This window comes from Camelus dromedarius, chromosome 3 (assembly GCF_036321535.1).
Source record: "Camelus dromedarius isolate mCamDro1 chromosome 3, mCamDro1.pat, whole genome shotgun sequence".
NCBI lineage: Eukaryota > Metazoa > Chordata > Mammalia > Artiodactyla > Camelidae > Camelus > Camelus dromedarius.
Window position 1 is genome coordinate 107,048,784 of NC_087438.1, and position 58,111 is coordinate 107,106,894.

General features: G+C 47.3%; 1 protein-coding gene across 1 annotated transcript; it reads right to left on the minus strand.

Moving 5' to 3' along the window:
• Window positions 1-5,075: 5,075 nt before the first annotated feature.
• Window positions 5,076-27,165, minus strand: SPARC (secreted protein acidic and cysteine rich). The gene is made up of 10 exons (XM_010987275.3): window positions 27,043-27,165; window positions 17,127-17,196; window positions 15,546-15,608; window positions 14,858-14,945; window positions 13,370-13,491; window positions 11,485-11,605; window positions 9,643-9,776; window positions 8,835-8,983; window positions 6,653-6,801; window positions 5,076-6,258 (listed from the first exon to the last, which is right to left on the minus strand). The coding sequence occupies exons 2-10, from the start codon at window positions 17,181-17,183 to the stop codon at window positions 6,230-6,232; spliced, it is 912 nt and encodes a 303-aa protein (XP_010985577.1). The 5' UTR covers window positions 17,184-17,196; window positions 27,043-27,165; the 3' UTR covers window positions 5,076-6,229.
• Between the last annotated feature and the right edge of the window lie 30,946 nt (window positions 27,166-58,111).

A 58,111-nucleotide genomic window follows, 5' to 3' on the forward strand; every position in this document is an offset into this window, starting at 1 on the left:
CAGATCCCAATATCCGCCTGCCCTACCTCTCATTGACCTAATTATTTATCTTAACAAATATCGACTAAGAACTGAACACGTTCCAAGAAATGTGCTTGGGGTTCTTGGCACAGCAGTAAGCAAAAGAGAATAAACAAGATCATAGTTACAGATTGTGATCATTGATATGAAAGAGAGAAAGGGGAGTAAGAGTAAGACCCCAAAGACCACTCTGAGGAGGTGACATTTGAACTGAGTCCTGATAGTGGTGAAGAGACAATATTTTCATTACTAATGAAAGTGTTTTAGTATGCCTACTAAGAAAAGCTGAGGAAAGAGTGTAGTTCCAACAGAGGGACAGCAAGTGCAAAGGCCCTGAGGCAGGGCAGACCTTGGCATGTTTCTGGAAAACAAAGAAGGCCATTTTAGCTGAGTGTAGTGACTGAGAGGAGTGTGTTAGGAGACAAGGCTGGAGAGGTCATTTATTAGACAACAGCCATGAACAAGACATAACCTTGTCTCCTGGACTTATTTTCCCCTCTGCTCAGACTGCTTGCTCCCTGACCATGATACTTCTCTGACTCTTCTCCACCTTTCAAGACCTGTCCTCAAGATATGGTCTTCAAACCACTTGTACCACAGTCCCCTAATGTTCCTAAGTTTTAAAAGTGTTTTTAGTGAAATGTTTAAGTTATAGCAAATAGAATAATATATTTATATAATCACTATCTGCTTTTAAGAACTTTACCATTCATCTATATTAGCTTCAGTTTTGTTTTTGTTTTTAAGGATTAAAACAGGTACAAATATCCAAGACCCTAGCCTGGATCTACTCAATCGGGTTCTGAGAATGTGCATTTTTAACAAGCCATACTCCTTCACACACTGCAATTCCTATGCATAGTTTGACAATTACTCATATATACCAATTAAAATCTGCCCCATCCAAGCAGTTTCCTGTCCTTATAGCTAACCCAGGGGGTCTGCATCTTTGTTCCTCATCCAAGTCACCTGGGGAACTTTCAGATATGCAGATATCTGGGCTCCTCCCTAAACTTGTAAGTCAGATTGGGGCTGGGATGTTAGGCACTCTATGACCAAAACCTCAAGATGGGTCTTTGATGGTTGCTGGTGTGGGGATTTGGGGGGAAGGTGGTGTGAGAAATGGGGTGGACCCATCTCCCTTGCTCTGTTTGAAACACTCCTGGGATCATCAGAGTCAGGATTCAGATATCCTTTAACTTACTGTCTCCCAGAATAATGTCAAGAAGCATTTCCCACATCCCTGAGTGCTCGGCAGAGCTGCTAGCAAAAGACATTGGTCCAGTATGATGGGAAAGAAACCATGACCCATGTCTGGGCTCCTGTCAAATCTCAGCCCTGAACTCAGTGGGTGATCTGGAGGTAGAGTTGCCAGATTTATCAAAAAGATAGTATATCTGGGTAATCTTGAATTTCAGATACCTACCGAGTAATTTTCTAATAGAAGTATGTTCTAAACATTGCATGGGACATACTTACATATATCTATCTATACACACACACACACACACACACACACACACACATATATATACATACACACGCATATACATACATACGTACATATATACATATATATACATTATATATAAACAACATTTATATATATCTGAAATTCAAATTTAGCTGGAAGCCCTCTGTTTTGGCAGTCCTACCTGAGGGAGTATCTTCTGCTCCTGCAAACCTCAGTTTCCCCATTTTGTGGGGACTTCTGTGGGTTCTTAGGGCTTGGATGCGATTCAGACGCATCCTGCAGCCTGGGAGCCCTTCTCCCCTGCTCCACCAGAGGGCGCCCTGGCTCTCCGCAGCGTTGTGCAGGCCTGTGGCTCAGGGAGCAGTCAGCTTGGTCCCTCTGGCTCTGGGGGGCCATGTGGAAACCAGGTTAGGAGGCCTCGATGGCCCCAGGTCCTTACTCCTCCCTAAGACAGCTTATTCAGATGGAGAGAAGAGGAGATGTCATAGAGTCTCTGAAGATGGGACCATCTCATCCAGCTCCCCCTCCACCATTATTTAGAAGGGGAGACGGGACTCCAGAGGGGAAGGCACTTGTCCAGGCTCACACCACTGTCCTGGAAACAAGACTTCTGACTTCCTGTCCATGGCCCCTTTACATCCTTAGGGTGCCCTTATTTCTGCTTCCTGCTGAACATATTTTAACCCTTTGCAGTTCTAAAGCCAAAACCAGTGCAGACACCAGGCTGCCCAGCAGAGCCTAACAAGTGTGATGTGTCTGAGCCCCTTCACAAAGGGGATGTGGCCTTGAAACCTTACTATTGAGAGGGGGCCAGGCATAAAGGGCCAGGCTAGGCAGTGGGGAGACAGCAGGCCTCTCCCAGTTAAGTGGGCAGTCGTTAACATCATTGTCATCGTCGGCTTCCTCTATGCCCAATACAGAGACCTGTGTGGCAGGGACCACTGTTGTCAGGATTTTGCAGATGAGGAGACAAGCTCAGTGTTTGGTCGTTGGACTAAGTGAGGCTTAGTTTCGTTCTGCAGCAGATGTTGGAGGGTGGGAGGGAGGAGAGGAGGGAGGTTTCTGTTTCCGGGACCTAGGTGATCCCTAGAGGACCCACGCCCCCTTCAAGGAAAAGAGGAGAGATACCCACCACTTCAGAGCAAGAGATGATTTTAGGAGAGTTTCAGATTTGGCATGAAGTGACATTAAATTAGGTATAATTCAGTTGTCTTTCAGACCATTTGATTATCAAAGAGAAAGTCTCTTAGATGTCTTCTTTTAACAAAAAGCAGAGCATTTTTCAAGCACAAAGAACATTCATAATTGCATAACATTTTTCCCCACTGTATTTATTTTCTTACTGTATTTCTCTTTAAGGTTTATCTCTATTTATGGTAAATGATAGTGGTTTTCCACCCAAGGTAATGAGATCATTTCTTTGAAATGTTAAGTTTTGTTTTTTTTTTTTTAAAGAGTTTTGACTTAAAGGGAGGGGAAAGCACAAATAGAAGGAAAGTATGAAAACGCTGCCTTTAAGGATTCTGGATTCTGAGGGCCGCTGTCCACTCAGCCGATCAGTGTCAGTGCAGCCGGCAGGCCATGCAGCCCCACCCATCCTCCCAGGGCTCTGGGCTGATGCACATCCTTGCCGCTCTTTCATGCTACCTTTCCCTTGAAAACTCTGAGGTGCTCCCTATGGCGAGGCATCTAGTTATGGAGGAGAAAGCTCTGGGTGCCAGTTCTCCCGTGATTCACCACCTTATCACTCAGCCTCCCTGAACCTGAACGCCATCTGTGAATAAGCTGACAGCAGAGCTGTTGTAATAGTAGGTGCTGTGCGTTACACGGGTGATCTGCCCCAGGCTGGCCAAGGCGCAAAGACTGCATCCTACAGTCTCAGGCAGAATGTCACATCTCCCTCCCTACCTGGAGGAACAACCCATCCAAGCCTTGTTCCATCAGAGCTCTGTGCTTTGTTTCCTTTACAGCACACGTCTCTGCCTCAGAAGGTCTTGTGCATTGCCTGCCTAGCCAGAATGAAAGCTCCAGGACAGCAGGGACCTTGCCCGCTTCACACATGAGAACATAGAACAAGCCTAGCATGCTGCGGGCATCTGGTAAACGTCATCGAATGAATGAATGAGCCAGTACTGAAATTTACCCCATCAGTTTCTGCCGCGATCCTTAGAGATTGTGAGACTAGTGCTAGTCTTGCATTCCTCAGATGGCCGAGACCAAACTGGCCAATCTCTCCCTCCCATTGTGTAAAAACAGAGCACCCCAACACAGTTTAATTTTTTTATGAGTTTGTATTATTTTAGTAATTTGAAAAGAATCTAAAATAGAAGGGGAAAAAAAACCAACTCTGGGCTCAGCACCTGATGACCCAGCTCTGTGGCCAGTGCAGCGGCACCCACTTCTAGGATCTGTTTCTCTGTCTTGAAAGGGAGTCTCAGAAGCCCAGCCTGAAATATCACACCAGCATCATGGGCATGCCTGAGCTTCAAAAAGTGCTCTCTGAACTTACAATGCTGTTATCTTTCCAGAACCAGAGTGTTCTTTTTAAACCAAATCCAATCTTGTCTCTTTCTCTTTCTCTGGTTTAAAACCCTCCAACAACTTCCCACCGCACAAAAATCTAAAATCCAAACTCCTTGCCATGCCCCACCTCTTCTGCCTCCTCCAGCGTGACCCACCCTTCTTTGGTGAACCAGCCACGCTGGCTTGGAACACATCATGCTACCTTTGCGGGTGCTGTTCCCCCTGGAATGCTCTTCTCCTGACCCTCTCTCCTTCCCCCTGTCTCACCTCTGCCCCTCCAAACAATTCCTTCTTTCCCTTTGTGACTCAGCTCATCTTCCCAAGGAAGCCCGAGAACAGCCCTGTCCAATAGAACGTTCTGTGATGATGAAAATGCTCTGGACCTGCCCTGTCCAATGCGGTCAGCAGTAGCCACGTTTTGCTCTTAGCACTTGAAAAGTTTCTAGAGTGACTGAGAGACTAAATATTTCATTTTAATTAATTTAAATTGAAATCGAAATAGCCACGCGTGAGTAGTGGCTACCGTGTGGGACAGTGTGACTCTAGTCCTCCTGTGACACACACTCCTGGCTTCTTACACTCTTCCTTCAGTGCTCCTATCACATCTTGTAATTTGTATTTAGTTGTGCACTTGTTTAATCGATTCCTTGCTAGACTCTAAGTTCCGGAAGAACACGTATCTTGTCTGCTTTGCCACAGCTGTGTCTCCATCACCTGGAGTGGGACATGTCCACAGTAGGTACATCAGAAATATTTATGGAATGAATGAATGAATGAGTGAGTGAATGGTTACTGAAAGGAGAGAGTTGCTTAGCCTGGTGCACTGATCATGAAATGCAGCCCACAGGTCATAAAATTAAAAGCAAGCTAACTCCGTGCTTATGGGAACCATCCCTGTGTATAAATCAACCTGTGTGAGTGTGCACGTGTGTGTACAGAAGCAGGAGTGTGCAAAGCTGCTCACTTGTGCAGTCATGTGTGGACATGTCTGTCCACGGGTCCACGGGTTGGGGAAATGAGGTCACTGAGACACGTGCAGAATCACTCGGGAAGGCCGTTTCTAAGTCAGTAAGTACTTTTTATTTTGAAAGATTTGTCAAACTCCTCGCGTCATGGCGAGAGTTTGCATGATTAATAAGAAGCAGCTTTTTCATGAAATGCTTGGAGGTGAACGAGTTCTCAGCCTGTGAGATCCGACCATCCCAATGACTTTGAAGTTTCTCTTGATTAACAGAAGGAAAAGAGAGGGGACGGGGGGAGAAGGAGGAACATGCTAGAAACCAAAGGAAAGCTCCCTCATGACAGCCATCCAAATGTGAAAAAAAGAGAAAAAAACAAACAAACAAAAAAACAAAACCAATTCACCAACTGCACTTTTTCTATTTTGCCATTTTCTGCACCTCACTCTTGATTTTGGCCTTCCTGGCTGAAGCAGCCTCCCAGTCCTGCAACTCCGAGAGACATCTGTGGGGGAGTAGCCCTGTAGGATGTGGGGGTCCACCCCCCAGAGGTGAGGTGGATTCCAGAGGCTCCCCAAAGTTTGAACAAACAGCCTACTGTGAAAAGAAATGCCACTGAAAGGGGAGGGGGAAACGGCGAGGAGGCGGGTTTTTGTGAGCGCTTATACGTTTCCATAACACAGCCCCAGGCAAATGAGATTCGTTATCTGCGGTTCTGGCTGGTGGGTTGTGCAGGGCTCCCCCACCACTGATCCTCTAGCCCTGGAAACATCCTTGCCAACGTCACGTGTCTGTTACTTCCCTTTGCCCACCTTCTGGCCACGTAGGGGTGACCCCCCCTGGCAGCCAATACCCTAAAATAAAATTAACACAAAGCCTGACTCTGCGAGTATTAGTTTCAAAGAGAAAAGTAGAAAATCTGAAGATGCAACATGTGTTGAAGGCAGACTTGAGCAGATGGAAGCATCCACCCATGTGCGCCTGAGACAATGGGCAGAGCTGCAAATGGCAAGAGAAAAATGCGACTGTTAGTGGGTGAGCAAGAGGCCGTGATAGCTGAGGAGCAACTAAGGATGTCGTGACTTGGGTTAAAATTTCCACGTTTAGCACCGTTAATGTGTTCATTGAAATCTATATTAGCACCTTGTCCCCAGGCAGAACAACAAACCATCCAAACATTTTAAACATTGGGGAAAACAGGAGGGGGAAGGTTAAAGAGAGAGAATCTGGTTCTGCAGGAGGAGGCGTGGGTTTAGATCACGAGGTCCTTGTCGATGTCCTCTGCAAAGCAAGAAGGAGCAGTTAGACTTGAAGGCCAGTGTTGGTGAAGACGTGCTTCCCAGGGGGTCAGAGGATCCGACCCATCCCCAGGACCAGGGGCCGGGTGACCCGTCCAAGGTCACCCAGGAAGTCAATGCCTGAGAGCTTTGGTCTTCCCGTCCCTGGCTTGTCCTTGTCACTTACACATACTGCCAAGTTACACTTCCCGTTGCCTCCCTGGGTGCCTGAGAGTTCCCAAAGTAGTGCTAGGCACTGAGCAAGTGGAGGAAGGGAAAAGAGAAAGACACCATCTCTGAGTGAGCAAGCGAGGCCCAGAGTTAACCAGGCACAGAGAGCAGAGATGGGCAGAGAGGAGGGAGGGAGAGGACGGCGGACCCTCTGCTCAGACACTCACTCTCCTTGATGCCGAAGCAGCCGGCCCACTCATCCAGGGCGATGTACTTGTCATTGTCCAGGTCACAGGTCTCGAAAAAGCGGGTGGTGCAGTGCTCCATGGGGATGAGGGGTGCACGCAGTGGGGCCAGTTCGGTGTGGGACAGGTACCTGCGGGGGATGAGGTGGGGAGAGCCTGAGGCATGAGAAAGCCCCACACCCCCGAGTGGGGAGACAGGGGGAGCGAGCCTGCCCCCCTCTCCCAGGGCAGAAGGAAAGGATGCTCAGTGCAGAACAGGAAACCACGGTCCTGGTCTACCCCCAGCTCCGCCGCTGATCTGCTGTGGGGCTTAGGGCACAGCACTGCCCCACCCTGAGCCTCAGTTTCCCCCTCCATCAAAGGGGCCGGAGTGGACCATAAAGTCTGAGGGCCCTTCCAGTTCTGAGGTCCATGGGTTCATAACACAGGTCTCTGGGTGCATTTCATTGTTTCCTGATTGGCCAAGAGTTGGGGGCATAGACATTTAAAATGAAAATATTCAGCACTTCTGTGAGTGGAAGGTCAAAATCTGGTATGAAACAGTAAGGCATGTTTTTTGCAGACACATACTTATACAAATGCACAGCAAAAAGGCTAAAAAGAGAAGGATCAAAATGATGATGGTGCTGACTTTTGGGGAGGAGCGTAGGAAGGGACTGGGATTAGTGGGAGGGTCAAAGGGAACTCATAGCTTCATGGAACTTTAATCTTTTGTACACCATGTAATGTGTCAGAGGGCGCCTTCTGATTTCTCTCCCACTGTCCTCCATTCCTATTCTCCCAGCTGGTCTGGACTCCAGAGCACTGTCTGATTTTTTTCCCTTGTTCCCCAGAGCCTTCAATTCATTGTCCTCAAAACCCTCTTCCCCCGGGGGCTGCAATGTGAGTCCAATTTTCTCTCCAATCCCCAGGCCTTCCTGCTCCTCCCAACTCATGGAAGGAATCCCACAATGGTTGAACTTGAAGGAAGCCCCCATCCCCTTTCATTGGGAGAAACGGAGTCCCAGAGACGGGCAGGGTCTCAGTCAAGGTCACCGTGCAGCTCTGGGACAACAGGGGGAGGATGGATCTCCTGACCCAGCTGGAGCGCTTTCCCAGACACAGTCCTTGCAGTCCCATCTGGAAGCCTCCCTCCTGGCCCTTCCTTGCTCAGCCTGAGCACCAGATGTTCCCTCCACAGGGTGACTCAGTTGGCTCCAGCCACAGAAAGAGCCTGGGAGAGGAGCAGCAGGGATTTTCCCAGAGCTGGGGAGGCCCCAGCTCCCCAGGATTGCAGACTGGGTGGTCAGGCTTCAGACAAGGGCTGGACCAGGAGGGCGCAGTAAGCCTCCTGGAGAGGAGCCCCCCTGGGCACAGTGTGAGAGCAGGGAGCCCTCCTTTCTGTGCTCCTCTTAGAACACACGGCAGAAAAAGGCCAGAAGGTGAGGGTAACAACCCCTGCTCGCCACCACCTGCAATTTGTGGGAGCCTTCTTTACTGTTTCCTTTGATTGTGAGAAGCAGATCATCACCCAGAGTGTGAGCTCCATGGGCGCAAGGGCTGTGTCAGTTCTGACTGTTGTTAAATCCCCTGCCTAGAATCATGCTGGGCACGTCACAGTCACTCAGTAAGTGTTCACTGACAGCTCCCTGCCTGTCCTGCAGGGCAGTCACACAGCACTTCCTAACTCATTTTGACAAGAGCCGTGAGAGCCATCAAGCCAAGGGCTTGCCATGGGGGCAGGACTGGCTCTGTGAACTTCTTAAGAACTTCTGGGGCCAGGTTGCCCTGTTGGGGCTGAGTCTCAGGGTCTTGCTGAAGGACTGTGAGTGTGCAGGCTGCCCCACCTCAGCCCAGCTACCCTGCAAAGTCGTTCTCTTTCCTAAGCGTTAATGGATACCCAAGGCCGGCACTCGCAGGGTTAAGGAGGGGTTATCAGTTCTGATGCAGTCTGCCTCTTCTGGCAGGGGGGAGTGTCTCATGGCTTTCTTCCTCCTGGTTCTGCATCCCTTCTCCTACACCTGTCCCTTCCTACTCCAGCCCTTAGGCTCCAGGGCTGGGAGCAGCAGAGTCTGCTGGGAGGTCTTCCAGCCATGTCTAGTGCGCCTGGCAGCCCTGACCCACGACTGTCCTCCCCTGGGCCAGGCCAGAGCAGCCCCTGTGCTCCTGAGGGCCTGGGTCTTACCCATCAATGGGGTGCTGGTCCAGCTGGCCGAACTGCCAGTGCACGGGGAAGATGTACATGTTGTAGTTCTTCTCGAAGTCCCGCGCCAGCAGCTCCACGGGGTGGTCTCCGGCCTCCAGGCGCTTCTCATTCTCGTGGATTTTCTTCACCTGGGGGAGCAGGGACACCATGTGACAAGGGTCCAGGGAGACTGTCCAGGCCAGTGAAGGCCTCTCCCACCTCTGACGGGAGACAGGGCAGGCTAAGACCAGCCAAGGCCAAGGTTCAAAATGAGGGAAGGAAGTGGCGTAGATGGGAGCCAGCATCTCATCCACAAGAGTGGAGCCCCGGGGTGATCTCAGAGGGCTCTCTGTAGAGATGACTGGGGCATATGTTAAAATGCAGCTTCCACGGCCTTGCTTCACAGAGACACTAATTCAGCGGGCCTGAGGTGGGGCCCAGGGAGCTGCATTTTATCAGTACTCCAAGCACTTGAGATGTCCATTAGAGTTTAAGATCCACAGACTCAGAAGGAAAAAGGAATAGAGTTGTTTATGTCTCTTGTTTAACACTGAGCCAAACAAAGTGAGCAGGTCTTTTCAGTACAGGACTTCTTAGAGCCTTTAAGATGTGAATGTGCTCTGTGAGCCTCCCAAGGCAGCAAGGAGGACGCTGTGCCCTGGTGCCCAGGATAAAAGCATTTGTCAGAGCAGGGATGTGGACTTAGATCTGGGAATGGGACTGTGGGTCTGAGCCAGCCCGGGGCCAAGGTGTGTCCACTGCAGGGCCAGGCAGGCGCCCTGGGACAGGCTGGAAAGAGACCACTTACTCGCAGCTTCTGCTTCTCGGTCAGCAGGTTGTTGTCCTCGTCCCTCTCGTACAGTGTGACCAGGACGTTCTTGAGCCAGTCCCGCATGCGCAGGGGGAATTCCGTCAGCTCGGAGTCCAGGCAAGGGGGAATGTCTAGGGTCCAAAACACAGGGGTGGTCAGGACAGACCCCACTCTCCCTGCCTGATGGCCATCATGCTGGCCGGGCCGCTCTCCCTACCCTGTGCCCTTGTCCTGCTTCAGTCAGCCATCTTGGCACCGTAGCTCAGCCTCTCTGGGCCACAATTTCTTCCCACCTTTTGAACAAAGGAGATTGTGTGTGGGGAAGAATGCTCTGCAAATGGAAACGTGCAAAGGCACGTCTGCTGTTCCCTTGGCCTTGATCTGATCTGCTGAGGGAAATGGTTCGCTCCAATGGCTGCTGCACTTTTCTGGGTGTTGGGCCCTGAAAACAGAGGCCAGGACCCATGATGTGGGTATCAACCGTTGGGAGGTGTTTGAAGCTGGAAGGCTGAGGAGCAGCATCTATGCACAGGCCCCGCTGAGCGAGGGTGGGAGGGTCAGGAATGCTTAATCACCAGAACATCCTTAGCAATATGATTCCATCCTGGTCTTTGGAACTTAGAATTCCAGAATGTTGGACCTGGAGATGACATCCAGGTCCACCCTCTTATTGGATTTATTAGAGGTCAGTGTGGAGAGAAGGGGTTTGCTTAAGGCCACATTGTCAGAGCCTCATTCAGGACCAGGGCATGTGGGTGCCTGGGGGCCTAGGGGTCTGTCCTTCCCCCATCCTTGGCCTGTGGAAAGCCCCGTCTGGGGTTAGGACCACTAAGTTCTTTGCCAGCAGCTGGGGGGTGGGAGAGGACGTCTGGGATGGAGGCAGTAGGAGCTGGAGTAAGGGATGCGCCCTAGAGGATGGAAGAGCTGCTTGGCACACGTCAGTCTCACTGCCCAAGAATTCCTACCAACGTTCCTCCCCCGCCTCCCTCTCCAGGCCTGTGCCTTCTCATTTCACACCATCAGTGCAGGGCTGGTCCCAGGAGAACCTGATTCTCCCCTCCTGCACCTTTCTGCACTCCGCACACCTGAGGCAGGTGAGTGGCTCTCCCGTGTCGTCTGGTGCCACAATGTACCAAATGCACCATGTGGATGTTGGCTTGGAGAGGGAGCAGAGGTGGCCTTGGCTGTTTCACATGACAGAGAGGCAGCCAACACTGAAGCAGGCACCTGGGCCAGCTGAATCTGCACCTGGTATCACTAACAAAAGGCCAGACAACACCCTGGTGTCCCTTCTCCCAAACACCTGGCTCCCAAGTTTATAGAAGAGGGTGGTTAATCATATGTCTTATGCAGGCAGATAGGAATGTAATGGAGCAAAAGGGCCAAGGATATGACAATATAGAGTGACAGGGCCTGAGGGGAACTGACAGGCTTGCCCCAGTTTTAAAGCATTCAAATTCACATATTTTTAAAACACTTTTTTGCCCCAGGTAAAACATCATTTTGTTTTACAGTGTTGAAGCAGGAAAGATTGGGGTTAGCCCTAAAGAAGAACTTCCTCATCATTACAGAAAAGAAATGAGCTGTCTTGGATGCTAGTGAGAGGCTCCAGAAATCCTCCCTGATCATGTGCTCCCACACCTGCTCAGTCCTTCCCCCAAGGCGTCCTGAATGCAGAGCTGAGAGGAACCTACTCGTAGACAGGAACTTTGAGGCTCAGAGAGGGGAAGAGACTTGCCCAAGATCACACAGCACAGGGGTGGCAGCGCCAGCATCACTGACAGTTCACTGCCTTCTCCCTGAGATGGGAGGCTTGGCAGGGCCCAAGGGGAGACTCACACTTGCAAGGCCCAATGTAGTCCAGGTGGAGTTTGTGGCCCTTCTTGGTGCCCTCCAGTGTGCACTTGGTGGCAAAGAAGTGGCAGGAAGAGTCGAAGGTCTTGTTATCATTGCTGCACACCTGTTGGCAAAGCACAGAGTTCCTCACCCTCATTCCCAAGGTCCTTCACTGTTACTGCCATCCTTGCCCATTTCAGAGATGGGGACACTGAGGGTCAGGCAAGGAGCATGATTGGGGTCACACAGTGAGGTAGTGGTGGGGCCACAGCAAGAACCCACTCTTTGGACTCCCGGGCTGAGTTCAGCCCATGCTGAGAGCCTCTCCTGGTCTCTGAGCAGAGTCAGGGCTGATATATGGGCAAACAAACCTGGAAGGTATGAACAGGATGAATTAAAGGTGGGATGGGGCAAGGGCAAGGTGTACAGAAAAGAGTTAATACAGCAGGCCTGGGATTGTTACGTTAGAAAGACCTGCTTAAAAGGTTGGCCCTTGACTGGCATCTGGGAAGTTGGCTAGTCAAAAACTTCCCACTAGCCATGCAGGTGGCTCGCTGAGCCTAGTCGGCTTATACAAACAGTGCAGTTTATGCTGAACCTCTGTTTTCCTGCTCGGAGTCTGGAGTTTGGGTACATGCTAGGCAGAGGGTGCCTATGTGACTGGCCCTCAATTAAATGCTGGGTGCTGAGTCTGTAATGGGCTTTCCCAGGCAGAAACATTGCTCATCTGTGGCTACATCTCATCTTGGTAGCTGGGGAAAGAGTATATTCTCTGAGACCCCTTGCGGCGAGGAGAGAGTCAGCACGTCTATGCGTGGATTCATCCAGATTCCGCATGTGTCTTGTTCCCTCATCATCCAGCTACGTATCCTTAAGTCTCAGCTGTGAGTACAACTGTATGCTGAGTTATGTTGGTCGTCCTAGCAAGTCTCTGTACATGGGGGTGGCTGAGCAGAGATGCTGTGGGTTGAACAAGGGCAATGGCAGTAAATAGCTGTGTCAGGAGGAGGGGAGCTTTGCGGGGAATATCCTGTAAATACTTATTGCTTATATATCGCTGCAGAGGGAGACTTGATGGGCATGGGTGACCGTGGGATTAGGGGGTGAAGGAGTGAGGAGGAGGGAAGAGTTGACAAGGATGCTAAAATTTGGAGCCCAGAGGATAAGTTGTACTGGGGAGAGACTGAAGATGGAGAAGACAGGTGGGAGGCTGTGGGAATGATGCTGGTACCAGATTCGCCGCCCTGAGCTGAATTACCACTAGCACAATGGTTGACGTGCATGTGTGCTCAATAAATATTTACTTGGATGGATGGATGGATGAGTCCTATTGGAGGTAGAATGGACAAGTTTGAAAGATTTTTTAAAATAGCACATAGCGAATACTTACTAAGTACCAGGCAGTATCTGACAAATCCCCCCAATAGCTCTATGAGATAAAGTCTATTTCTGTCCCATTTTTAGAGGTGAGAAAACTTGAAAAGTTTCCATAGCTAAGATCTCACTCTAACAAGTGATGGATGTTTGGTTTGATGTCAACCTTCAGTCTGACCTAGAACCCACATTGTTGGACCTGATGCTCTGCTAAGCTGCTTCCACATGGAGCAAACCCCTCTCTCAGTGGTCAGTGTTGATGTGTTCTCTCCTGGGTCCGGCATAGAGGTGGAACCTCCTGGTGCTGAATACACTCCTCCTGGTTCCTGGAGAGATCCAGTGACAGGAGGAGCCTCCCCCTAACTCACCTCCACTCTCTTGCCGTGACTAGATCTAGTGAGGGGACTTCTGAGACAGGGGCTGCCGCATGGGACCACCAAGCCACCAGTTTTCTGGGCAGACACTCTGTGTTTGGAGAGCCCCAGCCCCCTGCCCCTCGTCCATCAGTCCTCACCTTCTCAAACTCGCCGATGGGGGCAGGGCAGCTGGTGGGGTCCTGGCACACACACATGGGGGCGTTGTTCTCGTCCAGCTCGCACACCTTGCCGTGTTTGCAGTGGTGGTTCTGGCAGGGGTCTGGTAGAGCACAAGAGCATGCAGTGAGCACCCCCCGGACTGGCCCGTCCACCCTATCCTAATCCAGATAGATTTGGACGGAGATCCTCGGCTGCGGCCCTAACTCAGGCTTTGGCCAGCCCTGCGTCCTCCCTTCCCTCTGCTGAACCCAGCAGTCGGCACTTAGGGGAGCAGCTGCCTTGGTCTGGGGATCAGAGATTCAGTCTGAGGTCAGGGCCAGGCACACTTGGGGGGCTGGAGGCTCAGTTTGGGACTTAGGAGCACTGGATGCCAGGTGGCTCCCCCCAGGATGGAAGCATTGTGTTCTAAGCTGTCCAGTCAATCAATCATAGTGAGGCATTTCTGGATTCTAGGATAGACTTTCTGGAATGACGTGGAAAGTCAGCTGTTGACTGGGGAGCCGTGAGGCCCAACAAAACGGACTCAAGTGGCTGTGGCGGAAAAGGGCCCCAAGGCCCATGCTGAACAATAGAGCCTGGCTCTGTCCGGTAAACACCGGATGGGGGGTGTGCAGGGGGAAGGAACACGACTCAGGAGACAGCCCCCTGCTCCACCGAAAACTCTGTGCGTCAGGATGACAGCTCATCCAGTCTTTTCCTCCTGATGCTTGATCGGGGGTGTTGTCGACATCCTTTGTCGGACGCCTGCTCCGCCAGGCACTGGGCCAACGGCACTTACGCTTTATTTCCTAATCCTCCGACCTTCCTGGGGTGAAGGTCTAGCGTCTTCACCATTCCCCATGTCAGGCAGGAGGACACTGAGGCTCAGAAAAGCTTAGCAGGTTGCCAGAGGGCGTCACAGAGGGAGTCGGCAGCCTTAGCTGGTTTGCCTCCGGAGTCCATCCTGTTAACCCCTGGTCCGATGCCCCCATGGGATGGAGATGCCCTCATGGTGGGTGGAGCCAGGGGCCCAAGGTCATCTCTCTCGCTCTGGATCTGACCCCATGGGTAGCCTTATATGAGTTGTGTCAGGTTTCCAGGCCTTATTTCCTCATGGCTTTGCGAAAATCAAGGAAGCTCCTGAGTGTGAAAGCTTCCAGGGCCCTCAAGGAGCTCAGGGACCAGGTGTGACTGGGGACTTCATCCGGAATAGGAGACCCCACTTGGACTCAGAGTGAAGAGCTGTGAGGGGAGAAGGCCATTTCCAACTTGTGAACTTCCCTTCCTGACACTCACAGCGGCCTGGCTATAAATAGATCTTTCCAGATTCCTGAAAATATTCCCAACCTTGAAGTCCAGGCAGTTTCTCCTCCACAGCCCAGCCTGTAGGGAGGACCCCGCCCTGCGTTTCCTTGGGGAGGAACCGCACAGGCCCAAGCGGCAGAGGGCAAAGGCTGGATGTGACAGCACTCGGGCAAGAGACCTACTTTCAGCCGCCACCTCCTCCTCGGCTTCCTCGGCGCCGTCATCAAATTCTCCTACTTCTACCTGGACGGGGTTGGCTCCCACAGGTGCCTGGGGTGGAGGGAGAAGAATGAGTCAAAGGTCCCCCAGTCCACACTTGAAAGAGAGGGGTCAGGGCTGGAGAGGACTTGCCTAGAGCCTCAGGGACCCACAAGGGGATGGTGAGAGATGAGACTGGAAAGCTGTGCTGGGCCCAAGCCACTAAAAGCACAAATGCCAGGTCCAGAATGGAGATTTAATTTTACGGACCCACTGTGCTTGGAGTGCCCCGGAGTGCTATGGGAATGCCTCAGAGGCCACCAGGGGTGTCAGGGCCAGAAGGGGTGCCAAGCCCTCCAGCCCTGCCAGCAACACCAGAGCCCCCCTTCATCTGGTTGACATACAGGAAGACAATGGGTGATCATCTGAGAAAAAAATGTCCTATGGCTTAAAAAATTAAAAAAATTTAAAATCAGAGCTCCCAACTGTAAGTTTCCATGGAAGGTTTGGGGAGCATTCAGGAGTGTGTCTGGATTGGGGGTACACAGGATTACACCCGTGCTGCGCGTGCACACGGGAAGGGACGAACGGCCCGCTAGCACCTGTCTGGTCTCCCCAAGGAGCAGATACAGGCAGAGAGGGGCCGGGGGTCCCAGGTCATCACCCACTTACCTCGGCCACCTCAGCCACGGTTTCCTCCACCACCTCCGTCTCATCGGGCAGGGCTTCCTGTTGCTGTTAGGAAGTGAAAATGGAGTTTGGAGAGGTCAGGGCCAAGGCCAGCTTCACCGCTGAAGTGTCTTGGCCTGGATCACTAGAACTGGGATCTGTACCTTGGGGACCACAATGGGTGGGCGATGAGGGCACAAGAGGGGCCAAACGTGGGGGCCCGGTGGAGCTCCAGAGCACCTCACTTTATATATTCACGTCTGGGGTGTCTAGTAGGATTTGGCTTAGAAAGGCATTTCTGTTGCTTTGACTCCCATAAAGTGTGAAAACCACTGATACAGACCACTCCCCTCCAGCTTACAGATGGGAAACTGAGACCCAGAGGGCGTGCACACTGAATTTCAAAAGATGTCATTACCTTTCCCACAAGTGTGACGTTACTACTACTACTATTATTTGGCAGTTCCTTCTTGTTATCAACTTGGAGTAGGAAGAAGCAAGATAACATATGACTTCGAGGTGCTTGGTTGGCTGGAGCTTCTTCTTCTTTTTCTTTTATAATGGAGGTATTAGGGGTTGGACCCAGGACCTTGTAGATGCTAAGCACGCCCTCTACCACTGAGCTCTACCCTTCCCCTTGGGGCTACTTCTAAAAGTAATGCTAACCTTGCCAAATCTTTTGCCTAAATGTCCCTGCCTGCTCAAGATTGCCAGAGTCTACCATCCTCACCCCTCCTAGTGAAGAGAGGGTGAGGGGATCACAGTTTGAAAGAAACTGATCTTTTTGCCCTCTTCACTTTTCTTCCTCCCTCTTCTGGTCCTGGCTTCCAGGGTAGTGCTGTATGACCGCGACTGGCCCTCTGCCTGCGATCCTTGGAGGGCCTGTCTGTCTGTCAAGGTGCCTCCCACTCCCCTAGCCAAGAAGCAGGCCCAGGACCCAACTTCAACTAGATCTACTCTCCTTGAATTTTTTCAATCTTCTTGGCACATTCTCTCGAGATGAGAGAACTGTTAGCGTAGATACATTCAGATGGCACCGTCTCCGTGACTGTCCATTAGATCTCACCTCCCAGATCCCAGAGCTGCCCTTTCCCAGGCCTCCCCCATGCCTTTGACTTTATAATCTACCCCTATATCCTTTTCCCCACTAATTTAGTCAGATTGGAGTCTGTGGCTTGCAACCCAACAGCCTCCACTGATGCAGAAACTCACCCAGCCCTCTCTCTGTGGCTTGACCTTCTAACATCATCCCAAACAGTACTTCCCCCTCTGCTAGAATTCCTCGTAGGACAATAAGGTCACTTCTAAAGCAATTCTAGTCCATCTCTGGGAAGCTCTGATTGCTAAGAAGTTCATCTTCACATTACATAGAAATCTCTTGTCTCTGGACTCTCCACCCAATGGTCATTTAATTTTTCTTCTGAGCTTGTTAGTTTAAGAAAAAAAATATTTTTAAAAAATAAGACAGTCAACTCAGGCTGGGGAAGTCCCCATCCCCTCCAAGTATCCAGGGCTGGCAGATTGGATGCCCTTGAGCTGGTGGTAGGAGGTAAGACCAGGCTGATAGGACCTTTAGGTACTTACAGGGACTGCCAAGGCCCTCCCGGCCAGGCAAAGGAGGAAGAAAATCCAGGCCCTCATGGTGCTGGGAACCCTGTAGGGGGAGAGAGGTTGAGCGCTCAGTGATGGAGAGGTCCTTCTGATGCTGAATTTCTGCGCTGTGCAAGAACATTTCGGCTGGTACATGTTAAACGGTTGTGAAAGACAGGGGGGAAAGTTGCTTCTTCTTGGTTGTCTTTCAGTCCTGATTATATGAAGAAGTCTCAGTTTGGTGCTAACCTGTCTTTAACCCCTCTCTAACCCTCCTCCACCTCCCTTTTGAACAGAGAGCAGGTCTCTGGCTCTGAGCCTCCACAGGAAACTACATCCAGCTGGAATTCAGTAAAGTTGTTTTGTCTCCTTTGTGTTCAGTTTTACAGTTTCCTTCTATTTGTGACAGAGGTGCACAGGTTTTTCCATTTATGGTGATGCTATTAAATGTCCTTTCTCAGCACATTTAGTTAAGTTTTTAAAAGGTGAGTCGCCAAAGGTGATTGGCTAATCAGTCAAGTTTGGGCGATGCTGAACCAGATCATGTGCAAGGGCCCTTCCAGCCCGGATGTCCTAGGGTTCTTTTCCTCCCCTCCTCCTCCTCCTTCCTACCCCTGACAGGAGAAGTTAGTAGGCAGCATCCCCTTGCTAATCTGAGTCAATGCGCTCTACATTCTTAAACAAAGAAAGATAGTCCTGGAGGGTGGCCATGGAAACTTGTCGGTGGCCACATTTTCCTCCATTGCACCAGGATAGATGACACTTCTCTGGACCCTGTGTGGAAACTATCCAAACGCTTAGACATGTGCTGCCTGTTACCTGCCCTCTCCCTTCACAGCTCAAGGATGTCAGCGGAGATCTAGAGATTTCTCCTGCCCTGGTCACTGCTTAGACCTTCCCCTAGAGGCTGAGCTCTTGATTCTAACAGTCTGGTGACTGGAAGGCATCTTGGACCAGCATCTCCTCTGATGACTCACTGCCAAAGTATCATCCCTGACCGAGGAACTGTGATGGGGACATTTTGTTTCTAGTTCTAACTCAAGGAACTTCCATTTCCAAATGGCTTTAGAAAGTTCTTCCTTATACTGTTAAATTTGCCTCCCTCAAGCTTCTCCTGGTCTATTCTGATCGTCCTTCTGTGGTCACACACAGCAGGCATGCTCGCTCTGCCCCTAGGCAGCTTTTAGTCAAGGGGAGCAGTGGCCATGTCTTCCCTCGTTTGTCCCCCAAACTTCCATGTCAGGCTTATCATCCCTAGTTCCTTCCAAGACTCCTCAACGGACCAGGCACCTTGGTGGGAGGTACCCTAGCATCATGGAAGAAACACTTGACTTGAAACTAAATGCCCGGCATGCTGGTTCTATCTCAATACTAACTTGGTGTATTGGTTAAACCCTTCGTCCTCTCTGGACCTGGTTCCCCCTTCCATTAACTGAGAGGATTAGACAAGGTGACCTTTGAGGTGGTAGGCTGGGCCCTAAAAACGTCCCAGCACATGCTGGTCTTGGCACACATCATCATGTCCCACTGCCCCTATCCTCACTTGGGTTATAGTATTTAGATAGCAGAAACAGGCAGAGGAAGAGCAGGTTTCAAAGTGGTCCTTTGTTGGATTAAAATAGCCACCAAACCTCACTATGTCACGGAATGTACAAGAAGTAAAACTAACAGAAATTTAAAGAAATCAGCCTGGGAGCTTGGCTTTGCTTCATCATGACCCTAACTCCCAGAGGAGTCCAGGCTTCCCTTTCCAGGCAGTTTTGGGAATGTCCCTCCCATCACACAGTTGTATGCTTGTCCCCCTTCCTGCACCCCCAGCCCCCAGCCTAGACATGGAAAAATCTCCCTTCTTACTTCCGCATTTGGGAGACCCAAGCAAAACCCCTGTTTGTGGCTTTGGACGAGACAGGAGAGAAAGCATCAGTGAAGGACATATCTGAGATGATTTGAAGGTGAAGAGTCAAAATGAAGACTGGTAGCTGGAACAAAAAAAGTCACCTTCTCTGGGCTCCAATGACAGAGAGGTCATGTCGTTGGAGAAACAGCCCAGTTAGGACTGGAAATGCAGTAAGCTTCAGGTTGGAGAGCCAGGAAGACTGACGTCTCCAGAACCTGTGTCCTGCATCTGAGCAGAGGAACCGCCCCCCACTCCTTGACCAGGGAAGGGTTTGTTGGTCAGCTCTTCCATCTGTCCTGCTGCACCACCTGCATTTTCTCAGCAGTGCACTGACCCCTTCTGCCACCCCCATAGCTGGTGCTGCAGCAGGAAGAGAAAAATAATTCTAGATCTTACAGTGCTTTATGGTTTCTAAAGGCCTCACATACAGCTCTGTCTCCTTGGAGCCCCTGACCCCCTGGCAGGCAGGCGGGCAGGCACAGGGGGGCTCTGAGTCCCACTGTCCTGATGCGGAGTCTGAGGCTGAGAGGGAGGAAGTCACACAACATTCAGACCCTGCCAAGTTGACAGACTCCCTCCTTGTGGAGTTGGGCTGGGCCTCATAGGGATTGCGCTCAGCAGAGACTGGGGTTGGGGCAGGGGGAGAAACGCAGAAAAGGAGAGTATTAAGGACAGAAAATCTTGGAAGAGGAGTTATTTTCCAAGTTTTGGGTTTTGCCCAGTGCTCCATCACCAGTCCCAGCACCCTTTCCCTCCAGATGATGGATGGGAGGGAAGGGGGGGCGTCTGGACAGCTCTTGGGTGCTTGGCTGGACTCCCCGTACCCATGAGCTCCCTCTCTGAGGTTCTCTAAACCACCACTGGCCGAAGAGATCAAGTGCACATCCTGCAAGGGGAGGGGGTGCATCGTTAAGCCCAGTAAGGTCAGAGCACAGGCTCAAAACCCAGCTTCCGGAAACTATCAGCTGTGCACATACCCTTGCCAATCAATCCTAGGCCTGGCGTGCCCCGTGAAAAGAGAAACACCATTGTATAAAGGACCAGTATTAAATGAAAACTCCCTCCTTTGTATCTCTTTAGTTTGTGTTGTTGCCTGTGTTTATCCTTTTCAAAGTGTTTCCATAAGCTAGCATCCCACTGAGAGTTCAAGGTATGTCTTTCTGCCCTTTAGTACAGGAGAGAAGGCTGAGGCCCAGTGAAGGGAAAAAAACCTGCCCAGAGCCCGAGGGAGCAAGTGTCAGGGCTGAATGAGGACCCAGGCTGCCCCACCCCCCACCCAGGCCCTGGCAAGCCCTCCAGCTCGCAGGCTATTTCCCTTGGCAGCCGTTCTCTCTCAGCTGCTCACCTGAAGGGGGCCCATTTGGGCTGTGAACTGGCCTGAGGTTCAGGGAAGGAAATTAGCCTGGGCCAGGGGGGAACAGGAGGTGTGTTTCCCTTGGCTCAGTGGTCATCAGATGCAGACACCACTCACTCCCACCCCACCGCCTCCTGTTCCGTACATCAAGTCCCTTCCTTTCGCCTTTATTTGCTCTGGAGATGTCTGAAAACCCGTCCTTGGCTGCCAGCAGGACCCGAAGCTGAGGTCACTTCTCCCTCTTTAGAAAGACTCCTAGGGATGGAAAAGTACAGCCAGCCCCCCTACCCCAGTTTATCTCCTTCAGAACATAAAGGGCCTCCTTTGGGCTCTCGCTGGATATTGAAAATTTGCTGAATATCAGAACTGGGGGAAATCTCAGAATCATACAATTTGAGAATGTGGGTCTTGGAATCATAGACTCTGGAGAACATGAAACACAGAATCTGAGATGCAATCATCAGATCTGATTTGAGTCAAAGAGTTTGTAGAGTAATGTTGGATAATAGAACTTTCTGAGATGACAAAAATACTCTACATCTGCATTGTTCAATATGGTAGCTCCTGGCCACATGTGGTTATTGAATACTTGAAATGTTCCTATGCACACGTGCAAATGAAGGACTGAGTTTTTCACTGTATTTCATTTTAATTAATTTGAATTTGCATAGCCGTATGTTAGTCATATGGTAGCTAGTGGCTACCATATTAGAGTGTTTATCAACTCTTACAGAGGCAGTATGGCAGAACTGTAAGCCCACAGGCTCTGGACACAGAATGTGCAGGTTTAAGTCCTGGCTCTGCTACTTAGCAGTTGTGTGACTTTTCAGAAAGTGACTGTCCCTCTCTGGGCTTCAATTCATCTCTCCATCTGTAAAATGGAAATAAGACATCTACCTTGAAAGGCTCAGGGTGATTTACATGAGAGAGTACAAGAGGTAAGCACTGGAAGAGTATCTTAAAATCCAAGGATCCCAGAATCTCCATCCCCCTCGAAAATCCAAAGCAAGAATTCCAGCTCTTTGCCTGTGGCCCAGGGAGAAAAGGTGTTGGGGTGGAACGAAGGAGACATTGCTGCTCTTGATCTCGGGCACACCAGCCTGGCTCCCAGAGGACACAGTGACAAAGGCTGGGCCCTAGGCTGCCCTCTCACTTGGGCTGCTGACGCAAACCAGGCATCTTGCTTCCACTGTTTGGCTTGGAAACAAGGGTTCCAAAAACACACATTGCTGGTAAACAAGCCCAAAGAGAGGAAAACAAGCCTAGAGGCTAATAAAGGAGCTCATGTGCCAGGCCCCCCAGGGAGCCAGGACTCGGAAGGAGGGCCGAGCCAGGCCAGAGAGGCGCCATCTTGGCCCGTGTGGCCATGCTGGCTCTCACATCCCCAGGAGCAGACACAGCCACTCGGAGGTGACGTGGAAGTCAGGAGTCCAGGGATTGAGCCTTGGCGATGTGGCTCCCAGCTCACCGTGCTAATGAAAGCAGGCTTCTGTACTCCCAGCACCCTACCTAGTGCCCCTGGTCTGCACAATTAGGAGGTTGTTTTAGATCAGTGGTGTTCAAAAGTCTACAAGCCAGGGAGCCCTTTCTCTCAGTGAAGACTTCTGCAGAAGTCCAAGTTGAAAACAGCTAAAAGCCTTTTGCATTTGTTGAAGCATGTGACTGTATTATTATCTATTTACTAAATCAGCTTGAAATTGAAAAAAAAGAAAGCCAGGTGAAAGTGGTGTTGAGATGGAGGCTGGGACACCCCTGGGACACCCCTGGCACACCCCTGGCACACCCCGGCACACCTTGGGATGTCTCTCGGTTTTCCTATGAATAGAGTTGAAAACCCTGAAGCAAGGTGGTCACTAAGGTTCCTTTCAGCCTTTGTGTTCTGAGTCAACTCCAGCAGAAGCCTTCCAGAATGACACCTCTCCCAACTTGCCCCTGGATTCTCTGCTTCCACTTCTAACATTTTTTGCTGGAAGGGAAGAAATTAAGGGAAATTTTTAAGGTGTTATGGATGCTTAAGCTGAGGTTTGAAGAGGTTCTGGGCAACTCAGAAATAGCCCCAGAGTTTGAGACCGGAATCAGCCTGACTGAGATTCCATACACACATCTAAGATGCCACGTTTCTCGGTGGTCAGGAGAGGCTCCAGGGTGGGGCTTCAGACTCTCCTCCTTGGCTCCCCCTAGAGGCCACTGCTGCATCCGGTGACCACAAATGGAGTGGCTGAGAAATAACATCAAAGTGTCCAGGCTGTCACATCCCAAAGATAGCAAATCCATGGCATATATGCCTCCACCTACCCATCCTGTGCCTGTGGCAGACATTACTGATCAGTCATATGACCTTTGGCCTCTAAAGTCCGTAGTGGCATTCAATTCCTGCGCACAGTTCTGGCAGCTGCTACCAGTGGATGGTGTTGTCAAGTCATAGGAAACCGCTTTGCCGTACTTCTGATTTTAGAGCTAGGGAAATTGAGAATCAGAGATGCAAGATAATTCACTTGAAGTCATATGGCAAGCTGGTACCTGAGCCAAACTTCCAGATGTTCAGGAACATCCAGATGCTTACCTTGATTTGGGGGGGTTTTTTGTTTGCTTGTTTTCATTGATCAGTTTGTTTTCATCTAAGGCCATGACTAACACAAGGTGGCCCAGAAGGATCCCCAGATGAGATGTGTTACTACCAAGTTTCTGAAAGAGCTGGTATCACCATTCCTATCTTCATCAAGCTCTACGGCTTGACGAGTGAGGGCAGAGTTAATTCTAATACATCTCCTAGTTGAGAAGGAGGCTGGTTTTCTAATAGTGCTGTCAAATCACTGGTCACTGGCCCTGGCCCCATACAGCCCAGCTGTCCCTGAGTTCAGGACTGGGGTCAGGCCCCAGGCTCTGTGCTGTAGGGAAAAGGTAACTTCATTAATCTCCGGGGCTGGCTGAAAACTCAGCTCCAGGCTGCCCTTCTGTCCTTTAAAGGAGATTAGAGAGGGAGCCAGCAGGAAGCAAGTGAGTAGCCGCCTCTTAACCATGTCCTGCCGCCCTACAGACAAAGCTACGGGGGCGGGGTTAGGCCATGGCAGGCCAGCAAAGGAGAGAGGAGTACTGCTCATCACTCATTATCCACAGGGCTTGTTTCCTATAGAGGGACGTGTAGGCAGGATGCCACACCGATCAGATGAAACAGACCAAAAAGGCAAGATGAACACGTGGATGTTTCTGAACGTCTGAAAATGTGGCTCAGACATCAGTTAGCTGTGTGACCTTAAGTGAGTTATTTTCCCTTTCTGAGTCTTGATTTCTGTCTGTCGTATGTAACAGGTGGTCAGGTGTCTGTCTCCCTGCCATGACCTGTAGTTAGGCCTGGCTGTGCACATCTCTGCGTGGCTACAAACGGCACTTGTGGACCTGTATGAAGCTGTGTCTGTGAGTCCGAGTATGTCTACCTAACTCGGCACCCGTCAGTTTCAGCCTGTACAGATGAGGGTCAGAGTTTGCCTGTGCATCAAGATGCACACCTGGACCTTGTCTGCGAGTCAGGGTATTGTTCAGGGAGAGCTCTGTGAGTGCATGACCTTCTGTGTCTGCTCTTGTATTGAGACATTTATTTTTAGCTGTTGCCAGTGGGTACCTGTTGGTGAAATCAGTGTTTATATACTCGGCATCCTCGTGGGTTTGTGTCTGTCCTTGTCTGTCTCTGTACACATAGCTACCTATCTAAATATCGTCCAAAACCAAACACTCTCCTGTTTACCTCACATCCTCAGCCCTTTCCTTTCCTCCACCATCCTTTTCTATTTATAGCTCATTCTCAGCAAGGAAAACTACTCTTGTGAATAGCAAACCCCAGCCATGCTGTTGGTTGACAAGTCTCTACTGATGGATAAAGATTTTAACAGGACTGTTATGCAACCCTAGGTCCCCTAGTCCCTTCTCTCTTGTTTCCTTTTCAACTAGGGGGCCAGTGGGTGTTTAAAATATAGACTGACTCTTTCTAATGAAAGCCACCCCTGGCATTTAGGTTCACAGGACTTCAGAGCTGGAAGGGCATCTGGAGACCATCTAGGGTAGATTACCCATTTAACAGATTGGGAAACGGAGGCCCAGAGAGGGGAAGAGTCCTTTCCAATGTCACTCACTGTGAATTAGGACCCTCCTCTGCCATTGCCTTGGCCAACACTCTTTCCACATGGGAGGGTCCAACATTCTTGGGAAGTACTCAAGAAAATGCCCAAATCAGGAGAATTTGAACAGTGTTTATTTTGTTTAGCACTTTTTAGGAAAGGGAAGTTATATCCAAACCCCAAGATGATGAAAGTGCCAGACAAAAAAGTTGGAAATGATCTCATCAACTCTTTGGATGCCGTCAGTTCTAATAGGTAGGGGACCACAGTTTCTAAACTTTATAAAGTGCTTCACTTTCTAAAGTGCTTCACCGTGCCTCATCCCATTTTGGCCACACCATATTCCTTTGAGGTGACTGCTGTTCTCGCCTTTTAACCAAGGAAGAAGCTGGGGCTCGGAACGGAGAAGCCAATAGTTCAAGGTCAAATGGCACCTTTGAGGCAGAGGTGGAATGAAAACTCAGGTCTTCAAGTAACCTGTCCAGGAAGCAGGTCACAGCCCCACAGTTGCCCCAGGTTCCAGGAGATCAGAGGGGCAGGGCCTACAGTAAGTCCTGGTGTTTGGGGACAGAGTAGAGTAGGGGACCTTCAGACTGAGCCTGATGTTCTGACTGTTTCTAGTGTCCCCTCCCAGCCAGCAGGCAGAGACCCTGAAAAAAAGGTTACCGTGGCAACTCGCATTCCTCCTAGAGTGAGTCACGGCAGAGAAGAGCCTTGGGGTGGGTGGGACTTGGAGAAAGTTTCAAAAGTTGATTCCTTCTCCAGGCACCCCCCTTCTACCCCTCCCTCCCTCTGCTCCAGGCTTTGTCGATGTGGCAGCTGACGGCTGCAAGTTAACTCTCTCTTTCCCCAGCCACTCCCATGTCAAAGCTTTTCATCCCCTTGAAAATATACCTTTGCTTCCAGTCCCCACCCACTCCATCTCCTACGTCATGCCCTCTGGCTATCTGGAGGGTCAGGCATCTGTTGGAGAATATCTTAAGACTGAAGGCTGTGAACACCCTCTTGTGCACCGCTGTCTCTGTTCCCACACACACACATACACACAGACACTGCTGTATACACAATTTTAAGGGGCTTGCAAGCACCTTGGAGCCTATTCAAAGGCTAGTCTGTGGATTCTGGTTTACGAGACCTTCCTTTGAAAGTTTCAGGGGACGTCAGGCACCCCAAAGGCCATCAAGTCCACCCCTCTTAACTTTACACACAAGGAAACTAAGTCCAGAGGAGACACGTACCCAAGGTCACATGTGAAAGTGTGTGATCTAGGGGTGCCTTAAGTCTGTCACCCTGCCTCTGATGTTCTTCTCACCCTGCCATCAATGCTTGGGGTGTGTAGAAATTTAACCCCAGAGAATCGCTGGTGAAAATACTTTCTCTATGTGTTCTGCATAGGATAGAATTTTCTGGGGGAAAACGTGTGTCTGTCTGTTCCCTTTTGGGCAGACGGGCTTCCTGGAAGACATGCCTCATCCCAGTGCCCCCTTTTCCTTTGCTGTTCTTTAGGGCTCTGGACGTTCCCTCATCAACCAGCCAAGGAACCAAAGACAGGAAGGAGTTTACCTGAAGAAGCCCTAATACCCTAAAAGGCTACACAGCAGCCTTGTGTAGGGTTTGAGCTGCTCAAAACAAGTCATGAGAAGGTTGCCATGGAGCCCCCTCTGTTTTGCCTTCCCCCTTCCACTTTTTACAGCATGTCCCCCGCACACCCAGCCTCCCATCGGACCCAGTGCCTCGGCTGGACCATATCAGATGTCTGGGGTCTTCAGATCTAGACACGGAGGGCTACTGCTGGCAAGTTCCTGTTTACACCCCGGGGAGCCAGGGGTGGGAACAATGCCTAACCCAAGACTGACTATCTGATAGGGCTATTTCAGGCAGAATGGCACCGGAATCACTGTGTGTTTGTGTGCGTGTGTGCGCGTGTGTGTGTGTGGGGGGGTGTTGGCGGAGGGGACTTGAGAGGACAGAATTCTAGGAGCCTTCCAAGAGGTGCTGATTAAAGTTGAAGACTTCCCCTTAGCCTTCCAGGGTTCAATTTATCATTCTTGCAAAATCCCTTTTAGAAAACAGAGTCCCGATCAAGAACCAAGTCTAGGAAGTTGCTTCTCCTGGAATGGGGAGCAGAGCAGGCTCTGGCTGCTGGCCAGTCCCCGTTGCAGCTGTGACCAGATCGGATTCCCCGGAAAGGAGGAGGCTGCTACATTTGTAAAGGGAGCAAAGGGGCCAGGCAGGCAGCCTCTGAAACCAGAGAGACAAAGAGAGACAGAAAATACTCCCTCAAAGACAGTCAGATTATTTTCTGCAAACCTAAAGGGGAGATCAGGTGATCCTGATTTCACCCGAAAAGCAACAGGCAGCAAGTCTGTGGCCCCTGCCCGTAAGGGGAGCAGAGGTGGAGCCCAGAGAAGATGCACATCCCCGTCCCTGATCCCGGAGACCTCCCAGCACAGCTTCCCCTCCCTCATACACAGACTGGAGGAGTGAACCAGGGTGTCGGGGTTATGGGACTGGAGAAGGGACAGGTAGGGCAGGGGTCGTGCGTACCTCAGTGGCAGGCAGGCAGCAGGCAGGCGGTGCACTCCGGACAGTCTGAAGGTCTGCAGGAATGTGGAGGGGTTTAGAGCCTGGCAACAGGAAACCACTCAGAGCTCTGGGCTGGGTCTGTCTCCCCCTCCACCACGCGGTCCCTCCTCCTCCTCTGTCTCCTCCTTCCCTCCCCTCCCCCTCCCCCTTCTCCCCACAGTCAAAGCTGTCTCTCTTTTCCATTTTTTCTCCCTCTCCTTGCAGTGGGCTTTCTTGACCAGCCTTTCCAACCCCGGCTGCCACATGGGTTCTGGGGCTGTTGCCTAAACAGCCTGACAGAGCAGAGCACCCAAGGGCTGGAAGGGCAGGCAGGAATCACCTAGAACAACCTCCTCCTTGTTCAGAGGCAAACTGAGGCCTGGAGCGAGCAAGGGATTACCCAAGGGCTCCCAGGGGCAGAGCCAGGCCCATGTGTCTTGATTTTATGACCAGTGATCTTTACAAGAGCCTCCCTAACATTAGGCAATGCTGAGGAGGGCAAAGCAATTCAAGGGGGTTGTATCTGTGACAAAGGCAAGGCCAGGACTCGCCTCTGCACAGGCTGGGGAAGCCGCCACTGATGGCATCATCGCTGACGATTCAGGACATGGTCTAAAAATAACCACTCAGACTCTAGTCGTGCCACCAATAGACATGTTAGGGATTAGCTTTCTAGCTGGGGGATCTGTGTCATCAGTATAGGACAGATAAAGTGATTGATGATATTGATTACATTCCCAGAGGTAACAAAGGCTAAGGTTTACTGAGGACTTAGAATTTTCACAGCAAACCCTTGACTTAGGTATTGTTATCATGCCCATTTTACTAACAAAGAAATAGAGGCTCATAGAGGCTACACCTGCCCAAGACCACCTGGCTAGAAGTGGATAGGCAGGCTGATTCTACATTCAACTTGATTCGCTCTTACGCAGTGTGAACGTCTCGGTGCAACAGGTCTTGGTTGAATATTTATGAGCATATTGATGGGTGTATGAGTATTTATGAGTGTACGCCTCACACAAGAATGAATATCTGGTCCTTGTCCTTGAGGAGCTTTGGATCTTGCTAAGAGGGCATGTCCTATGCATACACCCACTCACATGAGTGGGACAGACTCTGAGGTTTATCCCAGGGGTTCAGAGTGGCAGGATCTCTGAGTTGGAGCAGGTGGAGAAGGCTTCCTGGAATAGGTGGCTCCTGCAACGTGGATTGGGTTTGAATAACACAGAAAGGGAGAAGGCAGAGAACATTCTCATAAATTTCCACACGGTGTGACCTCTGCCTCCTTTGGCATCCTCTCCTCCTACCACTCTCCTCTCTTTTCACTCTGCTTCAGCCACACTGGCTTCCTCTCACTTCCTTAACACCCCCAGGATCCTTGCACTGGCTCTTACCTCTGCCAGCTACATTCTGCCATTTGATTTTCCTGTGCCTGGAGATTTTTCATCCTTCAGGTTCCTGCTCTATAACGTCATCACCTAAGAGAAGCCCTCCCTGACCCCCTCTCTCACAGGAATAGTTCAACACCTCCCACTCTCTTATTTCCTTCCTGGCACTTGTGATGATCAGAAGCTACTTGTCACCCCTACTAGACAGACACTACAGACACTTGTTCACTGCAGTGCTCCAAGCGTCTACAACAGTGGCCAACACAAAGCTCGCTCTCAATCAATGCAGGAGTTGTCTTTTAATAGGAATAGTGCCCAACACTGGTCATCAGGAGATCCTCTAACCTGCCAAAGTCTGAGCATCTGTGCATATTTCTTCCGTGGCTTCCTTCAGGTTTTAAAGGGACTAGTCAGGAATCCAAGAAACGATCTCTGCTCCAGTTGACCCCCAAGGCCTATCCTTGGTCCAGAAGCCAAGAGTGGATGTTCTGCCTTAGCTGTTCAGTACAGGGTGCTGGCAGACTCCTCCGATATCTGCAATCTGGACAGATGGTTGTTTTTATAGGACTGGTTGCTATAGCTCCCAGGGATCATAGGACTAAAATTAACTTAAACTTTGTGTTTTCCTTCATAAACTAAGATAATGACTCTGATGAGAATGAGCCAAGGGAACTATCCCCAGCATTTGGCTGGAGTTGCCACGTGGCCTTTGGTTCGGGAACTGGAAAGCTGTTTGGGGCTAGGCTAAAGTTCTGGGACAGAGATTCCCATCTGAGGGCCACCCCCAAGCCCCTGTGGGTGCACCCTGAGCCAGAACACCCTCAGAGGAAAACTTGGTAGGTTTTATATCTAGGGGTAAGAGCACTCTGGGGGAAACAGGAGCCTCTGAAGCAAGATGCCTTTGAGCTAGGGAGGGAGACTGCTAGGACCAAAGCTGGTCCTCCTGCCACCACCACCAAGGGCATTATAGAAAGGGAGAGAAGTGCAACTGAGCCAGGTGTGCTAGACCTGGGTGCCAGTCCCCGCTCTGCCACTGAGTTGCTGAGGGACACAGGGCTCATCCCTGTTCCAGTCTGAGCTACACATTTTCCGTCAACAAGTAGATTGGACAGCATAATAGTGATAAGTGCCAGTGTGTATTAAACACCCATTATATGCCGAGCACTGAACTAAGTGCTTGGCACATATTTTCTGACCTAATCTTTATAAAATGGGAACTATTATTATCCCCATTTTAGAGATGTGGAAAGTGAATTTCAGCTCAATAATTTTCCCAGGCTCATGCACCAAGTATGTGGCAGAGGTTCAAATCCACGTTTAAGGGACATCAGAGCCCAAGTGCTTAACCACTGTGCCCTACCCCCTCCCAAGTTCCCCTGCAGCTCTGGCATCTGTGGACTCTAGACTACACAGCCACTGGGTGCCTGTCTCCCTAGTTCAGTGTGTTGCTGACCCAACATCAGACTGGGTCAGCTTTTCCGCTTGCAGAATGAGAAGTCAGTACCTTGGGGTCCCAGCCACCTGCCCGGAACCCCACCAGCCACTCACCAGCTGTGCTTCTCTAGGCACTGCCCACCCTACCTTGATCCTGTCCTTCCTGACCTAGCACCCAGCACAGCCTGAGAACGCCAGGGCAGGGCCCACAGGTGCACGGCATCCATGCTCCCCACACCTCCTGGAACATCAGCTGCCTCCGTCATTCACTGGTTGACTCCATTGCACCGGGGCTCTAGCAATCAACAGAACCAAGACTGTCTTCCTGCCCTTTACATTCTAATAGATGGATGCAGGTGATAAACGAGTTTCTGGTCATGATCAATGCAATGAATGAACTAAACAGAATGACATGAGAACGTAATAGGGGGACTATTTAGGTAGGGTAGTCAGGGTGGTCCTTTTGGAGGAGACCGATTTTGAGGAAAAAAAAAAATTGAATGATGAGTCAGTGAGAAGGGCTAGGGGAGGAGTATTCCAGGCAAGGGGAAAATAAGTGCCAAGACCTTGAGTGGGGAGAGCGTGGATTCTTCAAGTGAATGGAAGTGTGGCTAGAATCACTAATCAGAGATTTCCCTGCTCCTCCTGGCCTTCCTCTTCCTTTTCTCCTTCCTCTTTCCCTGCTTCATTCCTATTATTTTTACACTCTTTTGGCCATTCCAAAGTACTTCGTTGTCTGCTTTCTCAGCGAATGACAGAGCCGTCCTGTGAGGGAGTCTGAGTAGAGCTTAGCACCGATATTGCAGACATGGGAAAACTGAGGCCCTTATCACACCATGGAGCTGGGACTCAAAACCAGGTCTCCTGAGCTCTGGCTCAGAGGCAGGGTCTCAGCCCCACCAAGAACCTCCTTGTCTTTCTGCTCATAAGTTCAGAGTCCCTGTCACCTGAACCACCTGATGGACCATCTCTGGGAGCTGGACTGGGGCCAGGTGGGCAGAAATACCTGGACAGGAAGCAAGAGGTCTGAACTCTGGAAATAGATTGAGGAGAGTCTGTTGATCTGGCTTCTAGCAAGAAGGAAAGTAACCAAGCAGAAAGTTAAATAAATAAAAGCAGTGCCAAGAAGTATCCCCTAAGGCCTCACATTGGAAACAGTGTCAGCATCTCAGTGGTTCAAATCTTCAGCCTATAAATCCTGAGTAGGCCTTGCAGGTAAAACACTTGATGAATTTTGCATGTAGGAACTTGAGGGCCTGTGGGGACCAGGTCCTGCTGGAACGATTATGAGTAAACTGGGAAGAGAAATAGTAATATCCAATATTTCTGAGCAGACACTGGACAAAACACTATGTCCATTATCTCATTTAATCTTCACTTAATGTACACACTTAGGTAGGATATTAATTCCTCATTATTGCTATAATAAATTACCACGAACTTGGTGACTTAAAACACACATTTATTACTTTACATTTCTGGAGGTCAGAAGTCCTAAATTTAAAGAGGCAGCAGGGCTGTGTTCTGGAGGCTTGAGGGAAGAATCTGTGTCCTTGCCTTTTTCAGCTTCTAGAGGCCACCTGCATTCCTTGACTTGTGGCCCATCCTCCCCCCGACCAAGCACATCACTCCAGCCTCTGCTCCCATTATTACAGCTCCTTCTTCTGACTTTGAACCTCTTGCCTCCCTCTTATAGAGACTCTTATGATTATACTGGGCCCTCCTGGATAACCTAGGGTAATCTTCCCACCTCAAAAGCCTTAACTTCATCTGCAAAGTCAGTCCCCGTTGCTATGTGAAGTAGCATATTTACAGTTACAGGGATTAGGACATGGACATCTTGGCAGGGGGCTATTATTTTGTCTACCGTAAGTGGGTCCCATTACCATTCCCATTCCAGAGATGAGGAAACAAAGGTTCGGAAAACTAAATAACTTGCTCAAAGTCCCACAGAGGTGAAGCCAGGAATCCACACGAGTAGCTTAACTCCATACCCCAACTCTCCATCACTCCCCTAATGACCGCTCAACGTAGGCCATTCTCTTGGTGAGGCTGCCTCTCTTCCCTGATCTGCCCCAAACCCACCCATCCTTCAAGCTCAGGCTGAATTTCCCCTAGTCTTTCAAAGCTTACAGCTGACAGGGCCCTTTGGCCCCATCCAACCCTCCACCTCCTTGTATGGCTGAGGAAAGTGAGAATCGTAGAGCCCAAATTCACAGTGCAGACAGGGAGGCTTGGAGCCCTGGTCTCCCAACTCCAGACCCAGGCAGGGGCCAGCTCTGGCTGCTCCAAGTCTCTGGAGGCTGGGACTGGACTGGCTGATTCCTTTGGGCTGAAGATTATGTATCAAAACTCTGCAATGTACCCTTTGTGTGTCTGGCTCAAGGTCAAGTCTGCCAAGCTAAGACGGGCTGGGCGCATGGAGCCTGACTCAGCCTGTCGTCCTGTTACTGTATCTTTCCCCAGACCAGCCCTCCCATTGGCTGAAGGGCACAAAGACTCCATTGTCATTTGGCCCTTGGTCCCCGGGCAGAGTGGCCTCCGACCAGGGCAAGGCCAAAGGGAGAGGAGGATGAAATTTCACGTCAGCACCCCTCCCCATGCACAGCACTCCCACTGGGCAAACTCAGATTTTCCCTCAGCCCTTTACAGTTCACAAAGGACTTTTGTACCCATAACCATGTGGAGCGGCACAGTCTCTCAGGTAGAAAAGCCAGGATTCACCAAGCACATTTGGGGCTGAGCAGACAGAATGGCCCTCGGGGTCTTGCTCAGGGTCACCTGGGTGGCCTGTGTGGAGCTGAAATGACACTTGGTCCGAGGCTCTTTCCACTAGGCAGCCACTTCTACCTGGGGCCAGAGAGAGCCTGCACATCTCCTCACATCTCCTCACAGCCGCCTCCTCCACTGATGGTTCACAGTGTGTTGGCTGCCCTTCCTCACATTGACAAAAACCCACCCAAGGAGATGGGTTCGTTTGCGTTCTGGTTAGGTTCAGCCCTTAGTAGGACATGTGCCCTCTGGCCCTGCCTCTCATCTGTCCTTAAGTGGCCCACCCTTCCTCTCTACCTTGGTTTTCTTGTCTGTAAAATGGGCATGATTATTATATCTAACCCTCCTGGGTGCAAAGTCAGTGTAAGATTCAAGAGAGCGCGAGTCTTAAGAGAGTCAGTAAATGAAAGCGAAGTTAAAAGGCCCAGCTTTGGATCTCTGGGCTTGGATCTTGTGGCAAGTGACTTAACTCTAACACTGGGGGCATTGTTATTTCACCTCCACCCTTATTTTTCTCCAGTGTAACGTGTAACCCCTCTTTTATGAGGATCTTGTGAGGATGCAATTACATAGACCATCTATGTAATGCATTTGGCTCACTGTTTCATAGCCTATGCTATTAAATGTTAGCTATCTTATCATTAGATCATTAAACATTTCTCAAAGTATGTCCACAAAATATTAGTCTGCAGCAAAAAAGGAGGACCCTGGGTTCAAGTGAACTCAGGAAATGTGGCATCTGCCACCTTCCTCATGGTTATTCCCGAGGCACATTAGAACATTAAAGCCTCTGATAAGGTCTGCAGAAAAAGAAATCTGTTTAACTCCATTTAACTGTTACAGGTTCCTCTTTTCCATGAACTTCTGAATGCATCCCACACAATTCGTGTTCCCTGAAGAGTCTTTGGGGAATGTCTATTTGATCTAATGCCCTTGTCCAAAGAAGAAACTGAAGTCCAAGAAGATGAAGTGGCTTGTCGTGGGTCATGTGGCCAGTAAATGGCAAAGCTAGGACTTGACCCAAGCTAACGAATTCTCTGGCCTATTGCTCTATTAAAGCATGCTGAGGAAACGCCTTCTGTTGCTGTTTGACAAACACTCTCTAAATGTCAAAGATTCTTATACTGGTTTCATAGCCCTTTTTTCTTTCTGTATCCATAACTGAGGATGCTGGATTCCCTCTGGCCTGGGCTGGGTTGGAGAAGCTCGGGGATGGATTGGTTCTGCCTCCTCCCATCCCTGGCTCTGTAATATTGCAGCTGCTGGTCCAGCTCCAGGGAACACTAACACGCAGGCACCAATTTTCTCCTGAAACCTCACATGCCTGGAAATCTTTTCTAAAGGAGGGAGAAAGCCCAATAACCTAACCCGACAACGTGGCAGCTCTTACGTGTTCCCTGACGTGGCCCACAAACCAAGCCTCTCTTCAGTGTTAGCAGCTGTGGACCCAGGAGTAATGACAGCCCGCCAGCCTAGCGACGTGGCGGCCGGTGCTGTGACTCAGCTGACCTGGGGGGCAGCCCAGAGCCTCCAGGGTCTTCTCCAGGTCCCAGGGCTGGGGCAGACCGGGGACACAGAAGGGAGATCTGGATTAGGCATTTGAGCCCCTAACCCCTTCTCCAACACAAGTCTTTTTTTCCTCCACCATTGCCTGGATAAGGCAGGCCACATCACCCTCTTCTGAGGCTGATCCAACACTGCCCCAGTATGTCATCTCCTCAGAGTCCTGGCTTCTGTTCTCAGACGGGAGTGTCTTGTAATAAATCTTCGAAACTTTCCATGCCAGTGGTATTCAAACCTCCTTCTGTAGGAGCTCCATGCAGGAGCCTTAAGAGGGCAGAAAGAAGGCCAAAGGAACAGGTCTCCAGGCCCCTAGCCCATTCCTGGTTCAACCAGAGTAGAACTGCTTTTATCTGTCTGACATATCAGGCTTCTACCTAAGATTTTTTTCTTAAAATGGTTTTACTACTTAAAAAAAAAAATTGAAACACACAAATTTCTTTTCAGCCCCCTGACTTTATAATGCAAGAAAAAATGAGCTTGGAGAAAGAGGGTACACTGTCCCAGGACACATTGTATCACAAACTCACAAACTGTCCCAGGCACCATGGGAAAGGGTAGGGTTCCAGGAGCCAAGTGTGAGCCCCAGAGGATGTCAGACCCACTCCCTGGGAGCTTGCAGTCTGCTCACCCTGGGCAGGCAGCCACGAGCCCCTACTTCCTCCTAGAAGCTGGAGGGAGAGGCTCCATCCATCAGCCTGGTGCATCCCTGGAGGAGAACCAGGGTTACCAGGTTACCAGGGTGGCAAACTCTGCATCTTCAGGGGCAGAGAGGTGAGAATTGTGGGCAGCCCCTCTGAGCAATGTCCCAGGACTGGCAGGGCCTTTGTCAGCCTGGAGAGAACACGCCCCACATCCCTTCCCCACTTTTAAAATGTTTTCTTCCTCAAACAGTTTCTGTCTGCTGGAGAAATCTCTTCGTTGGCCACTAGTTTGGCACTTTCACTGTTAGGGGCTGGTTCATGACACTTAAAGAACCATTCTTCTGAGAGAAAGGCAAAGATCTTACTTTCTGATTTTGAAAACTTTAAAGAGACCCAGCCTCTTGCCTCCTTCTCTCTCCTAATCTGTTCCTCTTCCCCCTCCATCTTCTCATTTATCTTCTCTCCTCCCTTTTTGCCTGGGCCCTTCCTCTTTCTGTCATTCTCATCCTTTTGAAAAGAGCACTGGACAAAGTGTCAAGGGACCTGGGTTCCTCACCCCCTCCATCGATGTCTTGGGCAAGTTGTCTCCCCTCTCTGAGCTGTTAGTTCATTTGTAAAATGAGACTGTCAGGTTAGGTCATAATTTCCAAATTGGGGGTGATGAGGACCAAGGTGAGGGGGTTCAGTTTCCCTCCTTGGACCCCCAGAGGCACCTGTTTGGCTGTTTTAATAGGGTTCTGTAGCTTAAGAACTCTTGAAGGTCACTAAGTCATTTAACTCAGAGCCTTCAAGCCTTTCAGATCAGTGCTTCCTCTTCTCCTTCTGCTCTGTCTCCTGCTTCTCTCTCCCCCTCCCATCCTCCCTCAGATCCGTGGGTTTGCTGGCAGAGCTTTTATGATTCTGCAGGGTTGCAACCTCTTCCTTTGAGAGCCCAGGCTCTGCGCATTCACTTGCAAGATGCAAGAAGAAATCATGTCTTTCCTGAAATCCCAGAACAGTGAAGGACCCCCCGGGGCTGTGATGAACCGTGGCCAGCCACCCATCTTGGCCTTTGGTCCCAACCCTGCGGACTCCACTCCTGCCCTCCCCCACTAAACGGCCCGCTTCCCAGCCTTATCCCAAGTTGGATTATTCTCCTGATTCAGACATTTTTGTGGTGTGAAATCATCTCCGCCCAGCCAGCTGAAGCCCAGAGCGGAGCTCGCTACAGCCCCAGCAGCTGGCCCACCCTCCCTTCCCCTGCCACGTCCCACACCCTCAGCGCCTCTCCTCCAAGTGCTCAGAATTTCCATTTGATTTCCTTCCAGTGCTGAGAAGAAATACAGACAGGATGGCCGGGGCATGTCAGATTCAGCTCTGTCCTTTCCCTGTGGCTCCTGTGCAGGTCCTGGCACATGGGGACTCCCAGGTGAAGGTGACTAAAATGAGCTTGTGAACCCAAGATAGAGAGATTAAGTCAGAAAAAGAAAGACAGGTTCAGACAGAGGAAGAGAGAGAGACACTGACAGTCTGTCATGATCCAGAGAGGGACAGAGGTGAGGAGAGAGAGGAAGAGACCGATGCAGAGAAACGGACGTGGAAGAAACTGGCCCCAAACTTAGCATATCCTCTGATGTTCGACTGAAGTGGTGCCAACAAGCCCATCAAGGATCTTCTCTAGGAGATCTATTGTTGTTTGACTTGCTAGAAGGAACCCCCGGGGTTACAGTTTTAACGCCTTGTAGGACATTGACCAGTCTTGTATATGACCTAGCAGACTTTTTCCAGCCTCCCTTCAGTGCCTGTGTAGACATGATCTCTCCTTGAATTCTCCTGAAATCAGCTTTACCATCCTGCGAATTCCCTCATTAACAGGTTAAATAAATCATTGACACATGTCCATTTTTCATTTGTAGGACAGTCATGTTTTTAACTTTTAAATACATTTATATTGATAAGAGAGACAAAAGTAGAATGAGACAGATGAAGAAAGAGTGAGAGGCAGAGACAGAAAGGGAAAGAGAGAGACATGGAGAGAGATCAAGCTGTCCTCAGGGTTGGTTTTTTCTGAGGCCTCTCTTCTTCAATTGTAAATAGCCGTCTTCTCCCTGTCTTCACGTGATCATCCCTTAGTGTGTGTCTGTGTCCAGATTCCATCTTTTTCTAAGGACACCAGTCATATGGCACTAGGGCCCACCCTAATGACCTCATTTTAACTTAAGCACATCTCTAAAGATCCTATCTCCATCACATTCTGAGGTCCTGGGGTCTAGGACTTCACCATATGAATTTTAGGGGACACAATTCAGCCTGTTACATATGGTATATGAATTATCTCTCAATACAGCTATTAAAAGAAAGAGAAAGAGAGAGAAAGGAAGGAAGGAAGGAAGGAGGGAAGGAAGGAGGGAGAGAAGGAAGGAAAGGGGGAGGGAAGGAAGGAAGGGAAGAAGGGAGGGAGGGAGGAATTCACCTAGAGCAGAGGCACCACATGCTGAGGGATTCAAGAAGGAGAACCTGCTATTGCAGGGGTCTAGGGAATCAGAATAAGGAGGAAAATGTGGAGGTACATTTGAGAGCTACCTCTAGGGTAGCATGAAGAGTCTCTTGAACACAAATCTGACAATGTCACTTCCCTGCCTAAACACTTCACTCCCCACAGAACATCCTTCAAGCTCCTTAAGGCAGCTTCAGTCCCTTCATAGCCAGGCCCCTCCCTACCCCTTCAGCCTCATCTCCCAACACCTCCCATCGGTTGCCCCTTACTCCCCTCTACCACCCAAACACAAACATTCTAATAAACTGACTGACTTGTTTTTTGTTTGTTTGTTTATTCGAAGAATCTTCAGTTACAATGTGTCAACTTCTGGTGTACAGTATAATGTTCCAGTTATATATATATATATATTTATATATATATATATAAATTATATATATATATACACACACACACACACATATTCATTTTCATATTCTTTTTCATTAAAGGTTATTACAAGATATTGAATATAGTTTCCTGTGCTATACAGTAGAAATGTATTTTTAATCTATTTTTATATATAGTGGTTAATATTTGCAAATCTCAAACTCCCAAATTTATCCCTTCCCACCCCCTTTCCCCTGCAACTGTAAGATTGTTTACTATGTCTGTGAGTCTGTTTCTGTTTTGTAGATGAGTTCATTAGTGTCCTTTTTTCTTTTTTTTTTTTAATCCTGTATATAAGTGATATCATATGGTATTCTTCTTTCTCTTTCTGGCTTACTTCACTTAGAATGATAATCTCCAGGTCCATCCATGTTGCTACAAATGGCATTATACCACAATTTCTTTATCCAGTCATCTGTCGATGGACATTTAGATTTCTTCCACGTCTTGCCTATTGTATATAGTGCTGCTATGAGCATGGATGTGTATGTATCTTTTCAAATTAGAGCTCCCTCCGGATATATACCCAGGAGTAGGATTGCTGGATCATATGGCTAGTCTATTTTTAGTCTTTTGAAGAATCTCCATACTGTTTTCCATAATGGCTGCACCAAACTACATTCCCACCAGCAGTGTAGAAGGGTTCCCTTTTCTCCACACCCTCTCCAACATTTATCATTTGTGGACTTTTGAATGATGGCCATTCAGACCAGTGTGAGGTGATACCTCATTGCAGTTTTGATTTGCGTTTCTCTGATAATTCATGATATTGAGCATTTTTTCATGTGCCTATTGGCCATTTGTATGTCTTTACTGGAGAATTGTTTATTTAGGTCTTCTGCCCATTTTTGGATTGGGTTGTTTGTTTTTGTTATTAGGTTGTATGAGCTGTTTATATATTCTGGAAATTAAGCCTTTGTCAGTCAAATCATTTGCAAATATTTTCTCCCATTCCATACGTTGTTGTTTTGTTTTGCTTATGGTTTCCTTTGCTGTACAAAAGTTTATAAGTTTAATTAGGTCCCATTTGTTTATTTTTGCTTTTATTTCCATTGCCTGCTCTAGGAGAACATTCCTAAGATTTATGTCAGAGAGTGTTTTGCCTACGTTTTCTTCTAGGAGGTTTATAGTGTCTTGTCTTACATTTAAGTCTTTAAGCCATTTTGAGTTTATTTTTGTGTATGGTGTGAGGGAGTGTTCTAAATTCATTGATTTACATGCGACTGTCCACCATTTGCTGAAGAGACTTTTTTCTCCACTGTATATTCCTGCTTCCTTTGTAAACTGACTTACTTGTAATTGCTCTGTCACACCAGAATCCCTTGAACATGTAGCTGCTTTTGTATATCCTGTTCCCCCTGCCTAGGAGAATTTCCCTATGGACTTAAGCTGCTTATTCCTACCCTCCTTCGGTGCTCAGCCTAGACAACACTTCCTTTAAAAAGCCTCTGTGATTCCCAAGGGCTGGGTTAGGTACCTCCCCTGGAGGTACCTGCGGATCTAGTTACTCATCTGTTTTCCCCACTCGACTGAGGAGTAGTTTTGTGAGTGCTCCATCATGTCCCTAGCATCTGCACGGTGCCAGCCCAGAGGAGGGGCTCAATCACTCAGCTGAGTCGATGAGAGTATACCTAGAGGTGAGATGCAAAGAAAAGGCAGGAGGGATGCCTCCTTTCAGAACAATCTCTTTTATCCCTCCCACCCCCGAATTGCACATTTTCTGGCTCCCTCAGTCCTTGAAGAGAACTTCTCTTAGGTCCTCACTTAGCCCTCAGGCCATGGCTGGCTGGGAGTGAGGACCAGGTGGGGCTTGGACTGAATACAGGCTGGGGACCCTTCCACCCCTTAAGGCCCATCTCTGGTTTCCAGCCCTGAGTTCCAGCCCCAAGGACAGGCAGTGTCTGCCTTCCCTCAGCTGCTCAGCTGGTGATGGAGTAAGAAAGAGGGCCCTGTGCTCCCTGGGAGAGCGGCCAAAGGGGTGGCGGGAGCAGGGCAACGGAAGGCCCCGGACAGCAGGGGTCCATTTCAGAGCCTCTCAAGCCCCTTCACCCAGCGACCTTCCAGGGCCTCTTTTCTCTCTCCAATTAAAAATATAATTTCCCTCCTGTTTCTGAGCAACTCTTAGAGGTCGCGAGGAAAGGCAGCCAGGGAGGGGCCAGGAGGGAGAGGAGGCCGTCACCTAAAGTACAAGGGGCTGCGTGTGGTCCTGGGCGGGGCTTCCCAGATGCCGTCACCGGGCAGCGCCTGTACCGTTCTTGCTCTATCCTCACATCACCTGTCATCATATTTGCTTTATTTCAGCTTGTTTTTTAAAACCTAAGTATGTTTCATTTCAAGGAGAGCTCGTATCATTAATATGTGAAAAGAGTATCCCCGTCCTTGCTGCATGCGTCCTGCTTGCCCCTGGCTCCACTCCCCGCCCTCCACACCCGCAGGAGGGGCTCCCCGAGCCTGTACCCACTTGGGATTGGCCGGTGGGGAGCACCAGCAGGAGACTGGGAAGAGGAGAGAGAAGAGGGAGTCCGGATTCCCCCGGCTCCTTCCCTGGGGGATGACAGCGGACTGGCTGCGTCCCTCAGCCCAGGAGCCCAGCACCTGCTCCCGCCCCTCTCTGGTCCCAGTAACCGCCTCTCCCCTTGCCCCTCAGGCCCCTGCCGTTGCTGACTCTGGGGAATTGGGCCATCCCTGTGGTTTACCTACCTGGGGCCACATCTCTATAAATGGTCCCATGATTAAATTCTCAGGTTACCCATTTTCAAAGTTTCCTGCCAGCAACCTGACTGATAAGCTTGTCAAAATAGAAAGGAATTGACTCAGTGCTAATAAAATAATGGTATTAAATTCTAATTCAGTGTAAAAAGGCATGAGGAAGAATTTCTATCTAATGCTATAAGATGATCTCCAGGACATATTAGGTGAAAAACAAACAAGCAACAACATCAAAAAAGCAAGGTGCCGAACAATGTTTAGAGTGCAAGGGAGGGAGAAATAAAAATGTGTATATGCAATGGAATACTACTCAGCCATAAAAATAATAAAATAACGCCATTTGCAGCAACATGGATGGACCTGGAGATTGTCATACTAATTGAAGTAAGCCAGAAAGAGAAAGAAAAATATCATATGATATCACTTATATGTGGAATCTAAAAAAAATGAGATAAATGAACTTATTTACAAAACAGAAACAGACTCACAGACATAGGAAACAAACTTGTGGTTATTGGGGGTTGGGGAAGAAGAGGATAGAGGGATAAATTAGGAGTTTGGGATTTGCAGATACTAACTACCATATATAAAATAGATAAACAACAAGGTTCTCTCTATAGCACTATAGAATATAGGGAACTATATTCAATATCTTGTACTGATAAAGAAATAATAGAAAAATATGAAAAGGAATAAATATGTATAAATGAATCACTATGCTGTACAACAGAAATTAACACAACATTGTAAACTGACTATACTTCAATAAATAAATAATATGTGTATGTATTTGCTTATGTTTTCAGACAGAAACAATTGAAAGATAAGCCAAAAATTAATAGAAATGTTTACCTTAGGGAGAGAGAAAAACATGCTTGATAAAAGCTAGCTTTCTGATACCACAGCCTGAGCTAAATTCTATGAGACACGGCTTCTAAGCAAAGCTCGTGGGTGGGCCAGGTTGGTGGGTGCTCAGATGGCCTCTCTTTGAGGGTGTAATATGGATGTGTTGTACCCAACACCAGCAAAGGAATGGTTGCAGAAAAAAAAGCTTTCTGAACATATCGTTATATATAATTCTAACTTTAGAACTCTTAAATGTTTTATAAAATTAAAAATTCTAAATTATATCAAAGACATAAAGTAAATTCTAAAAATAAAAAATACAAGAGCAAATGAGCCTAGTTGTGTAACAAGTTAGTGCGATAACCATCCTGAGACTCATTATTTCAAATAAATTTAATAGTATTTTAGGCATTCATCCTTACTGAGATGTATACCTAGGGAGAAAAAGAACATTTCATAGTCTTATTTTTAGTATTAATATTAGCATCTGGAAACAATAGGATTAGGAAATAAATGAGATATATGGTAAAGGAAATGAATTATACTGATATCATTAGCAACCAACATTTACAGTCTAAGGGATAAATTTTTAAAATAAAAAGATTACATAAAAAGCCTATAATCATTGAATCTGGGAATTTAAAGCCCTGAGCTTCTCATTTTTTTTCCCTGGCCTGCACCGCACTCTTAGAAGCAACCAACCAGCTGCATCATACTCCTTAATTTCACTAAGATAGATGTTCTGTGACTGCAAATACTTGGTCACTCAGAGTCTTGGCTTCTCCAGGTACTTGATTACAGGAATCTATGGATAATGATTTGAATTATTGTTTTACCACAACCTGCCATGGACTGCAAGTGTCCCCTTAGCACTGAAAATAAGGTCATGAATGCCTTTAAATCTAGTCAGAGAACCAATTCAGAAAACTCGTCTTTAAGATTCTGCTCCTCAGGGACCACTTTCAGAACCAATCTGAATCTGAATCTAATTACCAGTGAGCAGAAAAGAAAGGGATGGAGGAACATACTTAAAAATACCACATGAATCCAACCAGCCAAATCTAGAATGTGAGAAATTCTGCAGGACAGATAAGATGGTTTTTTCAATAAATGGTTTGAAAAAAGGTGGGGCAGGGGGAGGAACGCCAAGATTAAATGGGACTTAAGAATAGTGTAGGGTGTGGGTTTCTTTATTCAAATCAGCCAAACAGAAGTAAAGATTTCTGAGATAATCTGGAAAATTTGAACACAGACTGGGTATTGGATGATATTAAGAAATAACTTTTAATTGTGTTAGGTGAGATGGTAGAATTGTGGCTTCAATGAAAAGAAAGTTCTTATCTCTTAGCTAGACACACTGAGATATTTATGGGGATGAGGATATAATGTATAAGATTTGTTTTGAAATACTCCTGAAAAAAAAAATGTGAGATGGGGCTGGGTATGAAGATAAGCTTGGTAAAACTGTGATAGTCATTGGAGCTGGGTGATGAGTACATGGGAGGTTAATAGTATTCTTCTCTTTGCTTTGAACTATGGTTGAAAATTTCCACAAAACATTAAGATAACAATATTAAATTAAATTACTTCTGTTTCGTGTGAAGGCTCTGAGCCTAACATGGGCACCCTTCTTGTTTAAAAAAAAAGGAAAATTAGCAAGTAAGAGGTGTTAGCAATTTAATAGCTCCAAATCAAGACTTTCTCCTCCATGTGATGAGAAGGCTTGGAATGATATCTACAAGGAAATAATTTACTTATTTGTGGATTCAATGTAACTTCATGTGAGAAATAATCTTCAGAACAAAACGTGGTCATTATCCCACCATGGGGAGCTCTGGTATTAGAAGGTGAGCCCAGGACTGGGGGCAGGAGGCCTGGAATCTAATTCTCACTCCTTGGAAGTCCCCTTGCCTTGGTTGCCTCCTCTGTAAAATACAAGAAGTCAGGCTAAAAGATCTCCAGGATCCCTCTAATTATGTCAAGTTGTGATTCAGTAAATGATTGATGTATCTAACAACTTATTCAATCATTCAACAATCATTTATTCAACACCTACTGCTGACTGTGCTTGGTGCTGGGATGCACCTGGACATAGTCCTTGCCTTCATAGACTTTAGGGTCTAGCTGTAATATATTGTTTCCAAGAGAATGTCAGCTCTTCTGAAAAAGACACTAGCATAGTGGAACATTTTGGAAGGAGTAGGAAGCAGTTTTCTCAAATCCTGACTCTTCCTCCCTAGACCACCTGCATTTCAGAACAGTTGTTGCCTCTCTGAGACCAGAGGATGCAATTCTCTGGATGGCTAGACTGGGCGGCATTCTTATCTTAAAGCAGGGTGTAGAGGCTTCCCACCCCACGCAGATGCTAAGAGTGGGAGGAGGAATGGGTTGGTCCAGGGGAAAACTCAGGTGCTGTAACTGAAGAAAAGGTCAATGGATGCCGAGGGACAAAAGGTACCAGCCCACTGCCTTTCTTATCTCACCGTGAGTGCTAGAATACACGTACCAAACTCCCATTCCTTGTGGAGAGACAACATAAGGAAATTTGACTTTACTGCTTTTTAACTAACCCCATCAATAGGAATCTGTCCAGAGAATTGTAACCTCTCTCCATTTTGTCCTCTGTAGGAAAGGGATAATGGTGCCTATCGGCATATAGCAGTTGAGAAGTTCCAGGGAGATCCTGCATGTAACGGGCTTATTAGCACAATGTCTGGACCATAAAAAAGGCTCAGAAAATGGCAGTTCTTTTATTTCCTCTGGTCTGCTCAATCCATTCACCAGACCCAGAACGAAACTCCCTGGCTTGCCCAGGCTGTCACCTTCTTGCTGATTATCTGTGATCCCTGCTCTCGGCTACCACCCGCCCCTCCCACCATAGGACCCAGCAGACTCAGCCTTGGCCCTGGGCATTCAATTTATGGCCTCTGAGTCATTCTCTAGGATGAATGGCCCAAGCAGGTTTGCTTGGAACTCTCAAGGAACCAATCAAATTCTTGTTTATTTAGTGTTCTTTGGAATACTAATGACCGTAAAAAACAGCTGGGATGCTAGGATGGATGGCTCTGACCCATTGTTTTTCTTGAAGACTTTCCCAAATTCCCTTGGCAGACACACCAGTCTCTCCATTAATACTAACCCCAGGCCATTCTATTTGCCTTGTTTTAACCTGACCTAATCTCATCTCCGAAACAGATTATTTTACCTTTGGTTTTAAAGAGGCACTTCCTAGGACCTCCCTAACAATTCTAAACTCTTTAAAATTTAACTTCCATTAGTTTTCCCGTCTCCCACACGGTCAAGGCCAGAAATCTCAGCTCACCTTCAAGGCTCTCCAGCATCTGACCTCAACGAACACCATGGTCTTTTATGCAACTTGTGTTTAATTCATACTTTAGTGATTATTCTCTGTAAGAGTGTTCACCCACCTTCTTGGTTTTTCCCAAGTTCAACAAATAATTGTTGGACTTTAGAAAAGTCCTTTCCCTCTCTATAATCTGGCAGAAATTGTGGGTGCCTCCAGGAGTCAGGCAAATGTTAAGATTTGGTGAAATAGCCCAGTTTAACACAAGAGAGTGGAAGGGAGCCTGTAGTGAACTTGAGAGTACCTGGCCTGTATAAAGACACTCAAATTTAAAATGCTTATGAACAAAGTGACAGCCAGATGAAGCACACCTGTTGGCCTGGTACCTTCAGAAGATCATTGCTATCAACTCTTTAATAACACAACTCCAATTTCAAATGAAACTTTATACTGACTCTCATTCTATTAATAAATAAAAGTAGTGTTTTATCAATACAAATTTATTTTCTGATTTTAAACATGGCTTTATGTGTATGTTAAAACAAGTCAGAGAAGAATAGGCACTTAATATCACAAAAACTTGAATCTGAGACGGGTTTGGATGACGATTATAGACTTGAATCAACCTGAGCAGCCAATTCATTGAACAGTATTTTTATGCCACAATATTGAGAGAATACCAACCTACAGATATGTAGTTGAAAATGGGCAGTTTTTAAACCGCTGACTTTGAAACAGTTATTTTGCAATTAAACAGAGAATGAAGGAGAAGGTTATTCTAAGATCTGTACAAAAAAAAGATAGCCTGATAATTGACCGCTGACATTTTGTATACTTTTCTTTCTCAGAAATAGAAACTGATTTTTAACCAGGTGTGTGACAAAAGAAAATTTTTAAGACTGAATTTCCCATGTTCCTTAGCACATAAGTATGGCCATATAACTAAGTTCTGGCCAAAAGAATATACATTGTGGTGCCATATGACAGAATGCAGTTGGGAGGGGTCAAGCTCAAGCAGCCATTTTAGAACACGAGGTTTAAACCCCATGTTGACTATGGCAGAGCAGCAAAATAGAGTGAATCCAGGTCTCTGAGGATAATGAAGCCACAATCCCAGCCCTTGATAACTCGTCTCCAAATTTTGTTGATATGAGACCAAAACAAATTTCTGAGGTGTTTAAGACATTGCTACTTTTGGCTTTCTGATACTTACAATAGAATCTGACTAATATAAAAAACTACACTGATGATGGCCTTGAATGGGTTAAAATTTTGTTATGTAACACTTATGAGTGTGCCTGTTATTCCTCATGTAAGATTTTCAAGTGAACCTAAAATCTAACACAGCTGGAAGGTATCAGAATATGCCATTCCAAAATATGCCAACATGGCCTGAGTGGAATATTCTGCCACCCTTCATGATGGTTCTCAGACTTTTGGTCTCAGGACCCCTTTATTGTCTTAAAAATTACTGTGACTTCAAAGGCCTTTTATTTAGTTAATAATATCTATTAATATTCTCTGTGTTAGAAATTAACACTAAGATCTTTCAAAACACAGGAACATACAAGCAAAAATCCCATTAGTTATCAGAGCAATGACAATTTATATATTATATGTCATGTAACTTCTGGAAAAGTTCACTGGATACTTGGGAGAGAAAGAGAGTGAAAAAGGCAAATAACATCTTAGTGTATTTAATGAATATATTTTGGACCTTGTGAACCCTTAAAAGGATCCCTGGGGATCCCAGACCACATTTTGAGAACCACTGATCTAAAATGTGTAATTTTTAAAGTTTTATTAACTTTATTATTTTAAAACTTATTTTTTAAAATTGAAGTATAGTGAGTTTACAATGTTGTGTTAATTTCTGGTGTACAGCATAGTGATTCATTTATACCTATATATATTCCTTTTCATATTCTTTTTCATTATAGGCCATTACAAGGTATTGGATATAGTTCCCTGTGTTAAACAGTAAGACCTGTTATTTATCTATTTCACATATAGCAGTTAGTATCTACAAGTCTCGAACTCCCATTTTATCCCTCCCTACCCCTTTTTCCCCTAGTAACCATGTTTGTTTTCTATGTCTGTGAGTTTGTCTCTGTTTTGTAAATAAGTTCATTTGTGTCACTTTTTTTTTAGATTCCACATATAAGTGATATCATACGGTATTCTTTCTCTTTCTAGCTAACTTCACTTAGAATGATGAGCTCCAGGTCCATCCATGTTGCTGCAAATAGCATTATTTTATTCTTTTTATGGCTGAGTAGTATTCCATTGTATAGATATACCACAACTTCTTTATCCAGTCATCTGCTGATGGACATTACAGTTGCTTCCATGTCTGGCTAATGTAGGCTATTGTAAATAGTGCTGCTGTGAACATTGGGGTACATGCATCCTTCCAAATTAGAGTTTCTTCCAGATATATCCCCAGGAATGGGCTTGCTGGATCATAGGATAAATCTATTTTCAGTAAAACGTGTAATTTTAATCAAGTATTTGGGGAATCTCTGACACACTTTCAGTGATTTAAGACTCTCTGAACATGATGATGCCTAAGATTCAGCAGTAGATACTTGTTTATGATTTGTTGGGTTTGTCTGGGGCCACCAGCACACATTCCCCTTCTTCAGGAACCATGCCTTGATTTCCCTCTTAGGCAATATCCTCTCCTGCTTAGAAAATACTCCCAGCCCAGCTTAGAGAAAGAAGCTCTGACTAGGCAAGCCACCCCATGCTCCATGGCCACAGTGACCCTTCCAGGGAGAGCATGAGGTGGAATGCAGGCCTGCAGCAAAGGCTCTGGCCTTTTCCTCCTGGGCTGGACCGGGAGTGGATGTGAGACCTGGAGCAGCAGCAGCCTTCCTGAGATCACATGAGGAGGCCTGCGAGAGCATGAAGCCAACATGAGAGAGAAGGAGACAGAGACAGAGCTCAGTCCCGGGACATTGGTCTGAGCCCCTCCACCAGCCTGGAGCAGACCTGCTATTTGTCTGCTCTTCTGCTTAATCCACAGACCCTCAGTTCTGCTCGGAGAGCTCTCTGTCCACATCCAGCCCCAACATACCGAGCTTCCTAGACTTCCGTGCAGCGCAGGGAGGCCATGTGACATGGCTCTGGTTGATAACTTGTAGGCAGAAGTCGGTGCCTGGAAGATTCTGGGGATGCTTGTGAAAGGAGGTAGCCTTTGCTGTTTGTTCCTTTCCTCTCCAATTGCAGGCACAAAACTAGGTGTGAGGCATCACGGGGGAGAGGGGCAGGGTGGGCACCAGGGAAGGCTGACAGAGGAACTGGGTGGCTTTGCAGAGTGAGATAAACATTTTTGGAATCAAGTTTCTGTGACAGTCAGCAGCGTGCAATCTCTGTGTGATATACAGCCCTACTCCTGGCCTTTTTGTTTACAGGAGCCAATCAAGTGCCTTTGGGGCATACGCTGGCTTGGTTTGGGTGTTCTGTCAGTTTCAGGAGAAGAAATCAGATTTCTGGCTGAGGAGATTCTGTGTTCACTCAGAAGGTGTTTAGCCCTTTCTCCTGTCTCTGAGACAAGGTTAGCCCCAGGCATAGCTTTAAGGGAAAGAAGATGACATTCATTACATAGCAGAGGAGAATCGCCCTATGACTTCAGAGAAACAGCAAAGCCGGAGCGAGGAAAGAGAAAGAAAGTCACAGAAGGGGGCAAAGAGCAGCCTTAGGGTGAGCAGAAAATGTGTTCTAGCTTTGGCAAGGAGCCGAAACAGTGTCTGGGGCTGCTGTCTGGGTCACAGGCGCAAGTGATGACTCTACAGCCAAGCTATGTAGGGGAGGCTCCTCCAGATTTCAGCAGACAGCAGTTGGCCCTTGCGCTTCTGAGGCGTGTGAAGAACTGCATTCTTTCGGGGGCTGGGCCTCTCTCTTCTGGACTTTTCCTCTTTCCTGGAGGAGAGGGTCAGGGAGAAGATGGAGAATAAGAATTCATGTGAGCGCACACACACATGGAGTCGAAAATCTGAGTCGAAGTCCTGATTCTGCATCCCATTGCTGGGGATCTTGAGCAAAGCATTTCATTTCTCTGGGACTCAGTTTTTTCCTCTGTAAAATGGTGATAGGAATAGTCATCTGAAAGAGTTGTTGCAAGGATTAGATGAGCTATTAAAGTGTAATAGGAAAGAGGGGAGGGTATAGCTCTATGGTAGAGTGCAGTGCTTAGCATGCATGAGGCCCTGAGTTCAATTCCTGGTACCTCCATTTAAAATAATAATAATAATAAATACACCTAATTACCTCTCCCCCAAAAGCTTTTTTAAAAAGTAGATAAACAGCAAATTTCTTCTGTATAGCACACAGAACTACATTCAGTATCTTGTAGTAACCTATAATGAAAAAGAATATGAAAGCAAATATATTTATGTACAAGTATGACTGAAACATGCTGTGCACCAGAAATTGACACCACTGTAAACTGACTACTTCAATAAAAGATTTTAAGAAATTAAAAAAAAAATCTTTCCCTATCCAACCCCCCCCCCCCCCGCCACCCCGCCACCCCACACACAAAAGTAATAGAAAAGAATTATGTAAGAAGTAACCCTTGGGGGAACCTGGTAGAGGGTACTTGGGATCTCTGAGTACTAATGCTGCTACCTTTTCAGCTTCTTGTGAAACTTGAATTATTTCAAAATAAAAAGTTATTTTAAAAGTTTTTTTTTTTAATTAATAGGAAGGAAGGAAAACACAAAAATCCACAGATCCTGGATGTAGGTTTTACAGAGTTTCTGAGCAGTTGGGCAGTAGGAGTCAAGAGATGAATTTGATGGGGACAGGAATGGATTAATTAATTAGATTCATTAATTAGGTCCCTTTTAATGCTCTTACGTCTATAAAAGTAAAGATGATAGAGCTTTTAAATGACTGGTGATGGTGGGGACTTTTTTTCTTCGACTGTGGCTCTGCCCAGACCGGCCGCACGAAGCTGTGGGATTTTCCGGGGTTACGCTCTCACAGAGGCAGGTCAGCTATGCTGATCCCCTTTCACTGCTGCTACCCCGCTACCCTCCCAGCAGGCTGCCCCGCAGGCCCAGCCCCCACCATCATTGCTCCCAGAAATGTGGTCAGAATCAAGACAAAAACAATAGCTCAGCCCCTGGGTCTTTCTAGAACCTTCTCTAAGATACCAAGTCTCACAGGCCCATTGACCTCATCCCAACCCTCCTCCGCCTCTGGAGTGGATTAAAAGCCTCTGGTGCTAGAGGACAAGGAGGAGCCTCAAGAGCTGGGGGTGAGCTCAACCAAGCACAGCTCCGGTGACCACAGGGCTGCTCATCCCGATGTCCGTTAGGCTGGGCGTTTCCTCAGCTCCTTTCCCCGGGTGGGGGGAGTGAGTGACAGCAGGAGGGAAGCCCCTGCCACTCCGATGATGACACCGCGTGTACAGCACAGACAGTGGCCTGAGCAGGAGGCCTGCTGCGAGCTGCTGGGGCAAGGCCCACAGATGGCACCACCTTTGGGGAGATCATGGTCCCTGCATCTCGGGTCAGAACCCTTGCGGGTTTTGAAGCCCCGTTGGATCATTTTTGCGGTATCAGAGGACCGCCTCAGAGACAGAGTGAGACAGATGCTCGTGGTAAATACCAGCACATCCGCTGCCTCCAGGGACGGGCTTCTGCACTGGTGGAAAGTTTTGAATCCTCTCCTTGGGGCATATAATTCCCTGTGGCAAGCTGCTGAATTAGACATCAGGATGTTGACGAAGGAGCATAAAATTGGGGCAGAGGGTGATCTGAAGGGATGTGACATCCAAGTGGTCCTGGTTCCTACTTAAGTCTGTCCTCCTCACACAAAGAGCAGCAGCGCAAGGCAGCAGCCCTGAGCATAGAGGTTGAAATGCAGGCTCTACAGTTGCACTGCCTGGGCTCAAATTCTGATCCACACCAAGCAATGATGCGGCTTTGGGCAAATCTAGGTTGCTGTATCCTCATCTGTAAAATGACAAGAAAAAAAATTTTTAATGTACCTATCTCTTAGAGTCCTTGGGAGGATTAAATGAGATCATTCACGCATGTGATGGGCTAAGCTCAGAGCATGGCACATAGAAAGTGTACGTTCAGTTCAAGCTGTTAGAGTTCATGGGGGTGGAGAGCAATGGGACAGGTCAGTACGTGGCCCAGCCCTGCTGTGAGTTGCTGGTGACTTCCAATAAATCTCTCAGCCTCTCTGGATCAGTTCTTTCACCTCTGAAAAAATGAAAGAGTTGAACCAAAGATAGGCCCCACTACTCTAACGATCTCTGAAACTCTATAGGGATAGTCTGAGCCACTCCCTGCTAAGAAGCTGCCCCGACATTGAAACACTGAGTTTTCAGTTCTTCACTAAACTACCCCTCCTCTGGGAGCTCCCAGCCCAAGGGGGAAGGCTGCTAAATGACAGAGAGCTTTTCAAGATATTTGGCCGAGGCTGTGTCGACTTAGAAGAAACAATGAGTACAGTCCTCAGTCCTAAAGGTGACAAGATGTCCCCTGCCAATCCCCAGAGAGAAAGCCCTGCAAGGTCATGGAACAGGGCGGGGCTTTCATAGAATTCTAGAATGTCAGCGCTGGAAAACCTCTTAGGGAGTTTCTGATTCAGGGGTTTTTAAGCCACATTCTGTGGGTGCTTCTGCAGTTCTACAAACTTTTTTTTTCTTTACTTTTTTTTTCAGTTGAAGTGTAGTCAGTTTCCAATGTTGTGTCAATTTCTGGTGTGCAGCACAATGCTTCAGTCATACATGAATATGCATATATTCGTTTGCATATTCTTTTTCACGGTGAGCTACTACAAGACATCGAATATAGTTCCTTGTGCTATACAGTATAAGCTTGTTTATCTATTTTATATGTATTAGTCAGTATCTGCAAATCTCAAACTCCCAATTTATCCCTTCCCATCCCCTTCCCCTCTGGTAACCATAAGTTTGTTTTCTATGTCTATGAGTCTGTTTCAGTTTTATAAATAAGTTAATCTTTAATTAACTTATTTCAGTTAATAAATAAGTTAATATTCATCTTTTTGTATACCTCAAGCTATATTTAAAACTGTGAAAAAGAGCAAAGACACCAACATCGGCCACCCATTAAATTTCAACACATTCGAAATGAAAGTCCATTAGTATGTTGTGGTAGATTTTGCTGGTTGTCCCCTAAATCTACCCTTCCCTCTTCTTTTTGTTGTGGAAACGACAGTTGGGGTGGGTCCGTGGCCACCCAGATTAAAGACTACATTTCCCAGGCTCCCTTGCAGGTAGGTAGGGACATGTAAGCAAGTTTTGGTCAGTAGGATGTGAGAAAAGGATGTGAGTGCTTCTTCTGGAGGTTTCCTTAAAATGAGGGGGTTTTTTCTTCTCATCCCTCTTCTTGCTGGCTCTCATGTGGACATGATGGAGGCCACCTTGGCCTTTGGAATGGAGGTCTCATGTCAAAGATGGTGGACAAAAAGAGAGATGGAACCTTGGGTCTCTGATTATCATTGAGTTCTTACTTACATTGAGTGACTGGACTGTTTACCTCCAGGCTTCATTTACATGAAAGCGACATAAACCTCTATCTTATTTGTCACTTTTATTTTAGAGTTTCTGACTTTTGCAGCTAAGCCTGACACATTTGTGTTCTCGTTGATTGACTTTATAATGCGTTAGTAATGTAATATTCATATAGTTTAAATGATTCTAAGGAAAACACCAGTTTTAACTATTACTGAGGTCAAGAACCAGAATTTTGCAGCCACACTGAAGACCTCCATGTGCCTTAACTCAGTCACAACTCTTCACTCCTAAAAGCACCTCTCTCCTGACTTTTCTAGTAAACACTTCCAATGTTGTAATGATGTAATATTACCTTAAAAAGGTTTTGGGTTAAAAACCACTTTTGGCAGGGTAGGTTATAGCTCAGTGGTAGAATATGTGCTTAGCATGTACAGGGTCCTGGGTTCAATCCCTAGTACCTCTTTTAAAAAAACCAAACCAAACAAAATACTTTCATCTGTTGTCTGTGGGATAAAGTTTAAGACTTTGTTTGACCAAAGTCTTCCTCTGGTCAAAAGTTAGAAAATAACTGAAATAGTTTGACCACCTCATTTTTCCAGAGGGAGAATGTAAGGCTCAGAGAAGGGAAGGGACTTTCTTATATCAATCGGCAAATTAGCGGTAGGGTAAACCAAGACTCAATACAAGGTACCATCCTTACCCAATGACTCAAGGATGGAAAAGATTTGCAAATACAGCCTCTTGTCTAGTACAGGACATTCCATCCTCCACCAGCACCAAGCCTGGCTCTTTCTACATAGATCTTAAGACAGAGAGGCTGCCAACAGTTCTCCCCATGCAAAGATGGCTTTGCATTTTAACCTAAAAGGATACATCAGCAGCAAAGATGGAGTCATAGACACAGAGCCACACCATGAGGATACTAACTGGATGAAGCGATCTTTTCAGAGTTCCTTGGAACCCAGCCATGGGACATCTCTCCCACGGTACCATGTTCACCAAGCCTGACACCCAGAGGCCCTCAGAAAGCACTGTAGTTAGGTATGATGCTGACTCTTTGGGACCAAGAGAAGTGAGGTGCAGAGATGCAGGCCCAAGCTCTTTTGCCGTATTCGCTCAACTGTTGTGACCGGCATGGGGCTCCTCCCAACTCGGAATTCCAGGAGAGTCCCTCATACTCATGAAAGTCACTTATATTATATTGTGAGAGCTGCCCATTGTGCTTTTGTGTCAGACATAGCAGCGTCCAAGGTCTCACACTGGCCAGCCTCCATAGCCCTCTCTCTCCTTGATTCTTGGACGTTTAAAGGTAAGCCTGTTGGCTTCTGCCTTATCCTATGGGTTAAAATTAGCAATCAACACTTAGCAAAGATGTTATTATGTATTCCGTGGTTGGGGGTAGGGTTGTATTCTGAGGACTCAAAGTTTGGGAAACAATGCGCACTTTATCTCCTTTTTGAAGATTCATGAAGTACGGTTTTAGCATATTGAGGGCTCTGAGAATTCCCACACTAGAGAATTCTGCTTGATTTTGACTGACCTGGCATTTCCCAAACTTTCTTGACTTTTGGATCTTGTGTTTCACTAACACCATTCTGCCTAGAGCAGCTTGGTGAGTGATGCTGCAGCCCCTTTGACGGATAAAGGATGCATTAATAACGTGTATCACATATGCAACGTGACTAGAAAACCACCTTTCTGGAAAAGTACTGACTTACCCCATACTCTGTAAAAATCCATTCCTAAGATCCCCAAGAAGCAACTGCATAACTGACCTAAAGCTGCCCAGTCTGGGGTGGGTTCCCGGGGAAGAGCTGGCTGGGCCCCAGAGCCTGGCCCTGGGCTTGTTGTACCAAGAGCCCTGGCCAGCCGGCAGCCACCCAGTGTGTGTCTGGGCTTGTTTTTCCTTCCTCTCCCTGCTCTTTTTAGAACACAGCTGAATGGCTCCAGTCTCTCAGCCCTGCTCCCAGCCAACACTGGACCCCTCAAAGTCTGGCCAACTCCTCTCCCACCCGCCTTGATTAACACCCCCTCCAAGCTGGGAACCACAGCCCTGGGCTGTTTTTCTCTCTCTTGCGCCCCAGGAAGCCTCCCCTTTGCCTGGGCTTCCTTCCCAGGGCCTTGGCTGCCAACCCATTTTAAACTCATCCTCAGCCCAGTCACCTGAAGAAAAAGAGACCCACAGAAAGAAAGCGCAAGTTGAAAGAGTCTTTAATACTCTGGCTTTTCGAGTTTTGTTTTTAGCAGGAAAACCTTATTTTCAAAACAAATTATTGCGAAGAATTTACCAGTTGATAGAACAGATAAATAAGGACATTTATGGCAGACTTGTTTATTCCACCAAAACACCAAAATATTCGTTTGGAAAGAAATGAAATGACCATTGGTAGGGAATGGGTTTAATAAATATGGTGAAGTCATACAATGGAATATTATGCAGCCACCTAAAAGCATGAGGCAATTCCCAACAATAATAACAAAAGCCTGAGGGAAAATCCTTCTTTTATATGGAAAATATTTGCTCATATAATTTTAGGTGAAAAATGAAGATTATTACTCATGGTGTTGTCATGTACCTACTCAAATGTGTCTGCTATTTTTATGGTACTTAAATATGGTGAGCAAACATCCCAGTTCACCCAGTACTGAGGGTTTCCTGGGACATAGGACTTTACATGGTAAAACTAAAAAACTCTTTCCGGACAAAGAGATGAGTTGGTCACCCCCTACTTAGCACAAATTAAGACTTTATTTTAGAAAGAATAAGATTATTACTAATTTTAGCCCCCAGTATATTCACAACGGAAACTGAACCAGTATTTATACTAAAAAGAGAAGGGCCAAACTGTGTGAACTGCTATGAACCATGGACCCATCTCAAGATACGGTGGTTAAGTATGGAAAAAAAGGTAAAGGACAGAACATTGTGCTAAGTACACTCCCATTTTGAAGTTTTCTTTCTTTTGTTTTCCCTAAAGGTGAGGGCAGGTGGGCAGTCAGGGATTTATCCATATAATAAAACAGAGTTTGTGATTTCTTATCTGTTTGTGTGTCCCAGCATAAGAAAATGGCTGGACTGATTCTCACCAAATTTTGCAAATATATTTAAGCTTAACATATAAGTTGTTTGGCATTCGAAAATTTCATTCTAGGTTTCCTAGAGAGGACACTTCATAGAGATAAGCAGTCATTCTCCAGAGAAGCTGACTCTAGTTTAACAAGAGAGGCTCACACAGTTACCAACTGGAAAGGACACATCAGATGGGTCCAGGTCAACTGACAGAGAAAACCAAGAGTGGTTTCTAGTGAACATCCAAAATAAGGAGTCACAAGGTAGACTGTCCAAATGGAAGGCCCCAACGTGCAGGCCTGCCTCCCACATGGGTGAGTGGGATCAGACATCCACATGGTAAGGATGCTTAAAGTTTCTTCTGAATGGCACTGCTCTTTTGGATCTTACAGCTTGCATTTGCAGGCTGTTCCTGAATGAAGCATGTGAAATTGGTAATAAGCAGGATCTCTGAGGAGGAAGACCATGGATCTGAAAGGAACAGGATGTTTATTTTTCATTTTATGTCCTTTTGAACTGTTGGCAGTATTTTCCATGTTTATATATCCACTCTTTTTTCTTTCAATTTATGAACTATTTAAGCCTACAAATAAAGAACAGAGGATAAGAAAGTTAATATCCTTGCATCTACCTGCTAGCTTTGACAAATCTTAATGTTTTACTGTATATGGTTGTATGGAGGAATCTACAGTTCTCTTCCTGTGTCTTTCTCCTTTACTTTCATACAGAACACTTTGGACATTTCTGGTCACCAAATGTGTGTGTGTGTATTTTTCTCACACCAAGCAATTCTGTGACACCAACTGCATGTCCTACAATTTAACTCAGTTCTGATATTACCTACGTGGCGATAGCGTCAGATCCCACAGGTCAAGGGCTCAATCCCATGAGACTCCCTACTCAGATGCCAGTTGCAAGTAGTAGGTCCCCAGGTCACCTACAAATTCTGTCTCTCTTGGCTATAAACTGGAGAGTCCCATGACCTCCTCCTCTTTGGATTTGATTATTTGCCAGAACAGAACTCAGAGAAACACTTACTTATGTTTACTAGGTTATTAAAAGAAATGATAAAAGATACCCTGGAACAGCCAGACGAAGAGATACATAGGGTGATGTCTGGAGAGTTCCGGAAGTGTTCCAGGTTCAAGAGTTTCTGTCCCCATGGAATTGAGGTGCACCACCAACCTGGAAACTCTCTGAACCCCAGTTCTTTTAGATCTTCTACATAGATGAACATGTCATCTGCAAACAAAGACAGTCTTATTTCTTCCTTCACAACCTATATACCTTTTATTTTCTTTTCTTGCCTTATTACATGACAAGGACTTCCAGTACAATGTTGACAACAGTGGTGAGGGGGGACGTATCTGCATTGTGTTCACATTGTGTTCCCGTGGTCTCAGTGGGGAAGCTTCAGGTTTCTCACCACTGAGTATAATGTTTGCTATAGGTTTTTTGTAGATATTCTTTATCAAGTGAGGCTACTGAGAGTTTTTATCATGAATGGGTGTTGGATTTTGTCAAATGTTTTTTCTGTATCTATCAATATGATCGTGTGATTTTTCTTTTTAGCCTATTGATGTGATAGATTACATGAATTGATTCTCGAATGTTGAACTAGCGTTGCATACCTACAATGGTGTATAATTCTTTTCATACATTGTTGGATTTGACGTGCTAATGTTTTGTTGAGGAGTTTTGTGTCTATGTTCATAAGAGATACTGGCCTCTAGTTTTGTTTTCTAGTAATGTCTTTGTCTGGTTTAGGTATTAGGGTAAAGCTGGCCCCATAGTATGAATTAGGAAGTATTCCCCCTGCTTTTATCCCTGAGAGAGATTGTAGAGAATTGGTATAGTTTCTCCCTTATACTTAGTAGAACAAATAGTTAATCTTAGCAAATAGGAGGATCAGTCTTGATAGACAAGTACTGGGGATCCAGAGCCCCACCACCTACTCCTCTTTCCCCTGAGGTACCTGTGTGGACCCTTAGGTTTCCATAGAATATGGTTTGAAATTACTGAGCTAGACCATGGATTGATAAAATTCTCTGTAAAGGGCAAGGTGGTAAATAGTTTAGGCTTTGTGGGTCATAGGGTCCCTGTTACAGCTATTCAGCTCAGCCAATGCAGGGCAGAAGCAGCCACAGATAATACATACATTTGAGATGAAAATGTGTCCATGAACTATTTAGTGAAAGGGGCAGCTTACAGAGCATCAGAGCTTTGCTTAAGCGCTTACTGAGTGTCTACTCCACACCAGTCACTGTGCTGAATGATGTATATGGATTATCTTGTTTAATACTCAGAACCACCCTATGATGTAAAGGCAATGGCCTCCAATTTACTGATGGGGAACAGTGACCCAGGTGGATTAAATAACTTGCCAGTAAGATGTGGAGCTGGGATTTAAACCCACACCGCCGAACTCCAGAGCTTGAGCTTTTGAGGCGCCATGGTGTATTGCCGGTTATGTTTACTTACATATATTTACATACGCCTAAAAAGGATCTGGAAGGACAGACACCAAAAAGTGAAGAGGACTTTCTTTGTCAGGTGGAGATTATGATGGCGGGGGAGCGGATAGAAATAAGATTGTTTTAATTGTTTATAATTATTCTGTATCATCATCATAAATTAGAGATTTCCATTAGTAATATAATAACACCAACAAATGAGGCAGTAGGACTTTTTATTTCTAAAGATCTGTCCAATTCTAATCTTCGAGAATCCCTCCCGGCCCCTGCCATTTCTGGAGGGTCTGAGGAAGAGGCGGAGGCCTGAGGTGATGGTGGGAGGGTCTGAGGCGCTGGTCTCTTTGCCCTGGAGGGGCACTTGAAGCTCTTAGGGACTCCAGGCTGCTCCCCCAACCTTTAGTCTTTGACCTCTCTGTCCATCCCTCCCTACCATCTTAATGG

What these genes read in the sequence shown, in the direction of transcription:
- SPARC (XM_010987275.3), bottom strand. Translation starts at nt 17,183, where the DNA reads ATGAGGGCCTGGATTTTCTTCCTCCTTTGCCTGGCCGGGAGGGCCTTG. An exon ending in CCGTGGCTGAGGTGGCCGAG is followed by an intron (nt 14,946 to 15,545) that starts GTAAGTGGGTGA and finishes CCTCCACCCCAG; the next exon opens with GCACCTGTGGGAGCCAACCC. An exon ending in CCGAGAAGCAGAAGCTGCGA is followed by an intron (nt 8,984 to 9,642) that starts GTAAGTGGTCTC and finishes CTGCTCCCCCAG; the next exon opens with GTGAAGAAAATCCACGAGAA.